At 42.8% G+C, this 72,089-nt stretch overlaps 1 protein-coding gene and 9 long non-coding RNA genes across 10 annotated transcripts in view; all 10 read right to left on the minus strand.

Annotated features, from left to right (window-relative positions):
• Positions 1-6,265: 6,265 nt before the first annotated feature.
• On the minus strand, positions 6,266-7,081 carry LOC118241180. Its single transcript, XR_004775887.1, has 4 exons — positions 6,985-7,081; positions 6,816-6,893; positions 6,564-6,675; positions 6,266-6,437 (listed from the first exon to the last, which is right to left on the minus strand). It is a non-coding gene; the product is annotated as an uncharacterized LOC118241180 (long non-coding RNA).
• A 3,532-nt stretch (positions 7,082-10,613) lies between these two features.
• Positions 10,614-11,429, minus strand: LOC118241179. The gene is made up of 4 exons (XR_004775886.1): positions 11,333-11,429; positions 11,164-11,241; positions 10,912-11,023; positions 10,614-10,785 (listed from the first exon to the last, which is right to left on the minus strand). It is a non-coding gene; the product is annotated as an uncharacterized LOC118241179 (long non-coding RNA).
• A 3,537-nt stretch (positions 11,430-14,966) lies between these two features.
• Positions 14,967-15,770, minus strand: LOC118241181. Its single transcript, XR_004775888.1, has 4 exons — positions 15,674-15,770; positions 15,505-15,582; positions 15,265-15,364; positions 14,967-15,138 (listed from the first exon to the last, which is right to left on the minus strand). It is a non-coding gene; the product is annotated as an uncharacterized LOC118241181 (long non-coding RNA).
• A 3,535-nt stretch (positions 15,771-19,305) lies between these two features.
• On the minus strand, positions 19,306-20,121 carry LOC118241173. Its single transcript, XR_004775881.1, has 4 exons — positions 20,025-20,121; positions 19,856-19,933; positions 19,604-19,715; positions 19,306-19,477 (listed from the first exon to the last, which is right to left on the minus strand). It is a non-coding gene; the product is annotated as an uncharacterized LOC118241173 (long non-coding RNA).
• Positions 20,122-23,656: 3,535 nt separating this feature from the next.
• Positions 23,657-24,472, minus strand: LOC118241174. The gene is made up of 4 exons (XR_004775882.1): positions 24,376-24,472; positions 24,207-24,284; positions 23,955-24,066; positions 23,657-23,828 (listed from the first exon to the last, which is right to left on the minus strand). It is a non-coding gene; the product is annotated as an uncharacterized LOC118241174 (long non-coding RNA).
• A 3,536-nt stretch (positions 24,473-28,008) lies between these two features.
• LOC118241175 lies at positions 28,009-28,824 on the minus strand. The gene is made up of 4 exons (XR_004775883.1): positions 28,728-28,824; positions 28,559-28,636; positions 28,307-28,418; positions 28,009-28,180 (listed from the first exon to the last, which is right to left on the minus strand). It is a non-coding gene; the product is annotated as an uncharacterized LOC118241175 (long non-coding RNA).
• Positions 28,825-32,360: 3,536 nt separating this feature from the next.
• Positions 32,361-33,176, minus strand: LOC118241176. The gene is made up of 4 exons (XR_004775884.1): positions 33,080-33,176; positions 32,911-32,988; positions 32,659-32,770; positions 32,361-32,532 (listed from the first exon to the last, which is right to left on the minus strand). It is a non-coding gene; the product is annotated as an uncharacterized LOC118241176 (long non-coding RNA).
• A 3,537-nt stretch (positions 33,177-36,713) lies between these two features.
• LOC118241178 lies at positions 36,714-37,525 on the minus strand. Its single transcript, XR_004775885.1, has 4 exons — positions 37,433-37,525; positions 37,264-37,341; positions 37,012-37,123; positions 36,714-36,885 (listed from the first exon to the last, which is right to left on the minus strand). It is a non-coding gene; the product is annotated as an uncharacterized LOC118241178 (long non-coding RNA).
• Positions 37,526-44,606: 7,081 nt separating this feature from the next.
• On the minus strand, positions 44,607-45,405 carry LOC113569321. Its single transcript, XR_003409742.2, has 4 exons — positions 45,316-45,405; positions 45,147-45,224; positions 44,905-45,004; positions 44,607-44,778 (listed from the first exon to the last, which is right to left on the minus strand). It is a non-coding gene; the product is annotated as an uncharacterized LOC113569321 (long non-coding RNA).
• A 17,366-nt stretch (positions 45,406-62,771) lies between these two features.
• Positions 62,772-72,089, minus strand: part of cdc42ep1b (CDC42 effector protein (Rho GTPase binding) 1b) — a 10,234-nt gene continuing 916 nt past the window's right edge. Inside the window, exons 2-3 of the mRNA XM_027032311.2 lie at positions 66,600-67,668; positions 62,772-64,230 (exon numbers count right to left, since the gene is read on the minus strand). Of these exons, the coding sequence (XP_026888112.2) occupies positions 63,623-64,230; positions 66,600-67,047 (1,056 nt within the window). The 5' untranslated portion in view covers positions 67,048-67,668 and the 3' untranslated portion in view covers positions 62,772-63,622. The remainder of the gene's footprint in view (positions 64,231-66,599; positions 67,669-72,089) is intronic.

A 72,089-nucleotide genomic window follows, 5' to 3' on the forward strand; every position in this document is an offset into this window, starting at 1 on the left:
ACCGTATTAATAATGCCAATGGTTGAGAAGCAGGCAAAGAGTATGTTATGGTGAATTGAGTAAAATGTGGCACTTAAATCTAGAAGGAGGAAAATACTCAGATCACCAGCATCAGTAGGGTGAAGAAGATCATTGAGAACATGTAAGTGGGCTGTCTCAGTGCTGTGCACAGGATGGAAGTCATACTGGAAAGGTTCAAATAGAGTAAGAGAGCCTGCAGTGGGAGGCTATAACTTTTTCTATTTCCTTGGCGAGAAAGGGGAGATTGAAAATTAGCTGGTAATTATCAAGAAGTGCAGCATTTAGTCCAGGTTTTTTTAAGGATGGGAGTGATAGCTGAGGTTTTGGGACCTGAAGGAACATAACGTGAAGTAAGGGATGCATTAATGAGGTGACAGATTCTTCAGATGATGAGTGGGGGCAGGATCAAGTTGGCACGTAGAGGAACTAGTCTGTGTTATAAGCTCAGAAATTATGGAAGGTTGGGTGAGAGAGAAGGCAGAAAATTGTTCCGCATCAGGAGTGAGAAGGGTGTCCCCATAATTGGATGTTTGAAGAGCAGAGGGAAATTACTGGTTAATTTGGCTTGTTTTTTCTTTAAATAATCTAAGAAAACCTATGCATTGTTCAACAGTACAGCACAGTAGTAGAAGATGGAGGTTGAAGTATCTTATTAATAGTGGAAAAAAGTGTTTTGAGCTAATGTCTGTGAGCATTAATAACAGAAGAAATGAAGTGTGAATGGGCAGTATTTAGAGCTGACCTATAATTAAGCATATTCGCAGAATAGGCTACTTTATGAAGAGTAAGACCAGCTCAAGGTGTCGATCTATGGTTTTTAAGGTATGTAGCTCAGGGGTAAACCATGGGGAGGAATGTCCAGAGAGAACCTCCCTGGACTTGAAAGGTGCTGCCTGTTCAAGTTGATCAGAGATGGAATCATTATATAGGACAGTTTTGAAACAGACAACAGGGGAGAGGACTAGAGATGAGCAGAGAAGGTGAGAGGGTCAACAACTTTAATATTATGAAAAGAGATGAGAGATTTAGTGCATGGCTGAGTGACTGAGATGCTGGAAGTGGCTTCAGTAAGTTTATGATAAGAGATACCAACTAGCAATCCATTAACAGAAATAATATCTAAACCAGAGGAGCAGAATAGATCTAATGTGTGACCATTGGAGTGGGTAGGAAAATCCACATGCTGTGTCAGAGAAGAATAGTGAAGCACAGATAGGAACTCAACTGAAAATGAACAATCAGTGTCCACATGGATAGTAAAGTCCCCTAGCACAACCATCGCTGAACACATAGAACTGGCCAGGTTGAGAAGTTCACTGATTTTTGACAGATAGTCTGATGATGTTTTGAGTGTTCAGTAGACTAACAAAAAAAGTAAGGGTAAAGAGACAGTTAGTTTAAACACCAAATATTAAAATGAGGATACCTCATGAAAGGTACAGACAGAAACATTAAGAGTGTTATTATAGAGAGCAGCTAGACCACGACCTTTGCCTGTTGTTACAAACAGCAGGAAACACACTCAGCCCCGCACTGCCACAGCTACCTCGTCTCACACAGGCCTCTGATCTGGTTCACCTGAATACTCGCACACACCTGATCATTGTTTCCCTCATCACTGCTCCCTTACTTAAGCTCCCCTCCCTCACACTCACATCGCAAGGTATTAACAACCTTATATTGCATGCCAAGTGGTTCAGATACATTTTTGTCTTCCTGGTTTTTGACTCTGCCCTGTGTTATCAACCTTGGACCAACCTGACTGCGAATACCTGCCTGACTCCTCTGATCTGTTTGATTTACTAAATTAAACCTCTTGCGATTGGATCCTCTCCCTTGTGTGTGTGTGCAATCATAACACCTGGGTTCTGGGCTAAGCCACATCATTATGGCCACTGGGTGTTAGATTAAGATGTAAGAAATCCCCAGGTTCCTGCCAAGTCTCAGTAAGAAAAAATTAATCAAATTTGTTTTTAACAATGAGATCATGGCATATGGAAGATTTATCCAGGAGGCAGCAAAAATTGAGCAATGCAAAGTTAAATTTATTTATCCTAGAGTTTTCCCAAGGAGGCTGGGAAGAAGAGTGAGGCAGAGGGTGAAGAACATTAAAGTTACTTCTCTGGGTGCAAGAGGGGGCGGTGGTTCACTTGTGGGGTGTTCAGCCCCTTCTAACCAGTGTCTCCATTGCTCTAGGGCAAGTTTGACTGCGAGAATGGCGGCCCTTGGCTATCACCAGATCAAGTTTAAAAAGATTCTACTGCATCAGTTTTTAATAAATTATATTGAAGTCCTTGTTTTTGGTAGTTGGTGATATTAGGGGTAAGGTTAAATTTGTTCAGCCTCTTCATGAAGTAGATCCTTCACATATTTATTTTGTGTTAGCACCAAGCCAATATCTCCATTTATTCATCCAGCCCAATCACGTCTCTATTCTGTCTTGCACAGATGGAGGATATTTTGCCACCATCAGTAGAGTTCCTTTGATTTATGCATAAAGTCTTGGACATCATCTCACACACTACAATCCAGATCGCTTTCTTTCTCATTCGTGGTCTAGGTAGGTTTTTTTCCTCTGTCGAATGATCGCGTTAATTTGTCTGGGAATGTAGCCCATGGATCATAAAGGTATCCATCCATTCTGTATGAGGGTTTTGGCAGCTGTTGGACGAGGTTGAGAATTAACTTGTAGGTGAAAGTGACTGCAAGAATGCAGGTGGTCCTGGGGAGGCATCAACAGAAGTGCTACTGGTTTCAGGAGCCTAGGCTGCAAATAAAATAAATAATTTTCTGTGTAAGAATACAATGTGAATGCTTTTATATTTTAGCTTTCTCTTGAATGCAGCCTACTATCTCAGCTCCCACGCAGCCAGGACTTTGCAGGCTTGAACTGAAAATCATATGTCGCCAGCCCAAGGGAATGGAAGGTCTCTTCTAGAATATCCTTCATCATCTCTGGAAGGTCAGGCAAGACCTCATTGATTGTGGTGTGTAATCATGTTTGCCCCAAGTCAGTCAGTCATTTCTGGAAGATTGTTTGTTGTAGTACAACTAAAAGGGGGGGAGGGAAACAAAACAAAAAAACCTGCCCTTACATTGATCAAGTCAGTGCATATAAACCACCCCATTTGTTTTGAGAGCTTTCTTACATGGAATGTGTGAATTTTGGCATAGTGTCCACTACAGTGGCCAAGATAATGGGTCCTTTGCCAACACACCAATTCAGTGGAATGACTGTGCCCGTTAACAATGTATGATGGTAACAGAATAAGCTACCAAGTAGTTCATGGTAAGGCATTGCAGCCTTGAACTCTCATTGTGAATACCAGCTCTCCTCTGTGCCAAAAGAAAGCCAAATGTATAACGAATATGCCTACGCTAATCGTGAGGCATCAGGAAAATGCACACAATCTAAACAAGACTATAGTTTAGTAAATGATAAATGCTAAAAATAATAGTTGATTGACCACTTCTGAAACGCACGCTGTAGAAAATAAAAAATGTTGTTTTTACGAAGAAAAAACAAAACACAACCTAGAACCTGTGATTTTTGCTGAGATATTCTGACAATACAGTAACCATGTAAACAACTTTACAGAACAATTTATAAATTGTACAGTTTAAAACTAGTGCAATTGACAAAAAAGTGCATTTGGAACCAATAAATCCAATTGCCTTTTTTATGATAAATTAACATGATCACACTGTTAAGAGAATCATTTCAGTAATATTTCTATGCAGTTGGCATATCAAACAGCATTATTTAATTGTCAAATCCTCATTATATGACTCATTTAACTGTTTTTTGTTTGTTTGTTTGTTTTTTACATAATGTACTGTCACTTGCTTTTATAATGTACTATTCCTCAACACTACAGGCAGACTAGGAGCATCTTAGATGACCGTGGACGCATTCAAAGGGAGTGAGCCAAGTGGAGGAGTGCGTGAGCGAGTTGCGGGCGTATTCCGCCCATGTGAGGAATTTGTGCCAGTCAGTTTGTGAGGTACACTACTGGTGGAGGAACCTTCCGACCTCTTGAGTTACCCAGTCGACTGGGGATGATGACCAGAGGAGAGATTCATAGTTATATTCCTAGTTTACAAAACTGCCTCCTGACTTGATGTAAATTTGGAACCATGATCAGATCTCTTCTGGTAGACCAAATATGCAAAATACATAAGTGAACATGGCTTCTGCGGTTTCCAAGGCCATAGGCAAGTGAGGAAAAGGAATGAGGCGACATGTTAGACAGCTTGTCCACTACCAGCATTATGACCATGTTTCTCTCAGAGGCAGGTAAGTCTGTGATGAAGTCTGTTGCAATGTGGGTCCAGGGGCGATGTGGCGGGGACTGTAGCTTTCCAGCAGGGATAGTGCGATGGGTGCGTGACTGGGCACAGACTACACAAGACATCATGTAAAGCACGCATATCGTGAGGAAGGGAGGGCCACCAAAACTTACGTGGTGCGAGTGATACCCAGATGTCCGTTACATAAGGTCGTATGAGCCCATTCTAGTCATGTTCCTCTGTGGGAAGCTGAAATGTATTGTGTTTCTGGGGGGCATTCCTCTGGGCTAGGGTCATCCTTCAGAGCATTCTCCAGGTCGTCTTGGAAGCGCCAACGTATGGGAGCTAGGAAGCAGCTATTAGGCAGGATGGTCTCTCTCTTGTCATAGATCTGTGACAAGGCATCTACCTTTTGATTCTTGGAACCGGGTCTGTAAGACACAGTGAAGTTAAACCGGGAGACCACCTAGCTTGTCTTGGATTGAGTCATCGAGCTGACCGTAGGTACTCTAGGTTTCGATGGTCTGTGTATACCAAGAAGGGGTGTTCAGCCCCTTCTGACCAGTGTCTCCATTGCTCTAGGGCAAGTTTGACTGCGAGAATGGCGGCCCTTGGCTATCACCAGATCAAGTTTAAAAAGATTCTACTGCATCAGTTTTTAATAAATTATATTGAAGTCCTTGTTTTTGGTAGTTGGTGATATTAGGGGTAAGGTTAAATTTGTTCAGCCTCTTCATGAAGTAGATCCTTCACATATTTATTTTGTGTTAGCACCAAGCTAATATCTCCATTTATTCATCCAGCCCAATCACGTCTCTATTCTGTCTTGCACAGATGGAGATTATTTTGCCACCATCAGTAGAGTTCCTTTGATTTATGCATAAAGTCTTGGACATCATCTCACACACTACAATCCAGATCGCTTTCTTTCTCATTCGTGGTCTAGGTAGGTTTTTTTCCTCTGTCGAATGATCGCATCAATTTGTCTGGGAATGTAGCCCATGGATCATAAAGGTATCCATCCATTCTGTATGAGGGTTTTGGCAGCTGTTGGACGAGGTTGAGAATTAACTTGTAGGTGAAAGTGACTGCAAGAATGCAGGTGGTCCTGGGGAGGCATCAACAGAAGTGCTACTGGTTTCAGGAGCCTAGGCTGCAAATAAAATAAATAATTTTCTGTGTAAGAATACAATGTGAATGCTTTTATATTTTAGCTTTCTCTTGAATGCAGCCTACTATCTCAGCTCCCACACAGCCAGGACTTTGCAGGCTTGAACTGAAAATCATATGTCGCCAGCCCAAGGGAATGGAAGGTCTCTTCTAGAATATCCTTCATCATCTCTGGAAGGTCAGGCAAGACCTCATTGATTGTGGTGTGTAATCATGTTTGCCCCAAGTCAGTCAGTCATTTCTGGAAGATTGTTTGTTGTAGTACAACTAAAAGGGGGGGAGGGAAACAAAACAAAAAAACCTGCCCTTACATTGATCAAGTCAGTGCATATAAACCACCCCATTTGTTTTGAGAGCTTTCTTACATGGAATGTGTGAATTTTGGCATAGTTTCCACTACAGTGGCCAAGATAATGGGTCCTTTGCCAACACACCAATTCAGTGGAATGACTGTGCCCGTTAACAATGTATGATGGTAACAGAATAAGCTACCAAGTAGTTCATGGTAAGGCATTGCAGCCTTGAACTCTCATTGTGAATACCAGCTCTCCTCTGTGCCAAAAGAAAGCCAGCTTTCTGTACTTCCATTCCAAAATACAGACATATTACACATCTCCCCACTCATTCAAGCTGAATTAACAGTAAATTCGCCTGGCTTTTGGTCCATTTAAGTCAAGATTGGCAGGAATGTAGGCTTCATGTAATCAGGAATTTAAATACTGCTTTTAAAAGATCCAGACCACTCCAGGCAAACTTGTCTTTGGGAAAAGAAAGCAAGTTGACCAGTAGTTTGAGAACATTTATTCAGAAACCATTTGCAGGGTAGACTCAATTGCCAGAGCCTGTGACCATGCAGACCCACATGACAATTCAGATGGCATGTACTGGTGGCCTGCTGCAAGTTCACAGCACAGGGCAATAGCTGCAGAGAACGCCATCCCTTAGACTCACACCACCTGAAAGCAGAACATTCCTTGATGAACCATTTCAAATCCTGGAGGATTACACCCACATGAGTGAGTGGTTTGCTACTACACAGGTTCTCCAAAACAGACTGGAGCACTCCAGTGCTTACACTTTACCTTCAAACACCCTTAGTTCCTCCCTTCACCACTACAGAACGTTCAAAAGCTGAACTGCCACCTTCCTCATCCTGGAGCTGTAGTCTGAGCTGGGGCAGGTCACCATGAGCATCTAAACAGACACGACACAGGTAGCTGCAAGATGTAGACATTAACCCTAGCCAAAATAAGTTGCAGATACAACTACAGTGGTCATCCGAGCCCTGGTAGTTAAATCCCAAAAAGACACCGTAATGTCAAGAGCACTCAAACCTTCGTGGTCTCTGATCACTCGTGATAGCAACAAGCCAGTTTCACCTCGCTGCTGTCGCTCTGCTGGAGAACTTAATACTACAACATGAGATGGGTGGTCAAGTTGATTATCAGGAGAAGTCATCCACTGAAACACATAAGAAAAAAGGAAACACCAAAATACACTTACCAAGACTAAGGACAGCAATCAGGAGCACAAACACAGAGACTCTTGATGCATCCATTAGAGCCAAACAAAAGTTTAGAGAGACTGATAATAAGGAAGACTAGCTATTTCCTTGAATCGAACCGGGCTTTAAATAGCTGAACACAATCCGAGACGAGGTGCCCATCTCACCTGGCCTTCATTAACAATAATGTTAATTTAACAATAGTGTTCAGTTATTGTGTGCGCCAAACAGCGAATCTGCTGTTACGAGCTTGTTCGATGTGACGAATTCTAACGGGGGACAATGTGTAGACATAATACCTTTATGAATTGTTCGTCCTCGATTGCTTTCCTTATGTCGTAGTGCTCCTCCCCTCTGGGAAATGAACGCCAGATTGAAGGAGCGATAAAACGCGATGCCTTAGCACACGGTTGTCACTTTGAAATGACCACTTGTTTATGAAGCGAGGCGCTGATGTAACGATTTCATGGCAGTTTTGTTCAACATAGTTGTTTAACATGTGTTATCAGTTAAAGTGTTGCTGAACACTTTACTAACATGCCGTCAGTGAAAAAAAAACGTTGCTTTAAGATAAACGAAGCAACAGTTCAACCGACAATTCAAAACTGCGGCTGCATTAATGTTATTCCTGAGCGCCATAGTAGGGCTGGAATGAGAGCTTTTGTGATTCTAGGCTATGAAACATTTCCCTGTTAAATGAAGATTTTATTTGCGCAATATACAACAATGTATAACGAATATACCTACGCTAATCGTGAGGCATCAGGAAAATGCACACAATCTAAACAAGACTATAGTTTAGTAAATGATAAATGCTAAAAATAATAGTTGATTGACCACTTCTGAAACGCACGCTGTAGAAAATAAAAAATGTTGTTTTTATGAAGAAAAAACAAAACACAACCTAGAACCTGTGATTATTGCTGAGATATTCTGACAATACAGTAACCATGTAAACAACTTTACAGAACAATTTATAAATTGTACAGTTTAAAACTAGTGCAATTGACAAAAAAGTGCATTTGGAACCAATAAATCCAATTGCCTTTTTTATGATAAATTAACATGATCACACTGTTAAGAGAATCATTTCAGTAATATTTCTATGCAGGTAGCATATCAAACAGCATTATTTAATTGTCAAATCCTCATTATATGACTCATTTAACTGTTTTTTTTTGTTTGTTTGTTTTTTACATAATGTACTGTCACTTGCTTTTATAATGTACTATTCCTCAACACTACAGGCAGACTAGGAGCATCTTAGATGACCGTGGACGCATTCAAAGGGAGTGAGCCAAGTGGAGGAGTGCGTGAGCGAGTTGCGGGCGTATTCCGCCCATGTGAGGAATTTGTGCCAGTCAGTTTGTGAGGTACACTACTGGTGGAGGAACCTTCCGACCTCTTGAGTTACCCAGTCGACTGAGGATGGTGACCAGAGGAGAGATTCATAGTTATATTCCTAGTTTACAAAACTGCCTCCAGACTTGATGTAAATTTGGAACCATGATCAGATCTCTTCTGGTAGACCAAATATGCAAAATACATAAGTGAACATGGCTTCTGCGGTTTCCAAGGCCATAGGCAAGTGAGGAAAAGGAATGAGGCGACATGTTAGACAGCTTGTCCACTACCAGCATTATGACCATGTTTCTCTCAGAGGCAGGTAAGTCTGTGATGAAGTCTGTTGCAATGTGGGTCCAGGGGCGATGTGGCGGGGACTGTAGCTTTCCAGCAGGGATAGTGCGATGGGTGCGTGACTGGGCACAGACTACACAAGACATCATGTAAAGCACGCATATCGTGAGGAAGGGAGGGCCACCAAAACTTACGTGGTGCGAGTGATACCCAGATGTCCGTTACATAAGGTCGTATGAGCCCATTCTAGTCATGTTCCTCTGTGGGAAGCTGAAATGTATTGTTTTTCTGGGGGGCATTCCTCTGGGCTAGGGTCATCCTTCAGAGCATTCTCCAGGTCGTCTTGGAAGCGCCAACGTATGGGAGCTAGGAAGCAGCTATTAGGCAGGATGGTCTCTGGATTCGGGTTGGTCTCTCTCTTGTCATAGATCTGTGACAAGGCATCTACCTTTTGATTCTTGGAACCGGGTCTGTAAGACACAGTGAAGTTAAACCGGGAGACCACCTAGCTTGTCTTGGATTGAGTCATCGAGCTGACCGTAGGTACTCTAGGTTTCGATGGTCTGTGTATACCAAGAAGGGGTGTTCAGCCCCTTCTAACCAGTGTCTCCATTGCTCTAGGGCAAGTTTGACTGCGAGAATGGCGGCCCTTGGCTATCACCAGATCAAGTTTAAAAAGATTCTACTGCCTCAGTTTTTAATAAATTATATTGAAGTCCTTGTTTTTGGTAGTTGGTGATATTAGGGGTAAGGTTAAATTTGTTCAGCCTCTTCATGAAGTAGATCCTTCACATATTTATTTTGTGTTAGCACCAAGCCAATATCTCCATTTATTCATCCAGCCCAATCACGTCTCTATTCTGTCTTGCACAGATGGAGGATATTTTGCCACCATCAGTAGAGTTCCTTTGATTTATGCATAAAGTCTTGGACATCATCTCACACACTACAATCCAGATCGCTTTCTTTCTCATTCGTGGTCTAGGTAGGTTTTTTTCCTCTGTCGAATGATTGCGTCAATTTGTCTGGGAATGTAGCCCATGGATCATAAAGGTATCCATCCATTCTGTATGAGGGTTTTGGCAGCTGTTGGACGAGGTTGAGAATTAACTTGTAGGTGAAAGTGACTGCAAGAATGCAGGTGGTCCTGGGGAGGCATCAACAGAAGTGCTACTGGTTTCAGGAGCCTAGGCTGCAAATAAAATAAATAATTTTCTGTGTAAGAATACAATGTGAATGCTTTTATATTTTAGCTTTCTCTTGAATGCAGCCTACTATCTCAGCTCCCACGCAACCAGGACTTTGCAGGCTTGAACTGAAAATCATATGTCGCCAGCCCAAGGGAATGGAAGGTCTCTTCTAGAATATCCTTCATCATCTCTGGAAGGTCAGGCAAGACCTCATTGATTGTGGTGTGTAATCATGTTTGCCCCAAGTCAGTCAGTCATTTCTGGAAGATTGTTTGTTGTAGTACAACTAAAAGGGGGGGGGAAACAAAACAAAAAAACCTGCCCTTACATTGATCAAGTCAGTGCATATAAACCACCCCATTTGTTTTGAGAGCTTTCTTACATGGAATGTGTGAATTTTGGCATAGTTTCCACTACAGTGGCCAAGATAATGGGTCCTTTGCCAACACCAATTCAGTGGAATGACTGTGCCCGTTAACAATGTATGATGGTAACAGAATAAGCTACCAAGTAGTTCATGGTAAGGCATTGCAGCCTTGAACTCTCATTGTGAATACCAGCTCTCCTCTGTGCCAAAAGAAAGCCAGCTTTCTGTACTTCCATTCCAAAATACAGACATATTACACATCCACCCCACTCATTCAAGCTGAATTAACAGTAAATTCACCTGTCTTTTGGTCCATTTAAGTCAAGATTGGCAGGAATGTAGGCTTCATGTAATCAGGAATTTAAATACTGCTTTTAAAAGATCCAGACCACTCCAGGCAAACTTGTCTTTGGGAAAAGAAAGCAAGTTGACCAGTAGTTTGAGAACATTTATTCAGAAACCATTTGCAGGGTAGACTCAATTGCCAGAGCCTGTGACCATGCAGACCCACATGACAATTCAGATGGCATGTACTGGTGGCCTGCTGCAAGTTCACAGCACAGGGCAATAGCTGCAGAGAACGCCATCCCTTAGACTCACACCACCTGAAAGCAGAACATTCCTTGATGAACCATTTCAAATCCTGGAGGATTACACCCACATGAGTGAGTGGTTTGCTACTACACAGGTTCTCCAAAACAGACTGGAGCACTCCAGTGCTTACACTTTACCTTCAAACACCCTTAGTTCCTCCCTTCACCACTACAGAACGTTCAAAAGCTGAATTGCCACCTTCCTCATCCTGGAGCTGTAGTCTGAGCTGGGGCAGGTCACCATGAGCATCTAAACAGACACGACACAGGTAGCTGCAAGATGTAGACATTAACCCTAGCCAAAATAAGTTGCAGATACAACTACAGTGGTCATCCGAGCCCTGGTAGTTAAATCCCAAAAAGACACCGTAATGTCAAGAGCACTCAAACCTTCGTGGTCTCTGATCACTCGTGATAGCAACAAGCCAGTTTCACCTCGCTGCTGTCGCTCTGCTGGAGAACTTAATACTACAACATGAGATGGGTGGTCAAGTTGATTATCAGGAGAAGTCATCCACTGAAACACATAAGAAAAAAGGAAACACCAAAATACACTTACCAAGACTAAGGACAGCAATCAGGAGCACAAACACAGAGACTCTTGATGCATCCATTAGAGCCAAACAAAAGTTTAGAGAGACTGATAATAAGGAAGACTAGCTATTTCCTTGAATCGAACCGGGCTTTAAATAGCTGAACACAATCCGAGACGAGGTGCCCATCTCACCTGGCCTTCATTAACAATAATGTTAATTTAACAATAGTGTTCAGTTATTGTGTGCGCCAAACAGCGAATCTGCTGTTACGAGCTTGTTCGATGTGACGAATTCTAACGGGGGACAATGTGTAGACATAATACCTTTATGAATTGTTCGTCCTCGATTGCTTTCCTTATGTCGTAGTGCTCCTCTCCTCTGGGAAATGAACGCCAGATTGAAGGAGCGATAAAACGCGATGCCTTAGCACACGGTTGTCACTTTGAAATGACCACTTGTTTATGAAGCGAGGCGCTGATGTAACGATTTCATGGCAGTTTTGTTCAACATAGTTGTTTAACATGTGTTATCAGTTAAAGTGTTGCTGAACACTTTACTAACATGCCGTCAGTGAAAAAAAAACGTTGCTTTAAGATAAACGAAGCAACAGTTCAACCGACAATTCAAAACTGCGGCTGCATTAATGTTATTCCTGAGCGCCATAGTAGGGCTGGAATGAGAGCTTTTGTGATTCTAGGCTATGAAACATTTCCCTGTTAAATGAAGATTTTATTTGCGCAATATACAACAATGTATAACGAATATACCTACTGCTAATCGTGAGGCATCAGGAAAATGCACACAATCTAAACAAGACTATAGTTTAGTAAATGATAAATGCTAAAAATAATAGTTGATTGACCACTTCTGAAACGCACGCTGTAGAAAATAAAAAATGTTGTTTTTATGAAGAAAAAACAAAACAAAACCTAGAACCTGTGATTATTGCTGAGATATTCTGACAATACAGTAACCATGTAAACAACTTTACAGAACAATTTATAAATTGTACAGTTTAAAACTAGTGCAATTGACAAAAAAGTGCATTTGGAACCAATAAATCCAATTGCCTTTTTTATGATAAATTAACATGATCACACTGTTAAGAGAATCATTTCAGTAATATTTCTATGCAGGTAGCATATCAAACAGCATTATTTAATTGGCAAATCCTCATTATATGACTCATTTAACTGTTTTTTTTTTGTTTGTTTGTTTTTTACATAATGTACTGTCACTTGCTTTTATAATGTACTATTCCTCAACACTACAGGCAGACTAGGAGCATCTTAGATGACCGTGGACGCATTCAAAGGGAGTGAGCCAAGTGGAGGAGTGCGTGAGCGAGTTGCGGGCGTATTCCGTCCATGTGAGGAATTTGTGCCAGTCAGTTTGTGAGGTACACTACTGGTGGAGGAACCTTCCGACCTCTTGAGTTACCCAGTCGACTGAGGATGGTGACCAGAGGAGAGATTCATAGTTATATTCCTAGTTTACAAAACTGCCTCCAGACTTGATGTAAATTTGGAACCATGATCAGATCTCTTCTGGTAGACCAAATATGCAAAATACATAAGTGAACATGGCTTCTGCGGTTTCCAAGGCCATAGGCAAGTGAGGAAAAGGAATGAGGCGACATGTTAGACAGCTTGTCCACTACCAGCATTATGACCATGTTTCTCTCAGAGGCAGGTAAGTCTGTGATGAAGTCTGTTGCAATGTGGGTCCAGGGGCGATGTGGCGGGGACTGTAGCTTTCCAGCAGGGATAGTGCGATGGGTGCGTGTACTGGGCACAAACTACACAAGACATCATGTAACGCACGCATATCGTGAGGAAGGGAGGGCCACCAAAACGTACGTGGTGCGAGTGATACCCAGATGTCCGTTACATAAGGTCGTATGAGCCCATTCTAGTCATGTTCCTCTGTGGGAAGCTGAAATGTATTGTGTTTCTGGGGGGCATTCCTCTGGGCTAGGGTCATCCTTCAGAGCATTCTCCAGGTCGTCTTGGAAGCGCCAACGTATGGGAGCTAGGAAGCAGCTATTAGGCAGGATGGTCTCTGGATTCGGGTTGGTCTCTCTCTTGTCATAGATCTGTGACAAGGCATCTACCTTTTGATTCTTGGAACCGGGTCTGTAAGACACAGTGAAGTTAAACCGGGAGACCACCTAGCTTGTCTTGGATTGAGTCATCGAGCTGACCGTAGGTACTCTAGGTTTCGATGGTCTGTGTATACCAAGAAGGGGTGTTCAGCCCCTTCTAACCAGTGTCTCCATTGCTCTAGGGCAAGTTTGACTGCGAGAATGGCAGCCCTTGGCTATCACCAGATCAAGTTTAAAAAGATTCTACTGCATCAGTTTTTAATAAATTATATTGAAGTCCTTGTTTTTGGTAGTTGGTGATATTAGGGGTAAGGTTAAATTTGTTCAGCCTCTTCATGAAGTAGATCCTTCACATATTTATTTTGTGTTAGCACCAAGCCAATATCTCCATTTATTCATCCAGCCCAATCACGTCTCTATTCTGTCTTGCACAGATGGAGGATATTTTGCCACCATCAGTAGAGTTCCTTTGATTTATGCATAAAGTCTTGGACATCATCTCACACACTACAATCCAGATCGCTTCCTTTCTCATTCGTGGTCTAGGTAGGTTTTTTTCCTCTGTCGAATGATCGCATCAATTTGTCTGGGAATGTAGCCCATGGATCATAAAGGTATCCATCCATTCTGTATGAGGGTTTTGGCAGCTGTTGGACGAGGTTGAGAATTAACTTGTAGGTGAAAGTGACTGCAAGAATGCAGGTGGTCCTGGGGAGGCATCAACAGAAGTGCTACTGGTTTCAGGAGCCTAGGCTGCAAATAAAATAAATAATTTTCTGTGTAAGAATACAATGTGAATGCTTTTATATTTTAGCTTTCTCTTGAATGCAGCCTACTATCTCAGCTCCCACGCAGCCAGGACTTTGCAGGCTTGAACTGAAAATCATATGTCGCCAGCCCAAGGGAATGGAAGGTCTCTTCTAGAATATCCTTCATCATCTCTGGAAGGTCAGGCAAGACCTCATTGATTGTGGTGTGTAATCATGTTTGCCCCAAGTCAGTCAGTCATTTCTGGAAGATTGTTTGTTGTAGTACAACTAAAAGGGGGGGGGGAAACAAAACAAAAAAACCTGCCCTTACATTGATCAAGTCAGTGCATATAAACCACCCCATTTGTTTTGAGAGCTTTCTTACATGGAATGTGTGAATTTTGGCATAGTTTCCACTACAGTGGCCAAGATAATGGGTCCTTTGCCAACACACCAATTCAGTGGAATGACTGTGCCCGTTAACAATGTATGATGGTAACAGAATAAGCTACCAAGTAGTTCATGGTAAGGCATTGCAGCCTTGAACTCTCATTGTGAATACCAGCTCTCCTCTGTGCCAAAAGAAAGCCAGCTTTCTGTACTTCCATTCCAAAATACAGACATATTACACATCCCCCCACTCATTCAAGCTGAATTAACAGTAAATTCACCTGTCTTTTGGTCCATTTAAGTCAAGATTGGCAGGAATGTAGGCTTCATGTAATCAGGAATTTAAATACTGCTTTTAAAAGATCCAGACCACTCCAGGCAAACTTGTCTTTGGGAAAAGAAAGCAAGTTGACCAGTAGTTTGAGAACATTTATTCAGAAACCATTTGCAGGGTAGACTCAATTGCCAGAGCCTGTGACCATGCAGACCCACATGACAATTCAGATGGCATGTACTGGTGGCCTGCTGCAAGTTCACAGCACAGGGCAATAGCTGCAGAGAACGCCATCCCTTAGACTCACACCACCTGAAAGCAGAACATTCCTTGATGAACCATTTCAAATCCTGGAGGATTACACCCACATGAGTGAGTGGTTTGCTACTACACAGGTTCTCCAAAACAGACTGGAGCACTCCAGTGCTTACACTTTACCTTCAAACACCCTTAGTTCCTCCCTTCACCACTACAGAACGTTCAAAAGCTGAACTGCCACCTTCCTCATCCTGGAGCTGAAGTAGGTCACCATGAGCATCTAAACAGACACGACACAGGTAGCTGTAAGATGTAGACATTAACCCTAGCCAAAATAAGTTGCAGATACAACTACAGTGGTCATCCGAGCCCTGGTAGTTAAATCCCAAAAAGACACCGTAATGTCAAGAGCACTCAAACCTTCGTGGTCTCTGATCACTCGTGATAGCAACAAGCCAGTTTCACCTCGCTGCTGTCGCTCTGCTGGAGAACTTAATACTACAACATGAGATGGGTGGTCAAGTTGATTATCAGGAGAAGTCATCCACTGAAACACATAAGAAAAAAGGAAACACCAAAATACACTTACCAAGACTAAGGACAGCAATCAGGAGCACAAACACAGAGACTCTTGATGCATCCATTAGAGCCAAACAAAAGTTTAGAGAGACTGATAATAAGGAAGACTAGCTATTTCCTTGAATCGAACCGGGCTTTAAATAGCTGAACACAATCCGAGACGAGGTGCCCATCTCACCTGGCCTTCATTAACAATAATGTTAATTTAACAATAGTGTTCAGTTATTGTGTCCGCCAAACAGCGAATCTGCTGTTACGAGCTTGTTCGATGTGACGAATTCTAACGGGGGACAATGTGTAGACATAATACCTTTATGAATTGTTCGTCCTCGATTGCTTTCCTTATGTCGTAGTGCTCCTCCCCTCTGGGAAATGAACGCCAGATTGAAGGAGCGATAAAACGCGATGCCTTAGCACACGGTTGTCACTTTGAAATGACCACTTGTTTATGAAGCGAGGCGCTGATGTAACGATTCCATGGCAGTTTTGTTCAACATAGTTGTTTAACATGTGTTATCAGTTAAAGTGTTGCTGAACACTTTACTAACATGCCGTCAGTGAAAAAAAACCGTTGCTTTAAGATAAACGAAGCAACAGTTCAACCGACAATTCAAAACTGCGGCTGCATTAATGTTATTCCTGAGCGCCATAGTAGGGCTGGAATGAGAGCTTTTGTGATTCTAGGCTATGAAACATTTCCCTGTTAAATGAAGATTTTATTTGCGCAATATACAACAATGTATAACGAATATGCCTATGCTAACCGTGAGGCATCAGGAAAATGCACACAATCTAAACAAGACTATAGTTTAGTAAATGATAAATGCTAAAAATAATAGTTGATTGACCACTTCTGAAACGCACGCTGTAGAAAATAAAAAATGTTGTTTTTACGAAGAAAAAACAAAACACAACCTAGAACCTGTGATTTTTGCTGAGATATTCTGACAATACAGTAACCATGTAAACAACTTTACAGAACAATTTATAAATTGTACAGTTTAAAACTAGTGCAATTGACAAAAAAGTGCATTTGGAACCAATAAATCCAATTGCCTTTTTTATGATAAATTAACATGATCACACTGTTAAGAGAATCATTTCAGTAATATTTCTATGCAGGTGGCATATCAAACAGCATTATTTAATTGTCAAATCCTCATTATATGACTCATTTAACTGTTTTTTTTTGTTTGTTTGTTTTTTAAATAATGTACTGTCACTTGCTTTTATAATGTACTATTCCTCAACACTACAGGCAGACTAGGAGCATCTTAGATGACCGTGGACGCATTCAAAGGGAGTGAGCCAAGTGGAGGAGTGCGTGAGCGAGTTGCGGGCGTATTCCGCCCATGTGAGGAATTTGTGCCAGTCAGTTTGTGAGGTACACTACTGGTGGAGGAACCTTCCGACCTCTTGAGTTACCCAGTCGACTGGGGATGATGACCAGAGGAGAGATTCATAGTTATATTCCTAGTTTACAAAACTGCCTCCAGACTTGATGTAAATTTGGAACCATGATCAGATCTCTTCTGGTAGACCAAATATGCAAAATACTTAAGTGAACATGGCTTCTGCGGTTTCCAAGGCCATAGGCAAGTGAGGAAAAGGAATGAGGCGACATGTTAGACAGCTTGTCCACTACCAGCATTATGACCATGTTTCTCTCAGAGGCAGGTAAGTCTGTGATGAAGTCTGTTGCAATGTGAGTCCAGGGGCGATGTGGCGGGGACTGTAGCTTTCCAGCAGGGATAGTGCGATGGGTGCGTGACTGGGCACAGACTACACAAGACATCATGTAAAGCACGCATATCGTGAGGAAGGGATGGCCACCAAAAGTTACGTGGTGCGAGTGATACCCAGATGTCCGTTACATAAGGTCGTATGAGCCCATTCTAGTCATGTTCCTCTGTGGGAAGCTGAAATGTATTGTGTTTCTGGGGGGCATTCCTCTGGGCTAGGGTCATCCTTCAGAGCATTCTCCAGGTCATCTTGGAAGCGTCAACGTATGGGAGCTAGGAAGCAGCTATTAGGCAGGATGGTCTCTGGATTCGGGTTGGTCTCTCTCTTGTCATAGATCTGTGACAAGGCATCTACCTTTTGATTCTTGGAACCGGGTCTGTAAGACACAGTGAAGTTAAACCGGGAGACCACCTAGCTTGTCTTGGATTGAGTCATCGAGCTGACCGTAGGTACTCTAGGTTTCGATGGTCTGTGTATACCAAGAAGGGGTGTTCAGCCCCTTCTGACCAGTGTCTCCATTGCTCTAGGGCAAGTTTGACTGCGAGAATGGCAGCCCTTGGCTATCACCAGATCAAGTTTAAAAAGATTCTACTGCCTCAGTTTTTAATAAATTATATTGAAGTCCTTGTTTTTGGTAGTTGGTGATATTAGGGGTAAGGTTAAATTTGTTCAGCCTCTTCATGAAGTAGATCCTTCACATATTTATTTTGTGTTAGCACCAAGCCAATATCTCCATTTATTCATCCAGCCCAATCATGTCTCTATTCTGTCTTGCACAGATGGAGATTATTTTGCCACCATCAGTAGAGTTCCTTTGATTTATGCATAAAGTCTTGGACATCATCTCACACACTACAATCCAGATCGCTTTCTTTCTCATTCGTGGTCTAGGTAGGTTTTTTTCCTCTGTCGAATGATCGCGTCAATTTGTCTGGGAATGTAGCCCATGGATCATAAAGGTATCCATCCATTCTGTATGAGGGTTTTGGCAGCTGTTGGACGAGGTTGAGAATTAACTTGTAGGTGAAAGTGACTGCAAGAATGCAGGTGGTCCTGGGGAGGCATCAACAGAAGTGCTACTGGTTTCAGGAGCCTAGGCTGCAAATAAAATAAATAATTTTCTGTGTAAGAATACAATGTGAATGCTTTTATATTTTAGCTTTCTCTTGAATGCAGCCTACTATCTCAGCTCCCACGCAGCCAGGACTTTGCAGGCTTGAACTGAAAATCATATGTCACCAGCCCAAGGGAATGGAAGGTCTCTTCTAGAATATCCTTCATCATCTCTGGAAGGTCAGGCAAGACCTCATTGATTGTGGTGTGTAATCATGTTTGCCCCAAGTCAGTCAGTCATTTCTGGAAGATTGTTTGTTGTAGTACAACTAAAAGGGGGGGGGTGAAACAAAACAAAAAAACCTGCCCTTACATTGATCAAGTCAGTGCATATAAACCACCCCATTTGTTTTGAGAGCTTTCTTACATGGAATGTGTGAATTTTGGCATAGTTTCCACTACAGTGGCCAAGAGAATGGGTCCTTTGCCAACACACCAATTCAGTGGAATGACTGTGCCCGTTAACAATGTATGATGGTAACAGAATAAGCTACCAAGTAGTTCATGGTAAGGCATTGCAGCCTTGAACTCTCATTGTGAATACCAGCTCTCCTCTGTGCCAAAAGAAAGCCAGCTTTCTGTACTTCCATTCCAAAATACAGACATATTACACATCCCCCCACTCATTCAAGCTGAATTAACAGTAAATTCACCTGGCTTTTGGTCCATTTAAGTCAAGATTGGCAGGAATGTAGGCTTCATGTAATCAGGAATTTAAATACTGCTTTTAAAAGATCCAGACCACTCCAGGCAAACTTGTCTTTGGGAAAAGAAAGCAAGTTGACCAGTAGTTTGAGAACATTTATTCAGAAACCATTTGCAGGGTAGACTCAATTGCCAGAGCCTGTGACCATGCAGACCCACATGACAATTCAGATGGCATGTACTGGTGGCCTGCAGCAAGTTCACAGCACAGGGCAATAGCTGCAGAGAACGCCATCCCTTAGACTCACACCACCTGAAAGCAGAACATTCCTTGATGAACCATTTCAAATCCTGGAGGATTACATCCACATGAGTGAGTGGTTTGCTACTACACAGGTTCTCCAAAACAGACTGGAGCACTCCAGTGCTTACACTTTACCTTCAAACACCCTTAGTTCCTCCCTTCACCACTACAGAACGTTCAAAAGCTGAATTGCCACCTTCCTCATCCTGGAGCTGTAGTCTGAGCTGGGGCAGGTCACCATGAGCATCTAAACAGACACGACACAGGTAGCTGTAAGATGTAGACATTAACCCTAGCCAAAATAAGTTGCAGATACAACTACAGTGGTCATCCGAGCCCTGGTAATTAAATCCCAAAAAGACACCGTAATGTCAAGAGCACTCAAACCTTCGTGGTCTCTGATCACTCGTGATAGCAACAAGCCAGTTTCACCTCGCTGCTGTCGCTCTGCTGGAGAACTTAATACTACAACATGAGATGGGTGGTCAAGTTGATTATCAGGAGAAGTCATCCACTGAAACACATAAGAAAAAAGGAAACACCAAAATACACTTACCAAGACTAAGGACAGCAATCAGGAGCACAAACACAGAGACTCTTGATGCATCCATTAGAGCCAAACAAAAGTTTAGAGAGACTGATAATAAGGAAGACTAGCTATTTCCTTGAATCGAACCGGGCTTTAAATAGCTGAACACAATCCGAGACGAGGTGCCCATCTCACCTGGCCTTCATTAACAATAATGTTAATTTAACAATAGTGTTCAGTTATTGTGTCCGCCAAACAGCGAATCTGCTGTTACGAGCTTGTTCGATGTGACGAATTCTAACGGGGGACAATGTGTAGACATAATACCTTTATGAATTGTTCGTCCTCGATTGCTTTCCTTATGTCGTAGTGCTCCTCCCCTCTGGGAAATGAACGCCAGATTGAAGGAGCGATAAAACGCGATGCCTTAGCACACGGTTGTCACTTTGAAATGACCACTTGTTTATGAAGCGAGGCGCTGATGTAACGATTCCATGGCAGTTTTGTTCAACATAGTTGTTTAACATGTGTTATCAGTTAAAGTGTTGCTGAACACTTTACTAACATGCCGTCAGTGAAAAAAAAACGTTGCTTTAAGATAAACGAAGCAACAGTTCAACCGACAATTCAAAACTGCGGCTGCATTAATGTTATTCCTGAGCGCCATAGTAGGGCTGGAATGAGAGCTTTTGTGATTCTAGGCTATGAAACATTTCCCTGTTAAATGAAGATTTTATTTGCGCAATATACAACAATGTATAACGAATATGCCTATGCTAACCGTGAGGCATCAGGAAAATGCACACAATCTAAACAAGACTATAGTTTAGTAAATGATAAATGCTAAAAATAATAGTTGATTGACCACTTCTGAAACGCACGCTGTAGAAAATAAAAAATGTTGTTTTTACGAAGAAAAAACAAAACACAACCTAGAACCTTTGATTTTTGCTGAGATATTCTGACAATACAGTAACCATGTAAACAACTTTACAGAACAATTTATAAATTGTACAGTTTAAAACTAGTGCAATTGACAAAAAAGTGCATTTGGAACCAATAAATCCAATTGCCTTTTTTATGATAAATTAACATGATCACACTGTTAAGAGAATCATTTCAGTAATATTTCTATGCAGGTAGCATATCAAACAGCATTATTTAATTGTCAAATCCTCATTATATGACTCATTTAACTGTTTTTTTTTGTTTGTTTGTTTTTTACATAATGTACTGTCACTTGCTTTTATAATGTACTATTCCTCAACACTACAGGCAGACTAGGAGCATCTTAGATGACCGTGGACGCATTCAAAGGGAGTGAGCCAAGTGGAGGAGTGCGTGAGCGAGTTGCGGGTGTATTCCGCCCATGTGAGGAATTTGTGCCAGTCAGTTTGTGAGGTACACTACTGGTGGAGGAACCTTCCGAGCTCTTGAGTTACCCAGTCGACTGAGGATGGTGACCAGAGGAGAGATTCATAGTTATATTCCTAGTTTACAAAACTGCCTCCAGACTTGATGTAAATTTGGAACCATGATCAGATCTCTTCTGGTAGACCAAATATGCAAAATACTTAAGTGAACATGGCTTCTGCGGTTTCCAAGGCCATAGGCAAGTGAGGAAAAGGAATGAGGCGACATGTTAGACAGCTTGTCCACTACCAGCATTATGACCATGTTTCTCTCAGAGGCAGGTAAGTCTGTGATGAAGTCTGTTGCAATGTGAGTCCAGGGGCGATGTGGCGGGGACTGTAGCTTTCCAGCAGGGAAAGTGCGATGGGTGCGTGACTGGGCACAGACTACACAAGACATCATGTAAAGCACGCATATCGTGAGGAAGGGAGGGCCACCAAAAGTTACGTGGTGCGAGTGATACCCAGATGTCCGTTACATAAGGTCGTATGAGCCCATTCTAGTCATGTTCCTCTGTGGGAAGCTGAAATGTATTGTGTTTCTGGGGGGCATTCCTCTGGGCTAGGGTCATCCTTCAGAGCATTCTCCAGGTCGTCTTGGAAGCGTCAACGTATGGGAGCAAGGAAGCAGCTATTAGGCAGGATGGTCTCTGGATTCGGGTTGGTCTCTCTCTTGTCATAGATCTGTGACAAGGCATCTACCTTTTGATTCTTGGAACCGGGTCTGTAAGACACAGTGAAGTTAAACCGGGAGACCACCTAGCTTGACTTGGATTGAGTCATCGAGCTGACCGTAGGTACTCTAGGTTTCGATGGTCTGTGTATACCAAGAAGGGGTGTTCAGCCCCTTCTGACCAGTGTCTCCATTGCTCTAGGGCAAGTTTGACTGCGAGAATGGCAGCCCTTGGCTATCACCAGATCAAGTTTAAAAAGATTCTACTGCCTCAGTTTTTAATAAATTATATTGAAGTCCTTGTTTTTGGTATTTGGTGATATTAGGGGTAAGGTTAAATTTGTTCAGCCTCTTCATGAAGTAGATCCTTCACATATTTATTTTGTGTTAGCACCAAGCTAATATCTCCATTTATTCATCCAGCCCAATCACGTCTCTATTCTGTCTTGCACAGATGGAGATTATTTTGCCACCATCAGTAGAGTTCCTTTGATTTATGCATAAAGTCTTGGACATCATCTCACAAACTACAATCCAGATCGCTTTCTTTCTCATTCGTGGTCTAGGTAGGTTTTTTTCCTCTGTCAAATGATCGCGTCAATTTGTCTGGGAATGTAGCCCATGGATCATAAAGGTATCCATCCATTCTGTATGAGGGTTTTGGCAGCTGTTGGACGAGGTTGAGAATTAACTTGTAGGTGAAAGTGACTGCAAGAATGCAGGTGGTCCTGGGGAGGCATCAACAGAAGTGCTACTGGTTTCAGGAGCCTAGGCTGCAAATAAAATAAATAATTTTCTGTGTAAGAATACAATGTGAATGCTTTTATATTTTAGCTTTCTCTTGAATGCAGCCTACTATCTCAGCTCCCACACAGCCAGGACTTTGCAGGCTTGAACTGAAAATCATATGTCGCCAGCCCAAGGGAATGGAAGGTCTCTTCTAGAATATCCTTCATCATCTCTGGAAGGTCAGGCAAGACCTCATTGATTGTGGTGTGTAATCATGTTTGCCCCAAGTCAGTCAGTCATTTCTGGAAGATTGTTTGTTGTAGTACAACTAAAAGGGGGGGAGGGAAACAAAACAAAAAAACCTGCCCTTACATTGATCAAGTCAGTGCATATAAACCACCCCATTTGTTTTGAGAGCTTTCTTACATGGAATGTGTGAATTTTGGCATAGTTTCCACTACAGTGGCCAAGATAATGGGTCCTTTGCCAACACACCAATTCAGTGGAATGACTGTGCCCGTTAACAATGTATGATGGTAACCGAATAAGCTACCAAGTAGTTCATGGTATGGCATTGCAGCCTTGAACTCTCATTGTGAATACCAGCTCTGCTCTGTGCCAAAAGAAAGCCAGCTTTCTGTACTTCCATTCCAAAATACAGACATATTACACATCCCCCCACTCATTCAAGCTGAATTAACAGTAAATTCACCTGTCTTTTGGTCCATTTAAGTCAAGATTGGCAGGAATGTAGGCTTCATGTAATCAGGAATTTAAATACTGCTTTTAAAAGATCCAGACCACTCCAGGCAAACTTGTCTTTGGGAAAAGAAAGCAAGTTGACCAGTAGTTTGAGAACATTTATTCAGAAACCATTTGCAGGGTAGACTCAATTGCCAGAGCCTGTGACCATGCAGACCCACATGACAATTCAGATGGCATGTACTGGTGGCCTGCAGCAAGTTCACAGCACAGGGCAATAGCTGCAGAGAACGCCATCCCTTAGACTCACACCACCTGAAAGCAGAACATTCCTTGATGAACCATTTCAAATCCTGGAGGATTACATCCACATGAGTGAGTGGTTTGCTACTACACAGGTTCTCCAAAACAGACTGGAGCACTCCAGTGCTTACACTTTACCTTCAAACACCCTTAGTTCCTCCCTTCACCACTACAGAACGTTCAAAAGCTGAATTGCCACCTTCCTCATCCTGGAGCTGTAGTCTGAGCTGGGGCAGGTCACCATGAGCATCTAAACAGACACGACACAGGTAGCTGTAAGATGTAGACATTAACCCTAGCCAAAATAAGTTGCAGATACAACTACAGTGGTCATCCGAGCCCTGGTAATTAAATCCCAAAAAGACACCGTAATGTCAAGAGCACTCAAACCTTCGTGGTCTCTGATCACTCGTGATAGCAACAAGCCAGTTTCACCTCGCTGCTGTCGCTCTGCTGGAGAACTTAATACTACAACATGAGATGGGTGGTCAAGTTGATTATCAGGAGAAGTCATCCACTGAAACACATAAGAAAAAAGGAAACACCAAAATACACTTACCAAGACTAAGGACAGCAATCAGGAGCACAAACACAGAGACTCTTGATGCATCCATTAGAGCCAAACAAAAGTTTAGAGAGACTGATAATAAGGAAGACTAGCTATTTCCTTGAATCGAACCGGGCTTTAAATAGCTGAACACAATCCGAGACGAGGTGCCCATCTCACCTGGCCTTCATTAACAATAATGTTAATTTAACAATAGTGTTCAGTTATTGTGTCCGCCAAACAGCGAATCTGCTGTTACGAGCTTGTTCGATGTGACGAATTCTAACGGGGGACAATGTGTAGACATAATACCTTTATGAATTGTTCGTCCTCGATTGCTTTCCTTATGTCGTAGTGCTCCTCCCCTCTGGGAAATGAACGCCAGATTGAAGGAGCGATAAAACGCGATGCCTTAGCACACGGTTGTCACTTTGAAATGACCACTTGTTTATGAAGCGAGGCGCTGATGTAACGATTCCATGGCAGTTTTGTTCAACATAGTTGTTTAACATGTGTTATCAGTTAAAGTGTTGCTGAACACTTTACTAACATGCCGTCAGTGAAAAAAAAACGTTGCTTTAAGATAAACGAAGCAACAGTTCAACCGACAATTCAAAACTGCGGCTGCATTAATGTTATTCCTGAGCGCCATAGTAGGGCTGGAATGAGAGCTTTTGTGATTCTAGGCTATGAAACATTTCCCTGTTAAATGAAGATTTTATTTGCGCAATATACAACAATGTATAACGAATATGCCTATGCTAACCGTGAGGCATCAGGAAAATGCACACAATCTAAACAAGACTATAGTTTAGTAAATGATAAATGCTAAAAATAATAGTTGATTGACCACTTCTGAAACGCACGCTGTAGAAAATAAAAAATGTTGTTTTTACGAAGAAAAAACAAAACACAACCTAGAACCTTTGATTTTTGCTGAGATATTCTGACAATACAGTAACCATGTAAACAACTTTACAGAACAATTTATAAATTGTACAGTTTAAAACTAGTGCAATTGACAAAAAAGTGCATTTGGAACCAATAAATCCAATTGCCTTTTTTATGATAAATTAACATGATCACACTGTTAAGAGAATCATTTCAGTAATATTTCTATGCAGGTAGCATATCAAACAGCATTATTTAATTGTCAAATCCTCATTATATGACTCATTTAACTGGTTTTTTTTGTTTGTTTGTTTTTTACATAATGTACTGTCACTTGCTTTTATAATGTACTATTCCTCAACACTACAGGCAGACTAGGAGCATCTTAGATGACCGTGGACGCATTCAAAGGGAGTGAGCCAAGTGGAGGAGTGCGTGAGCGAGTTGCGGGTGTATTCCGCCCATGTGAGGAATTTGTGCCAGTCAGTTTGTGAGGTACACTACTGGTGGAGGAACCTTCCGAGCTCTTGAGTTACCCAGTCGACTGAGGATGGTGACCAGAGGAGAGATTCATAGTTATATTCCTAGTTTACAAAACTGCCTCCAGACTTGATGTAAATTTGGAACCATGATCAGATCTCTTCTGGTAGACCAAATATGCAAAATACATTGAGTGAACATGGCTTCTGCGGTTTCCAAGGCCATAGGCAAGTGAGGAAAAGGAATGAGGCGACATGTTAGACAGCTTGTCCACTACCAGCATTATGACCATGTTTCTCTCAGAGGCAGGTAAGTCTGTGATGAAGTCTGTTGCAATGTGAGTCCAGGGGCGATGTGGCGGGGACTGTAGCTTTCCAGCAGGGATAGTGCGATGGGTGCGTGACTGGGCACAGACTACACAAGACATCATGTAAAGCACGCATATCGTGAGGAAGGGAGGGCCACCAAAAGTTACGTGGTGCGATTGATACCCAGATGTCCGTTACATAAGGTCGTATGAGCCCATTCTAGTCATGTTCCTCTGTGGGAAGCTGAAATGTATTGTGTTTCTGGGGGGCATTCCTCTGGGCTAGGGTCATCCTTCAGAGCATTCTCCAGGTCGTCTTGGAAGCGTCAACGTATGGGAGCAAGGAAGCAGCTATTAGGCAGGATGGTCTCTGGATTCGGGTTGGTCTCTCTCTTGTCATAGATCTGTGACAAGGCATCTACCTTTTGATTCTTGGAACCGGGTCTGTAAGACACAGTGAAGTTAAACCGGGAGACCACCTAGCTTGACTTGGATTGAGTCATCGAGCTGACCGTAGGTACTCTAGGTTTCGATGGTCTGTGTATACCAAGAAGGGGTGTTCAGCCCCTTCTGACCAGTGTCTCCATTGCTCTAGGGCAAGTTTGACTGCGAGAATGGCGGCCCTTGGCTATCACCACATCAAGTTTAAAAAGATTCTACTGCCTCAGTTTTTAATAAATTATATTGAAGTCCTTGTTTTTGGTAGTTGGTGATATTAGGGGTAAGGTTAAATTTGTTCAGCCTCTTCATGAAGTAGATCCTTCACATATTTATTTTGTGTTAGCACCAAGCCAATATCTCCATTTATTCATCCAGCCCAATCACGTCTCTATTCTGTCTTGCACAGATGGAGATTATTTTGCCACCATCAGTAGAGTTCCTTTGATTTATGCATAAAGTCTTGGACATCATCTCACACACTACAATCCAGATCGCTTTCCTTCTCATTCGTGGTCTAGGTAGGTTTTTTTCCTCTGTCAAATGATCGCGTCAATTTGTCTGGGAATGTAGCCCATGGATCATAAAGGTATCCATCCATTCTGTATGAGGGTTTTGGCAGCTGTTGGACGAGGTTGAGAATTAACTTGTAGGTGAAAGTGACTGCAAGAATGCAGGTGGTCCTGGGGAGGCATCAACAGAAGTGCTACTGGTTTCAGGAGCCTAGGCTGCAAATAAAATAAATAATTTTCTGTGTAAGAATACAATGTGAATGCTTTTATATTTTAGCTTTCTCTTGAATGCAGCCTACTATCTCAGCTCCCACACAGCCAGGACTTTGCAGGCTTGAACTGAAAATCATATGTCGCCAGCCCAAGGGAATGGAAGGTCTCTTCTAGAATATCCTTCATCATCTCTGGAAGGTCAGGCAAGACCTCATTGATTGTGGTGTGTAATCATGTTTGCCCCAAGTCAGTCAGTCATTTCTGGAAGATTGTTTGTTGTAGTACAACTAAAAGGGGGGGAGGGAAACAAAACAAAAAAACCTGCCCTTACATTGATCAAGTCAGTGCATATAAACCACCCCATTTGTTTTGAGAGCTTTCTTACATGGAATGTGTGAATTTTGGCATAGTTTCCACTACAGTGGCCAAGAGAATGGGTCCTTTGCCAACACACCAATTCAGTGGAATGACTGTGCCCGTTAACAATGTATGATGGTAACAGAATAAGCTACCAAGTAGTTCATGGTAAGGCATTGCAGCCTTGAACTCTCATTGTGAATACCAGCTCTCCTCTGTGCCAAAAGAAAGCCAGCTTTCTGTACTTCCATTCCAAAATACAGACATATTACACATCCCCCCACTCATTCAAGCTGAATTAACAGTAAATTCACCTGGCTTTTGGTCCATTTAAGTCAAGATTGGCAGGAATGTAGGCTTCATGTAATCAGGAATTTAAATACTGCTTTTAAAAGATCCAGACCACTCCAGGCAAACTTGTCTTTGGGAAAAGAAAGCAAGTTGACCAGTAGTTTGAGAACATTTATTCAGAAACCATTTGCAGGGTAGACTCAATTGCCAGAGCCTGTGACCATGCAGACCCACATGACAATTCAGATGGCATGTACTGGTGGCCTGCAGCAAGTTCACAGCACAGGGCAATAGCTGCAGAGAACGCCATCCCTTAGACTCACACCACCTGAAAGCAGAACATTCCTTGATGAACCATTTCAAATCCTGGAGGATTACATCCACATGAGTGAGTGGTTTGCTACTACACAGGTTCTCCAAAACAGACTGGAGCACTCCAGTGCTTACACTTTACCTTCAAACACCCTTAGTTCCTCCCTTCACCACTACAGAACGTTCAAAAGCTGAATTGCCACCTTCCTCATCCTGGAGCTGTAGTCTGAGCTGGGGCAGGTCACCATGAGCATCTAAACAGACACGACACAGGTAGCTGTAAGATGTAGACATTAACCCTAGCCAAAATAAGTTGCAGATACAACTACAGTGGTCATCCGAGCCCTGGTAATTAAATCCCAAAAAGACACCGTAATGTCAAGAGCACTCAAACCTTCGTGGTCTCTGATCACTCGTGATAGCAACAAGCCAGTTTCACCTCGCTGCTGTCGCTCTGCTGGAGAACTTAATACTACAACATGAGATGGGTGGTCAAGTTGATTATCAGGAGAAGTCATCCACTGAAACACATAAGAAAAAAGGAAACACCAAAATACACTTACCAAGACTAAGGACAGCAATCAGGAGCACAAACACAGAGACTCTTGATGCATCCATTAGAGCCAAACAAAAGTTTAGAGAGACTGATAATAAGGAAGACTAGCTATTTCCTTGAATCGAACCGGGCTTTAAATAGCTGAACACAATCCGAGACGAGGTGCCCATCTCACCTGGCCTTCATTAACAATAATGTTAATTTAACAATAGTGTTCAGTTATTGTGTCCGCCAAACAGCGAATCTGCTGTTACGAGCTTGTTCGATGTGACGAATTCTAACGGGGGACAATGTGTAGACATAATACCTTTATGAATTGTTCGTCCTCGATTGCTTTCCTTATGTCGTAGTGCTCCTCCCCTCTGGGAAATGAACGCCAGATTGAAGGAGCGATAAAACGCGATGCCTTAGCACACGGTTGTCACTTTGAAATGACCACTTGTTTATGAAGCGAGGCGCTGATGTAACGATTCCATGGCAGTTTTGTTCAACATAGTTGTTTAACATGTGTTATCAGTTAAAGTGTTGCTGAACACTTTACTAACATGCCGTCAGTGAAAAAAAAACGTTGCTTTAAGATAAACGAAGCAACAGTTCAACCGACAATTCAAAACTGCGGCTGCATTAATGTTATTCCTGAGCGCCATAGTAGGGCTGGAATGAGAGCTTTTGTGATTCTAGGCTATGAAACATTTCCCTGTTAAATGAAGATTTTATTTGCGCAATATACAACAATGTATAACGAATATGCCTATGCTAACCGTGAGGCATCAGGAAAATGCACACAATCTAAACAAGACTATAGTTTAGTAAATGATAAATGCTAAAAATAATAGTTGATTGACCACTTCTGAAACGCACGCTGTAGAAAATAAAAAATGTTGTTTTTACGAAGAAAAAACAAAACACAACCTAGAACCTGTGATTTTTGCTGAGATATTCTGACAATACAGTAACCATGTAAACAACTTTACAGAACAATTTATAAATTGTACAGTTTAAAACTAGTGCAATTGACAAAAAAGTGCATTTGGAACCAATAAATCCAATTGCCTTTTTTATGATAAATTAACATGATCACACTGTTAAGAGAATCATTTCAGTAATATTTCTATGCAGGTAGCATATCAAACAGCATTATTTAATTGTCAAATCCTCATTATATGACTCATTTAACTGTTTTTTTTTTGTTTGTTTGTTTTTTACATAATGTACTGTCACTTGCTTTTATAATGTACTATTCCTCAACACTACAGGCAGACTAGGAGCATCTTAGATGACCGTGGACGCATTCAAAGGGAGTGAGCCAAGTGGAGGAGTGCGTGAGCGAGTTGCGGGTGTATTCCGCCCATGTGAGGAATTTGTGCCAGTCAGTTTGTGAGGTACACTACTGGTGGAGGAACCTTCCGAGCTCTTGAGTTACCCAGTCGACTGAGGATGGTGACCAGAGGAGAGATTCATAGTTATATTCCTAGTTTACAAAACTGCCTCCAGACTTGATGTAAATTTGGAACCATGATCAGATCTCTTCTGGTAGACCAAATATGCAAAATACTTAAGTGAACATGGCTTCTGCGGTTTCCAAGGCCATAGGCAAGTGAGGAAAAGGAATGAGGCGACATGTTAGACAGCTTGTCCACTACCAGCATTATGACCATGTTTCTCTCAGAGGCAGGTAAGTCTGTGATGAAGTCTGTTGCAATGTGAGTCCAGGGGCGATGTGGCGGGGACTGTAGCTTTCCAGCAGGGATAGTGCGATGGGTGCGTGACTGGGCACAGACTACACAAGACATCATGTAAAGCACGCATATCGTGAGGAAGGGAGGGCCACCAAAAGTTACGTGGTGCGATTGATACCCAGATGTCCGTTACATAAGGTCGTATGAGCCCATTCTAGTCATGTTCCTCTGTGGGAAGCTGAAATGTATTGTGTTTCTGGGGGGCATTCCTCTGGGCTAGGGTCATCCTTCAGAGCATTCTCCAGGTCATCTTGGAAGCGTCAACGTATGGGAGCTAGGAAGCAGCTATTAGGCAGGATGGTCTCTGGATTCGGGTTGGTCTCTCTCTTGTCATAGATCTGTGACAAGGCATCTACCTTTTGATTCTTGGAACCGGGTCTGTAAGACACAGTGAAGTTAAACCGGGAGACCACCTAGCTTGACTTGGATTGAGTCATCGAGCTGACCGTAGGTACTCTAGGTTTCGATGGTCTGTGTATACCAAGAAGGGGTGTTCAGCCCCTTCTGACCAGTGTCTCCATTGCTCTAGGGCAAGTTTGACTGCGAGAATGGCGGCCCTTGGCTATCACCAGATCAAGTTTAAAAAGATTCTACTGCATCAGTTTTTAATAAATTATATTGAAGTCCTTGTTTTTGGTATTTGGTGATATTAGGGGTAAGGTTAAATTTGTTCAGCCTCTTCATGAAGTAGATCCTTCACATATTTATTTTGTGTTAGCACCAAGCTAATATCTCCATTTATTCATCCAGCCCAATCACGTCTCTATTCTGTCTTGCACAGATGGAGATTATTTTGCCACCATCAGTAGAGTTCCTTTGATTTATGCATAAAGTCTTGGACATCATCTCACACACTACAATCCAGATCGCTTTCTTTCTCATTCGTGGTCTAGGTAGGTTTTTTTCCTCTGTCAAATGATCGCGTCAATTTGTCTGGGAATGTAGCCCATGGATCATAAAGGTATCCATCCATTCTGTATGAGGGTTTTGGCAGCTGTTGGACGAGGTTGAGAATTAACTTGTAGGTGAAAGTGACTGCAAGAATGCAGGTGGTCCTGGGGAGGCATCAACAGAAGTGCTACTGGTTTCAGGAGCCTAGGCTGCAAATAAAATAAATAATTTTCTGTGTAAGAATACAATGTGAATGCTTTTATATTTTAGCTTTCTCTTGAATGCAGCCTACTATCTCAGCTCCCACGCAGCCAGGACTTTGCAGGCTTGAACTGAAAATCATATGTCGCCAGCCCAAGGGAATGGAAGGTCTCTTCTAGAATATCCTTCATCATCTCTGGAAGGTCAGGCAAGACCTCATTGATTGTGGTGTGTAATCATGTTTGCCCCAAGTCAGTCAGTCATTTCTGGAAGATTGTTTGTTGTAGTACAACTAAAAGGGGGGGAGGGAAACAAAACAAAAAAACCTGCCCTTACATTGATCAAGTCAGTGCATATAAACCACCCCATTTGTTTTGAGAGCTTTCTTACATGGAATGTGTGAATTTTGGCATAGTTTCCACTACAGTGGCCAAGAGAATGGGTCCTTTGCCAACACACCAATTCAGTGGAATGACTGTGCCCGTTAACAATGTATGATGGTAACAGAATAAGCTACCAAGTAGTTCATGGTAAGGCATTGCAGCCTTGAACTCTCATTGTGAATACCAGCTCTCCTCTGTGCCAAAAGAAAGCCAGCTTTCTGTACTTCCATTCCAAAATACAGACATATTACACATCCCCCCACTCATTCAAGCTGAATTAACAGTAAATTCACCTGTCTTTTGGTCCATTTAAGTCAAGATTGGCAGGAATGTAGGCTTCATGTAATCAGGAATTTAAATACTGCTTTTAAAAGATCCAGACCACTCCAGGCAAACTTGTCTTTGGGAAAAGAAAGCAAGTTGACCAGTAGTTTGAGAACATTTATTCAGAAACCATTTGCAGGGTAGACTCAATTGCCAGAGCCTGTGACCATGCAGACCCACATGACAATTCAGATGGCATGTACTGGTGGCCTGCAGCAAGTTCACAGCACAGGGCAATAGCTGCAGAGAACGCCATCCCTTAGACTCACACCACCTGAAAGCAGAACATTCCTTGATGAACCATTTCAAATCCTGGAGGATTACATCCACATGAGTGAGTGGTTTGCTACTACACAGGTTCTCCAAAACAGACTGGAGCACTCCAGTGCTTACACTTTACCTTCAAACACCCTTAGTTCCTCCCTTCACCACTACAGAACGTTCAAAAGCTGAATTGCCACCTTCCTCATCCTGGAGCTGTAGTCTGAGCTGGGGCAGGTCACCATGAGCATCTAAACAGACACGACACAGGTAGCTGTAAGATGTAGACATTAACCCTAGCCAAAATAAGTTGCAGATACAACTACAGTGGTCATCCGAGCCCTGGTAATTAAATCCCAAAAAGACACCGTAATGTCAAGAGCACTCAAACCTTCGTGGTCTCTGATCACTCGTGATAGCAACAAGCCAGTTTCACCTCGCTGCTGTCGCTCTGCTGGAGAACTTAATACTACAACATGAGATGGGTGGTCAAGTTGATTATCAGGAGAAGTCATCCACTGAAACACATAAGAAAAAAGGAAACACCAAAATACACTTACCAAGACTAAGGACAGCAATCAGGAGCACAAACACAGAGACTCTTGATGCATCCATTAGAGCCAAACAAAAGTTTAGAGAGACTGATAATAAGGAAGACTAGCTATTTCCTTGAATCGAACCGGGCTTTAAATAGCTGAACACAATCCGAGACGAGGTGCCCATCTCACCTGGCCTTCATTAACAATAATGTTAATTTAACAATAGTGTTCAGTTATTGTGTCCGCCAAACAGCGAATCTGCTGTTACGAGCTTGTTCGATGTGACGAATTCTAACGGGGGACAATGTGTAGACATAATACCTTTATGAATTGTTCGTCCTCGATTGCTTTCCTTATGTCGTAGTGCTCCTCCCCTCTGGGAAATGAACGCCAGATTGAAGGAGCGATAAAACGCGATGCCTTAGCACACGGTTGTCACTTTGAAATGACCACTTGTTTATGAAGCGAGGCGCTGATGTAACGATTCCATGGCAGTTTTGTTCAACATAGTTGTTTAACATGTGTTATCAGTTAAAGTGTTGCTGAACACTTTACTAACATGCCGTCAGTGAAAAAAAAACGTTGCTTTAAGATAAACGAAGCAACAGTTCAACCGACAATTCAAAACTGCGGCTGCATTAATGTTATTCCTGAGCGCCATAGTAGGGCTGGAATGAGAGCTTTTGTGATTCTAGGCTATGAAACATTTCCCTGTTAAATGAAGATTTTATTTGCGCAATATACAACAATGTATAACGAATATGCCTATGCTAACCGTGAGGCATCAGGAAAATGCACACAATCTAAACAAGACTATAGTTTAGTAAATGATAAATGCTAAAAATAATAGTTGATTGACCACTTCTGAAACGCACGCTGTAGAAAATAAAAAATGTTGTTTTTACGAAGAAAAAACAAAACACAACCTAGAACCTTTGATTTTTGCTGAGATATTCTGACAATACAGTAACCATGTAAACAACTTTACAGAACAATTTATAAATTGTACAGTTTAAAACTAGTGCAATTGACAAAAAAGTGCATTTGGAACCAATAAATCCAATTGCCTTTTTTATGATAAATTAACATGATCACACTGTTAAGAGAATCATTTCAGTAATATTTCTATGCAGGTAGCATATCAAACAGCATTATTTAATTGTCAAATCCTCATTATATGACTCATTTAACTGTTTTTTTTTGTTTGTTTGTTTTTTACATAATGTACTGTCACTTGCTTTTATAATGTACTATTCCTCAACACTACAGGCAGACTAGGAGCATCTTAGATGACCGTGGACGCATTCAAAGGGAGTGAGCCAAGTGGAGGAGTGCGTGAGCGAGTTGCGGGTGTATTCCGCCCATGTGAGGAATTTGTGCCAGTCAGTTTGTGAGGTACACTACTGGTGGAGGAACCTTCCGAGCTCTTGAGTTACCCAGTCGACTGAGGATGGTGACCAGAGGAGAGATTCATAGTTATATTCCTAGTTTACAAAACTGCCTCCAGACTTGATGTAAATTTGGAACCATGATCAGATCTCTTCTGGTAGACCAAATATGCAAAATACTTAAGTGAACATGGCTTCTGCGGTTTCCAAGGCCATAGGCAAGTGAGGAAAAGGAATGAGGCGACATGTTAGACAGCTTGTCCACTACCAGCATTATGACCATGTTTCTCTCAGAGGCAGGTAAGTCTGTGATGAAGTCTGTTGCAATGTGAGTCCAGGGGCGATGTGGCGGGGACTGTAGCTTTCCAGCAGGGAAAGTGCGATGGGTGCGTGACTGGGCACAGACTACACAAGACATCATGTAAAGCACGCATATCGTGAGGAAGGGAGGGCCACCAAAAGTTACGTGGTGCGAGTGATACCCAGATGTCCGTTACATAAGGTCGTATGAGCCCATTCTAGTCATGTTCCTCTGTGGGAAGCTGAAATGTATTGTGTTTCTGGGGGGCATTCCTCTGGGCTAGGGTCATCCTTCAGAGCATTCTCCAGGTCGTCTTGGAAGCGTCAACGTATGGGAGCAAGGAAGCAGCTATTAGGCAGGATGGTCTCTGGATTCGGGTTGGTCTCTCTCTTGTCATAGATCTGTGACAAGGCATCTACCTTTTGATTCTTGGAACCGGGTCTGTAAGACACAGTGAAGTTAAACCGGGAGACCACCTAGCTTGACTTGGATTGAGTCATCGAGCTGACCGTAGGTACTCTAGGTTTCGATGGTCTGTGTATACCAAGAAGGGGTGTTCAGCCCCTTCTGACCAGTGTCTCCATTGCTCTAGGGCAAGTTTGACTGCGAGAATGGCAGCCCTTGGCTATCACCAGATCAAGTTTAAAAAGATTCTACTGCCTCAGTTTTTAATAAATTATATTGAAGTCCTTGTTTTTGGTATTTGGTGATATTAGGGGTAAGGTTAAATTTGTTCAGCCTCTTCATGAAGTAGATCCTTCACATATTTATTTTGTGTTAGCACCAAGCTAATATCTCCATTTATTCATCCAGCCCAATCACGTCTCTATTCTGTCTTGCACAGATGGAGATTATTTTGCCACCATCAGTAGAGTTCCTTTGATTTATGCATAAAGTCTTGGACATCATCTCACAAACTACAATCCAGATCGCTTTCCTTTCTCATTCGTGGTCTAGGTAGGTTTTTTTCCTCTGTCAAATGATCGCAGTCAATTTGTCTGGGAATGTAGCCCATGGATCATAAAGGTATCCATCCATTCTGTATGAGGGTTTTGGCAGCTGTTGGACGAGGTTGAGAATTAACTTGTAGGTGAAAGTGACTGCAAGAATGCAGGTGGTCCTGGGGAGGCATCAACAGAAGTGCTACTGGTTTCAGGAGCCTAGGCTGCAAATAAAATAAATAATTTTCTGTGTAAGAATACAATGTGAATGCTTTTATATTTTAGCTTTCTCTTGAATGCAGCCTACTATCTCAGCTCCCACACAGCCAGGACTTTGCAGGCTTGAACTGAAAATCATATGTCGCCAGCCCAAGGGAATGGAAGGTCTCTTCTAGAATATCCTTCATCATCTCTGGAAGGTCAGGCAAGACCTCATTGATTGTGGTGTGTAATCATGTTTGCCCCAAGTCAGTCAGTCATTTCTGGAAGATTGTTTGTTGTAGTACAACTAAAAGGGGGGGAGGGAAACAAAACAAAAAAACCTGCCCTTACATTGATCAAGTCAGTGCATATAAACCACCCCATTTGTTTTGAGAGCTTTCTTACATGGAATGTGTGAATTTTGGCATAGTTTCCACTACAGTGGCCAAGAGAATGGGTCCTTTGCCAACACACCAATTCAGTGGAATGACTGTGCCCGTTAACAATGTATGATGGTAACAGAATAAGCTACCAAGTAGTTCATGGTAAGGCATTGCAGCCTTGAACTCTCATTGTGAATACCAGCTCTCCTCTGTGCCAAAAGAAAGCCAGCTTTCTGTACTTCCATTCCAAAATACAGACATATTACACATCCCCCCACTCATTCAAGCTGAATTAACAGTAAATTCACCTGGCTTTTGGTCCATTTAAGTCAAGATTGGCAGGAATGTAGGCTTCATGTAATCAGGAATTTAAATACTGCTTTTAAAAGATCCAGACCACTCCAGGCAAACTTGTCTTTGGGAAAAGAAAGCAAGTTGACCAGTAGTTTGAGAACATTTATTCAGAAACCATTTGCAGGGTAGACTCAATTGCCAGAGCCTGTGACCATGCAGACCCACATGACAATTCAGATGGCATGTACTGGTGGCCTGCAGCAAGTTCACAGCACAGGGCAATAGCTGCAGAGAACGCCATCCCTTAGACTCACACCACCTGAAAGCAGAACATTCCTTGATGAACCATTTCAAATCCTGGAGGATTACATCCACATGAGTGAGTGGTTTGCTACTACACAGGTTCTCCAAAACAGACTGGAGCACTCCAGTGCTTACACTTTACCTTCAAACACCCTTAGTTCCTCCCTTCACCACTACAGAACGTTCAAAAGCTGAATTGCCACCTTCCTCATCCTGGAGCTGTAGTCTGAGCTGGGGCAGGTCACCATGAGCATCTAAACAGACACGACACAGGTAGCTGTAAGATGTAGACATTAACCCTAGCCAAAATAAGTTGCAGATACAACTACAGTGGTCATCCGAGCCCTGGTAATTAAATCCCAAAAAGACACCGTAATGTCAAGAGCACTCAAACCTTCGTGGTCTCTGATCACTCGTGATAGCAACAAGCCAGTTTCACCTCGCTGCTGTCGCTCTGCTGGAGAACTTAATACTACAACATGAGATGGGTGGTCAAGTTGATTATCAGGAGAAGTCATCCACTGAAACACATAAGAAAAAAGGAAACACCAAAATACACTTACCAAGACTAAGGACAGCAATCAGGAGCACAAACACAGAGACTCTTGATGCATCCATTAGAGCCAAACAAAAGTTTAGAGAGACTGATAATAAGGAAGACTAGCTATTTCCTTGAATCGAACCGGGCTTTAAATAGCTGAACACAATCCGAGACGAGGTGCCCATCTCACCTGGCCTTCATTAACAATAATGTTAATTTAACAATAGTGTTCAGTTATTGTGTCCGCCAAACAGCGAATCTGCTGTTACGAGCTTGTTCGATGTGACGAATTCTAACGGGGGACAATGTGTAGACATAATACCTTTATGAATTGTTCGTCCTCGATTGCTTTCCTTATGTCGTAGTGCTCCTCCCCTCTGGGAAATGAACGCCAGATTGAAGGAGCGATAAAACGCGATGCCTTAGCACACGGTTGTCACTTTGAAATGACCACTTGTTTATGAAGCGAGGCGCTGATGTAACGATTCCATGGCAGTTTTGTTCAACATAGTTGTTTAACATGTGTTATCAGTTAAAGTGTTGCTGAACACTTTACTAACATGCCGTCAGTGAAAAAAAAACGTTGCTTTAAGATAAACGAAGCAACAGTTCAACCGACAATTCAAAACTGCGGCTGCATTAATGTTATTCCTGAGCGCCATAGTAGGGCTGGAATGAGAGCTTTTGTGATTCTAGGCTATGAAACATTTCCCTGTTAAATGAAGATTTTATTTGCGCAATATACAACAATGTATAACGAATATGCCTATGCTAACCGTGAGGCATCAGGAAAATGCACACAATCTAAACAAGACTATAGTTTAGTAAATGATAAATGCTAAAAATAATAGTTGATTGACCACTTCTGAAACGCACGCTGTAGAAAATAAAAAATGTTGTTTTTACGAAGAAAAAACAAAACACAACCTAGAACCTTTGATTTTTGCTGAGATATTCTGACAATACAGTAACCATGTAAACAACTTTACAGAACAATTTATAAATTGTACAGTTTAAAACTAGTGCAATTGACAAAAAAGTGCATTTGGAACCAATAAATCCAATTGCCTTTTTTATGATAAATTAACATGATCACACTGTTAAGAGAATCATTTCAGTAATATTTCTATGCAGGTAGCATATCAAACAGCATTATTTAATTGTCAAATCCTCATTATATGACTCATTTAACTGTTTTTTTTTGTTTGTTTGTTTTTTACATAATGTACTGTCACTTGCTTTTATAATGTACTATTCCTCAACACTACAGGCAGACTAGGAGCATCTTAGATGACCGTGGACGCATTCAAAGGGAGTGAGCCAAGTGGAGGAGTGCGTGAGCGAGTTGCGGGTGTATTCCGCCCATGTGAGGAATTTGTGCCAGTCAGTTTGTGAGGTACACTACTGGTGGAGGAACCTTCCGAGCCTCTTGAGTTACCCAGTCGACTGAGGATGGTGACCAGAGGAGAGATTCATAGTTATATTCCTAGTTTACAAAACTGCCTCCAGACTTGATGTAAATTTGGAACCATGATCAGATCTCTTCTGGTAGACCAAATATGCAAAATACTTAAGTGAACATGGCTTCTGCGGTTTCCAAGGCCATAGGCAAGTGAGGAAAAGGAATGAGGCGACATGTTAGACAGCTTGTCCACTACCAGCATTATGACCATGTTTCTCTCAGAGGCAGGTAAGTCTGTGATGAAGTCTGTTGCAATGTGGGTCCAGGGGCGATGTGGCGGGGACTGTAGCTTTCCAGCAGGGATAGTGCGATGGGTGCGTGACTGGGCACAGACTACACAAGACATCATGTAAAGCACGCATATCGTGAGGAAGGGAGGGCCACCAAAACTTACGTGGTGCGAGTGATACCCAGATGTCCGTTACATAAGGTCGTATGAGCCCATTCTAGTCATGTTCCTCTGTGGGAAGCTGAAATGTATTGTGTTTCTGGGGTGCATTCCTCTGGGCTAGGGTCATCCTTCAGAGCATTCTCCAGGTCGTCTTGGAAGCGCCAACGTATGGGAGCTAGGAAGCAGCTATTAGGCTAAGATGGCGCCGGTGAGGTCGGCTGCCGTCACGACTGCTCCGTCCACACCTGGCACTTTTTTCGCTCTTTTCGCTATCTTTTTCGTTCTTTTCGCTCTTCCCGCTACCCCTGACTTCTCCGCAGCCCTTCTCTACACACCACGGCACGTATCTCGTACAGCAGAGATGCCCTTATTTCTCTTAATCTACATAGCACTCACCTCAAGCCGTCTGTAACCCCGGACCCAAGATGGCCGACGGAGATCCTGAGGGAAAACAGAAGACGCGGCGCGAGGAAAAGGCCGCGAGGGAAGCGAGCCGGCGTCAGGAACAGGCTGAGGGCTCGGGCACACCGAGCTCCCTTACCCAGCATCCTGCTAGCCAACGTTCAGTCTCTGGATAACAAGCTCGACGACCTCCGGGCCAGGATAAAGTTCCAGAGGGACATTCGGGACTGCAATCTCCTCTGCTTCACCGAGTCGTGGCTGAACCCAGCGGTACCAAACCACGCTATACAGCCGGCCGAGTTCTTCTCGGTTCACCGCATGGACAGGACGGCAGATTCGGGGAAGTCGAGAGGCGGCGGAGTGTGTGTGATGGTAAACAACAGCTGGTGCAACAATGCCAATGTTGTTACTCTCGCCTGCTCCTGCTCACCCAACCTGGAGCTGCTCGCCCTCAAACTTCGTCCTTTCTACCTTCCTCGGGAGTTCACTTCGGTCATCATCAACACCGTGTACATCCCACCTCAGGCTAACATGGACACTGCACTGTGGGAACTTCATGAGGCTCTCACACAGTTTCAGGCACAGCACCGGGACGCTGCACTTATTGTGGTTGGGGATTTCAACAGCGCTAACCTCAAGCATGCGGTGCCCAACCTTTACCAGCACGTAACCTTCCCCACCAGGGGAAATAGGACACTAGATCACTGCTACACCCCATACAAGGACAGCTACAAGGCACAAGCTCATCCACCGTTTCGTAAGTCGGACCACGCCGCCATCTTCCTCCTACCAAAATATAAACAACGGCTGAAACGGGAAGCTCCGGTTCAGAGGGAGGTCGCGCGCTGGACAGACCAATCGGTGGCCGCTCTGCAGGACGCTCTGGATGACGCGAACTGGGACATGTTCCGGCGCAGCACTGATGATGTCAGCGAGTTTACGGAGGCAGTAGTAGGATTTATTGGGAAACTGGTGGACGACACGATCCCAAGAATCACCATCAAGAAGTTTTCCAACCAGAAACCCTGGGTGGACAGAACCATCCGCGAGGCTCTGAACTCTCGAACTGCTGCCTACAATGCGGGGATCATCAGCGGGAACATGGACGAGTACAAGTCTGCAGCATACGGAGTGCGCAGGGCGGTGAGGGAGGCGAAGCGGCGCTACGGGAAGAAACTAGAGACACAGTTCCAGCAGAGTGGCTCTAGATCCCTGTGGCAGGGACTACGGATGATCACGGACTACAGGAGCCCACCCTCTGGGCTGATGAGTGCGGATGAGTCTCTGGCGAACGAGCTGAATACATTCTTTGCTCGCTTCGAGGCTACATCTAGCAGCGCTAATGCTAGCAGCACAAATGCTAACGGCGCTAGTGCTAACAGCGCCAATGCTAACGGTGCTGGTGCAAGTGGCACTATCGGCGCAGCCGGTGGCACATGCGCGGGGCCCACCATAGAGCAGCGCCCTCTCATCATCACGGAGAGTGACGTGAGGAGAGTGTTTAAAAGGGTGAATACCAGGAAGGCGATGGGACCAGACGGTATCTGCGGGAGGGTCCTCAAAGCCTGCGCAGATCAGCTAGCCCCGGTATTCACTGACATCTTCAATCTCTCCCTGACGCTCGGTATTGTCCCGTCCAGCTTCAAGCGGTCCACCATCGTCCCCGTCCCGAAGAAACCTCGACCCTCCGACCTCAATGACTACCGCCCTGTCGCCCTCACATCAGTCGTGATGAAGTGCTTTGAAAAGCTAGTTAGAGACTTCATCACATCTTCACTGCCAGCCTCCACGGACCCACTGCAGTTTGCATACCGCCACAACCGCTCCACTGCCGATGCGATTGCACATCTGCTCCACACTACACTGACTCACCTGGACGAAGGGAGGGGAAATTATGTTAAAATGCTATTTGTCGACTACAGTTCAGCATTTAACACTATCATTCCCTCCCTACTCACTACTAAGTTGGGAGATCTAGGACTGCATACATCCCTGTGCGACTGGATCTCCAACTTCCTAACAGACAGACCACAATCAGTACGGGTGGGCAACTGCGCCTCATCCACCCTCACCCTCAGCACTGGAGCTCCTCAGGGTTGTGTCCTAAGCCCCCTGCTCTACTCACTGTACACCTACGACTGCACAGCCACTTCCAGCTCTAACACCATTGTCAAGTTTGCTGATGACACCGTTGTCGTGGGTCTGATCTCGGACAACGACGAGAGGGCCTACCTGGAGGAGATTAAACACCTGGAAAACTGGTGCCAGGAAAATAATCTCCTCCTAAACGTCAGTAAGACAAAGGAGCTGATCGTGGATTGCAGCAAGAAGCAGGAGCGGCACTACCAACCTGTGAGGATCAGTGGAACCACGGTGGAGAGAGTAGATAGTTTCAGGTACCTTGGAGTTCACATCTCGCAGGACCTGTCCTCGTCCCGCCATACCAGCTCCCTGGCAAAGAAGGCTCGTCAGCGTCTTTACCACCTCAGATGCCTAAGGGACTTCAGACTGCCCTCCAAGGTACTGCAGAACTTCTACACCTGCACTATCGAGAGCATCCTCACGGGGAACATCACAGTCTGGTTTGGAAATAGCACCAAGCAGGACAGACAAGCACTCCAAAGGGTAGTGCGTTCAGCAGAGCGCATCACTCACTCGGAACTTCCTGACCTGCAGACCACCTACTACAAGCGGTGCCAAACCAAGGCCAGGAAAATTGTGAAGGACCCCACCCATCCCAACAATAGACTGTTCTCTCTGTTGAGGTCAGGGAGGCGCTTCCGCTCCCTGAAGGCCAAGACAGAGAGGCTGAAGAGGAGCTTCTTCCCACAGGCCATTCGGGCCCTGAATCAGGGAAACTGATAAACTGTGGGGACCACCACCACCACCACGTAACATGACTGTTACGTAACATGACTGTATATCTGTATATCTGTATATCTGTACCACCACGTAACATGACTGTATATCTGTACATCTGTATATATAGATTTAGATTTATACTCAATTAACCTGTTACAACAACTGTAGATATGGTACTATACAATGGATCTGTACATTCTGTAGGTTGTGTAGATAAATACTCAACCATATACATTGTACATTGTGTATATAATCATAATATACATATATTGTACATACATTGTTAATATATTTTTGTACATACATAGAATATATATTTATCTGTATATATATTTTTTTTTCTCTATGCACCCCTGGTTCTCTTCCTCAGTTTGGACAAAGCACTCTCCACCATTTCACTGCGTGTTGTACTGTGTATGACTATGTATGTGACAAATAAACCAAACTTGAAACTTGAAACTTGAAACTAGGCAGGATGGTCTCTGGATTCGGGTTGGTCTCTCTCTTGTCATAGATCTGTGACAAGGCATCTACCTTTTGATTCTTGGAACCGGGTCTGTAAGACACAGTGAAGTTAAACCGGGAGACCACCTAGCTTGTCTTGGATTGAGTCATCGAGCTGACCGTAGGTACTCTAGGTTTCGATGGTCTGTGTATACCAAGAAGGGCTGTTCAGCGCCTTCTAACCAGTGTCTCCATTGCTCTAGGGCAAGTTTGACTGCGAGAATGGCGGCCCTTGGCTATCACCAGATCAAGTTTAAAAAGATTCTACTGCATCAGTTTTTAATAAATTATATTGAAGTCCTTGTTTTTGGTAGTTGGTGATATTAGGGGTAAGGTTAAATTTGTTCAGCCTCTTCATGAAGTAGATCCTTCACATATTTATTTTGTGTTAGCACCAAGCTAATATCTCCATTTATTCATCCAGCCCAATCACGTCTCTATTCTGTCTTGCACAGATGGAGGATATTTTGCCACCATCAGTAGAGTTCCTTTGATTTATGCATAAAGTCTTGGACATCATCTCACACACTACAATCCAGATCGCTTCCTTTCTCATTCGTGGTCTAGGTAGGTTTTTTTCCTCTGTCGAATGATCGCATCAATTTGTCTGGGAATGTAGCCCATGGATCATAAGGGTATCCATCCATTCTGTATGAGGGTTTTGGCAGCTGTTGGACGAGGTTGAGAATTAACTTGTAGGTGAAAGTGACTGCAAGAATGCAGGTGGTCCTGGGGAGGCATCAACAGAAGTGCTACTGGTTTCAGGAGCCTAGGCTGCAAATAAAATAAATAATTTTCTGTGTAAGAATACAATGTGAATGCTTTTATATTTTAGCTTTCTCTTGAATGCAGCCTACTATCTCAGCTCCCACGCAGCCAGGACTTTGCAGGCTTGAACTGAAAATCATATGTCGCCAGCCCAAGGGAATGGAAGGTCTCTTCTAGAATATCCTTCATCATCTCTGGAAGGTCAGGCAAGACCTCATTGATTGTGGTGTGTAATCATGTTTGCCCCAAGTCAGTCAGTCATTTCTGGAAGATTGTTTGTTGTAGTACAACTAAAAGGGGGGGAGGGAAACAAAACAAAAAAACCTGCCCTTACATTGATCAAGTCAGTGCATATAAACCACCCCATTTGTTTTGAGAGCTTTCTTACATGGAATGTGTGAATTTTGGCATAGTTTCCACTACAGTGGCCAAGATAATGGGTCCTTTGCCAACACACCAATTCAGTGGAATGACTGTGCCCGTTAACAATGTATGATGGTAACAGAATAAGCTACCAAGTAGTTCATGGTAAGGCATTGCAGCCTTGAACTCTCATTGTGAATACCAGCTCTCCTCTGTGCCAAAAGAAAGCCAGCTTTCTGTACTTCCATTCCAAAATACAGACATATTACACATCCCCCCACTCATTCAAGCTGAATTAACAGTAAATTCACCTGGCTTTTGGTCCATTTAAGTCAAGATTGGCAGGAATGTAGGCTTCATGTAATCAGGAATTTAAATACTGCTTTTAAAAGATCCAGACCACTCCAGGCAAACTTGTCTTTGGGAAAAGAAAGCAAGTTGACCAGTAGTTTGAGAACATTTATTCAGAAACCATTTGCAGGGTAGACTCAATTGCCAGAGCCTGTGACCATGCAGACCCACATGACAATTCAGATGGCATGTACTGGTGGCCTGCAGCAAGTTCACAGCACAGGGCAATAGCTGCAGAGAACGCCATCCCTTAGACTCACACCACCTGAAAGCAGAACATTCCTTGATGAACCATTTCAAATCCTGGAGGATTACACCCACATGAGTGAGTGGTTTGCTACTACACAGGTTCTCCAAAACAGACTGGAGCACTCCAGTGCTTACACTTTACCTTCAAACACCCTTAGTTCCTCCCTTCACCACTACAGAACGTTCAAAAGCTGAACTGCCACCTTCCTCATCTTGGAGCTGAAGTAGGTCACCATGAGCATCTAAACAGACACGACACAGGTAGCTGTAAGATGTAGACATTAACCCTAGCCAAAATAAGTTGCAGATACAACTACAGTGGTCATCCGAGCCCTGATTTTTGGGAATCCTAAACTGACACCATAATGTCAAGAGCACTCAAACCTTCGTGGTCTCTGATCACTCGTGATGGCAACAAGCCAGTTTCACCTCGCTGCTGTCGCTCTGCTGGAGAACTTAATACTACAACATGAGATGGGTGGTCAAGTTGATTATCAGGAGAAGTCATCCACTGAAACACATAAGAAAAAAGGAAACACCAAAATACACTTACCAAGACTAAGGACAGCAATCAGGAGCACAAACACAGAGACTCTTGATGCATCCCTTAGAACCAAACAAAAGTTTAGAGAGACTGATAATAAGGAAGACTAGCTATTTCCTTGAATCGAACCGGGCTTTAAATAGCTGAACACAATCCGAGACGAGGTGCCCATCTCACCTGGCCTTCATTAACAATAATGTTAATTTAACAATAGTGTTCAGTTATTGTGTGCGCCAAACAGCCAATCTGCTGTTACGAGCTTGTTCGATGTGACGAATTCTAACGGGGGACAATGTGTAGACATAATACCTTTATGAATTGTTCGTCCTCGATTGCTTTCCTTATGTCGTAGTGCTCCTCCCGTCTGGGAAATGAACGCCAGATTGAAGGAGCGATAAAACGCGATGCCTTAGCACACGGTTGTCACTTTGAAATGACCACTTGTTTATGAAGCGAGGCGCTGATGTAACGATTTCATGGCAGTTTTGTTCAACATAGTTGTTTAACATGTGTTATCAGTTAAAGTGTTGCTGAACACTTTACTAACATGCCGTCAGTGAAAAAAAACGTTGCTTTAAGATAAACGAAGCAACAGTTCAACCGACAATTCAAAACTGCGGCTGCATTAATGTTATTCCTGAGCGCCATAGTAGGGCTGGAATGAGAGCTTTTGTGATTCTAGGCTATGAAACATTTCCCTGTTAAATGAAGATTTTATTTGCACAATATACAACAATGTATAACGAATATGCCTACGCTAATCGTGAGGCATCAGGAAAATGCACACAATCTAAACAAGACTATAGTTTAGTAAATGATAAATGCTAAAAATAATAGTTGATTGACCACTTCTGAAACGCACGCTGTAGAAAATAAAAAATGTTGTTTTTACGAAGAAAAAACAAAACAAAACCTAGAACCTGTGATTTTTGCTGAGATATTCTGACAATACAGTAACCATGTAAACAACTTTACAGAACAATTTGTAAATTGTACAGTTTAAAACTAGTGCAATTGACAAAAAAGTGCATTTGGAACCAATAAATCCAATTGCCTTTTTTTTGATAAATTAACATGATCACACTGTTAAGAGAATCATTTCAGTAATATTTCTATGCAGTTGGCATATCAAACAGCATTATTTAATTGTCAAATCCTCATTATATGACTCATTTAACTGTTTTTTTGTTTGTTTGTTTGTTTTTTAAATAATGTACTGTCACTTGCTTTTATAATTTACTATTCCTCAACACTACATGCAGACTAGGAGCATCTTAGATGACCGTGGACGTTACAACACAACTACAGCCTCTGTTCCTGTTATCGTCTGGAATGTTCTACCTACATGCTATGCCAGTCACTTGGCATTGCACACTGCCCCCGATATATTCATTGATCCTACAGAATTCAGTTCTCTATGCACGTTGTCGCTGGCCCGATTGCGGATGGGCGTGGAGCAGGACACACAGACTCCCTCGATCATGTGAAACATTTATTAACATAAAACATGAAGAACGGTGGCACTCACACACAACATTAACGACAGACATGACTTATACATTTAACTAAACAAAGGCTACATACACATTTACGTACATCAGCAAACAAACAATGACCAACGGTGAGGCACACACTGACGGGGTTTTAAATAGACAGACACACATTAACACCTAACCCCGTACAGGTGCGTGCCTTCACGGGGGTGTGGCTACAAACATGGGTGAACCCCCCGGCACGCGGCAGGCCGTACCACATGACTTGTGGAGGGGGAGCGTCCCCTTACATGTGATGGCGTGAACCAGAACAACATAGGCCAGTAGTGGCAAGCAGGTAGACCAACCACAAACACTTCAAAGCAAAAAAGATGCTACATACAACCAGAAAAGATCCTGGCAGATCTTTTTTGTCAGAGAACCAGCCCACATCAGTAGAAAATAGCTCTGGCTGGTGCAACTCTGACCTACTTACCATGCTACCTTAGCCATCCTGCTATACCTAACAACAACCAGCCTAAGAACAGTAAGGATGCACATATCAAACAAATGTATCTAAGTGCTGGCAGCCAACAACTTTAAAGAACTTTAAAGTAGCAGCCAAAGTGTAGGTTAGTGGGGCGAGAGCTTGTAGTGGGAAGTACACGATCTGGCAAGAAGCGGCAGCAACAAGTGCACCAAGTGTACTCTCACACGGAAGTGACATTATCTATATTATAGCTGTCTATAACCTGCTGTGTTATATATATATTACAGTAGCACTGTCTATAACCTGCTGTATTATATATATTATAGCTGTCTATAATCTACTGTATTATATATATTATAGCTCTCTATAACCTTCTGTTTGTAAGAAAACTCTACACCTGCATTCTTCTTTCAACAATGTTGTATTATCATACAACAGTCAGCAGTGATGATTCTGCCAAGTTCCTGTCATGGAGAGTCAGACTAGACAATGTAAGAAAGCCCAAATAGAAGCCTGCAGGAGAACAGAACCATGAAACCACAGCAGAACCATGATGCTGTGGCATAGCTATGACATCACAGTAGAGTTATGACATTACAGCAGAGTCATTGTGGTGGAGGCCACACATCAGATTCTACTTAGAGCTAAACTCTTGGGTCAGCCCTGTCATAGAGTAAACATTTTGATTTAGGATCTGATTATAAAATTTAATTCACTGACATACAAAATCCAATATGTCATTTCAACAATGTTGTATTATCATGATATATATTTCTTTAAGTGCATCTCAATGTGAAGTTTATTTACATGAATGGTACTTATACCACAAGTTATAAGAATATAACTAAGAATATTTAAATATTATATGACATTGTAATGAATGTTATAGATGCCAGTGAAAACATTTTTCTTGGATTGTAGTTAACAGGATAAATTAGGAACAGTGATAGTGAGACATCCATACTGACTGTAAACTGACTATAGACTGTAGAGAAAAGACAGAAATAAGACAAAAGTTCAATAGAGCCAAAGGAGTTCACTCCTTCCTCCAGGTGTGATGTATTGTACATAAGACTGTGTTTTTGAATATTGTTCCTCCATATTTACACTTTGATTTCCTCCTCTTTCTCTGGGAGGGTGGATGGTCACTTCCGTCGCCCCTTTAAGATGCCCCCTCCTCTGTAATGACAAGCCAGTACATCAGGTTGCTTGCTGGAACCTCTCAGCCTCTATAATGCGCTCCACTCTCACTGGGGACCACAGAGAAGTATCTGGCGTTGCCCTTTTCAGAGCAGCCCTGTTCTCATCCCTCTCTGTGTGCTGCTGGACCCGGTCTGGGCTGCAAGAGCACCCTCTGCTGTTCACACTATCTGATGCATATTTTTCTGATGCATATGTGCTTTGAACTTTATTGCTAGTCTTTCAACTTTGGATTGTCTTTTGTTTACCTTTGCCTGTGTATATACTTTGTATTCTTCTGTGTTTGGTCTTCTCTGTCTATTTTGTCACACCAGGGCTGGCTGCTGTTTGTGTATAGTTTTGTTTGGTGATGTTTTTGTGGCTAAATAGGAAGGCTTAGGAAAGCATCTGTCTTTTGTTTCACCCCTTTTTTTGTTTTATGTACAGTTAATGTGGGTTTTCGTTTTGTTTTCTGTCAGGTTAGTGAGAGTCAATTCAGTTTTCTCTCTATCACTTTATCTGGGCCAAAGTAGACTGGATGTAATTTACTCTGATATTCCTAGATCCTGAGTGTTGTGAGTCATCAGAGTTTTCTTAGTTCCAATTTTTGCTATGTATCAACCCTCTATTGCGATGGAGCTTTACCTAGATTTCGGAAGAGTCCTAATAAAGCAACACATTCATGACTTGCTTCCTCTTGCTCATTGTTACATAACCTCTAACCAAAAAATCTAGGACACAGCAAGGAGGAGTGGTCAGCCCGTGGATGAGTCATTTGGGTGTGATCATGTTCGCTTTCCTGTAGCAGGACAGATAGTCAACCCCAACGATACTGTTATGACTGACATGCTTAATGTGAAGCCCCCATCCATTTCCACTTTCTTCTGTTCAGCAAAGCTTTGGAGGTCTATTGCATCTGACTAAAACAAAAATGTATTATTCTGGTGCATCTGTTGAGCAAGTAAGACCTTTTTACTGTTGTGTAGTGAAGTATACTTACAGCAGTGCCACAACACAAAGCTCTGGTCTGCACAAGGCCATGTGGAGGCCCTTTTAAAATTTGTATTATTTTATTTAATTTATAATCCCCGCTGGGTAGCCCCATCTAGTTGAGGCTCCTTCAAAAGCTGAACCAAAGCAACACAAGTCAATAACAAGGTAATAATAAAACAAAATTTAATCATATCCTTGTTTATCTTAACAAGGTAACAATAAAAACTGTTCTACCATTATAAATAAATATTTCTGCATAGTTATAGTGCTACTGACCATATTCTGTATCATGTAGCATCTCTACTGGGAGTAGAGTTTAGACTTCAGTTTTAAGCAAAGTGTAGTATAATTTATGATTACTATTGCACTTTGTCCTCCCTGACATCCGAAGTTGCTGCATGGTTGATGGCATCACTACTACCTCTGACTGTCATGTTGAAGGATTGGGATGCCTTGACAAGTTCCCTTAAGCAAACCAGACTTTATTAATATGACAGAGACAAACTAAATACAACAACACGACAAACAGAGTAAGACTCACAAAATAGTAACATTACAACGTCCATCAACATTAAACAACACTTGTTAGTTTACGAGATGTGAAAAACACTGGGTACGATATGTAAAAAACACCAACACCAGACAGCAGAACAATAGGGATTCAAATACATGTGTTAACAAGGAACATAACAACAAACAGGTGTAACATGGACAATTACCACAGCAGGGGCATGATGATGGACAGACACACACACGGGGAGGAGTCTAGGAGAGTGGGCCATGCCATGACACTGCCCACTGACATATCTCCTTGGTATTGTCAGCACATGACACCTTATGCTGGAATATTAGTCTGATAGTTGTCATTTACACATGACACCTTATACTGGAATCTAAGCCTGTTCACTGTCATTCAGTACTGCATGATTTAGTACTGCACCATTCATCAGTGTATGCAAAGTTCCCCCTCTCAAAGCCTTTTACTGGTTCATCTTACACACACACACACACACACACACACACACACACACACACACACACACACACACACACACTCTCTCTCCCAGTTTGGGGGTCACATTACCACAGGTACCACAGTTGCCTTTACCCTCCACATCTCTTCCAGCTCTTCTTTCAGCCCTTGCTATTTCTTGAGTTTTTTGTATTTCTTGTTCCTGATGTGGCTATCACTCGGCATTGCCACATCTATCACTACGGTCCTCTTCTGCTGTTTATCCAGCATTATGTCTTCGATTACCATCTTATCTGTCTGTCTCATTACCATCTTCTTTTTGAACTTCCAGTAGGCATGGACAATGTCATGGCATGGAGTTGTCCAGTCATACTTGATACTTCAAACTTCAGATCCATTCTTGGATATCTGCTAGCGTGATGGAGACTTGTTGCTGTGGTATGCACACAGATTCTCTAATGCTATGTGATGCTTCCTTTTCCCTTATGCCTCTTCAGTCTGGCACCTTTGCTCAGCAGTCTGTGAGGCCTCAAGTATGGACAGGTACTTGGCTAACTTCCCTCCATGTTTATCTTATCTCAAGATCCAACTTCCATGCGTGTTTTGTATTTGTTCCAGTAGAAGCAAAAAAACAAACATAAGCCAAGGCTGTTCATTTTAGCTCGTATCTGAGTATGCTTAAACAAAAAAGACCATGGTTGCATAACATCTTCTTTTCTGTCTCCTACCTCCCAGGCTCTAAGAACAGGAAGGCAGATACACATATCGCCTACATGAAAAGGAGGAAAGACCTGAGAGTATTGAGAGCATCCGCCTGGAACACAGTTTCCTGGCTCTGATTCAATGGGCTTTTCCACAGGAGTTAGAAGAGGCCGTAAGCAAGGATCCAGCCCGAGCTGAATGCCCTCCAGGGAGACAGTATGTACCCATGAGTCTACAAGGTAACCTTGTGAGATGGGCACATATGTCTCTGTGTACAGGGCACCCAGGGATCCCTCATTGACGATGTATGGGATTATGTCAAGTCGTGTCCGACATGTGCTTAGTCTCGCACTCCGCGAGCTCTCCCTACAGGGGAACTGCATCTCTTGCCAATACCCAAGCGCCCATGGTGTCATCTCTCCATGGAGTTTGTCACAGACCTACTGGTCTCAGAAGGAAATTTCATGATTATGGTAGTAGTGGATAGGATTTCGAAGATGTGCCGATCATTCCCCTCTCTGCCCACAGCGAAGGATACTGCAGACATTATATATACTATTGTATTCCGAATTTTCAGGCTGCTGGAGGAAGTAGTATCCAACCGAGGTTCTCAATTCACATCTCATTATTGTAGACGGTTCTGTGAGAAGCTCAGTATCATTGCAACCTCTCCTCAAGCCATCACCAGCAGTCCAACGGTGAGGTGGAGAGGATGAATCAGGAGTTGGGAAGATTCCTCTGACAGTACTGCACCACACATTCTGCCTGGTCTCAATACTTACTGTGGGCAGAGTATGCATGCAATTCCCTTAAACATTCATCTACACAACTGACTCCTTTTCAGTGTGACTTAGGTTTACAACCAGCCTTCTGCCCCTGGGACGAGGCCCCCAGAGATCTTCCTGCACTGGACCACTGGTTGAAGAACAGTGCCAAGACCTGGGAGGAGGCACACATTCAGTTACACTGCGCTATGCAATCTCAACAAAGGTTTGCTAACCGCCACTGTCAACTTGCACCAATGTTCCATCCCATCCCGGTGTGGGTATCCACTCAGAACATGAGAATGGGGTCCTCTTGCTGGAAACTGAGTCCATGCTACATCTGTCATTTCAAGGTGCTCAGGAGAGTCAACCTGGTCTCCTATAGAGTACAGCTCCCTTCTAACAACTGCATTAACCCTACGTTCCATGTCTCGATAGTCAAGTCAGTACACTATAGGCCCTTCTCGGTAGGCTCTGCCCCTGTTGCCCCTCCGGCTTCTCTGGATGTAGAGGGTCAGCCTGCCTATTTGGTACATGAGATCCTGGATACCCGCAGACGTCAGGGTCAGCCTCTGGGAGGGGTTTGGGCCTCATCAACTGGGAGGGGTATGGGCTGGAGGAAGAACTAGTGAGTGAGTTCTGTGCTATTTCTGCCCAAGGTAGGAATTTGGACCAGTCCGATGGATGCAAAAGCATCATAGGAATTTGTTTCTCTGTGTCCCTAAAAAAAATATTACTGGGAATCAATGATGGTCTGATCTCCAAAAAGCAGAGGTTCACTTGCTGCCTGAATCACTTCTTCATAGTTATAGCCATACCAGTCCTATCTATGTAAGGGTTGGTGCAAGGTCGAGGTCCCCTCCGGCCACCAGAAGGAGGCCTTGGGTCAGGCACATCACTAATCTAATCAGGCTTAACACCCAACAGCTGGGCTAGACCTTATATAAACCCAGTGACCCAGTCATTCAGTGCTGGATCTTTGCCAATGTTATGAGTCAAGCTCTTAGCTGGTAACTTCAGGTATTGAGGTCGGTGAGCCCTTGTGCTACACCTCGCTTCTTGTCTGCAAGGGTGTTTGTGATTTTACACATTCCCTCCTCTCCAGTTTTCTCCCCTTGTGCTACACCTTGCTTCTGTGCTGCATGGGTGTCTGTGTTTTATACATCCCCTCCCCTCTGCAGTTTTCCCTATTGAGTCTGTCTCTCTCCCGAGACTTGCCTTAGCCATTCAAATTCCTCCCTGTTTTCTGGTTTTGTTTGGGAAGTTTTAGTTTGGTTTTCCCCAGTGCATCGGGGTTGCCATTTCTTGCCATTTCTTCTTGGCGTCCATTGTTCTCCCTTTTTCCACGCTCGGTGTGGTGTTTAGTTTTTTCCTTTTGCTTTACCTGATCCAAGATTTAACTGTTCTGCACATGGGCTCACCATTGTTAGAGCATGGTTACTTACCCAATAGGTTGTTGGTGTCATCACCTAGCTGACCTGGGTTCGAGCCTACCTTACAATCTAATGGGAAGACAGGGAGGAGAATATGAAGAAACTTAACCGTGATCAGAAACTAGTAGTGGTCATATATTTTTTTTAAAAAGCAAAAACACAATTTAGTATGAAAACAGCCTGCTCATAGTGGAGTGTGTTATTACAGTTTTCTGCAGTTGCGAAGACATAAAAAGTGGTACTTGTTACATGACTATTGAAACCACTAACTTATGAAGCGTACCTGGTACATGGTTACTGATCTGGTACAGTAACCATATGCACATTCTCTGCTTTACAGTCATTTTGCAATTCTAAACCACTTTTTTTTGCAAAATATTAAACATAGTCCTCAATAGTAGACACAATTCACAACTGAAAATGCTGTGTTTCTTTTGGAAAATACTGCTAAGCAAAGGCAACAGCCATTTATCAATTACCCAAACCTAGTCCTCAATGGTGAAAACTGTTGTGGCTAATTTGTACACTTATAAATCAGAGCCTGAGAACTATGAAAAGGCATCACTTTAGATATGTTGGTTTGGATAACAATGAAGACCAATATTAGAGAAAGGAAGAGCAACTGTTATGAATGAGATCAGGGCCAGTTTGGTTAACCATTTGCTTGACAATGGCAGGGCATTGAGTCTGTAAGGAAAAATTCCCTATTTTCCTTAATCTGTCCCTCTGGTCCCACCATCAGATCTCACCTGTGTTTTGTTCCTCCTCAGGGCCCTGGGGCACGTTTCTAAGAATTAATGACACTGAGTCAGAGATGCTGAGAAGCATGCACACTTTATTCAGAGATCCATCAGAAAAAATAGAGAGCAAAATCGTTGAGTAAGTAGAAATATGTAAACGATATAGCAAGTGCAACATCTTCAGACATGATATGCAGATTGAAAATGAGACATTAATCTATCACCAACTCCAGAACGTATTTGACATGGCTTATCAACTATCTAAAAATAAACAAGACAGGAAAAGAAAAAAATGTAGCAGTACTGATATAGTATAGTTATTATAAAAGGGGAGCCACATTGTAGGGAACTCTAACATAGTCTAATCTGAGCTGCTATGCTATAGGAAGTGTCATAAAGTACTATTTTCACTGTCCCTGGGCATCGTGGAAGTGACATCACATTGTGTGCAGCCATTAGTAAGAATTGTGTCATTCTTCATTATGCTACTCTCGGTCCCTACAACATTGCCCACATCACCACCGTTCTAGACACACTGCACAACATATTCGTTCCCCATCACCAGGGGGGTGGACCAGAGCAGTCCAAGGTTGTTTCTAACAGGTTGATCTAGTATACACCTGGTTCATTGACCAATCGTGATTTTTGGCACGTCACCTGACCCACTAAGGTTACCCCTTCTCCAGGCAATGAAGGAGGCATTTTGGCATTGGTGGGGATATGTAACTCCAGGCAATACTTCTCCCTCTGTCTGGCCAGAGAGAACATCACCTGTGGTGTTTGAGTTACTGGAGCCAGACCGAAATAGGGGACAGGATGCACTCTAATTGTTCATTTAGTTCACAGTAACAAGCCTATTTTTGTTATATTACAGTATATACAGCATGTTACTGTGCCCACAAAAATTAAAAATCATGACACTTGTAATTGTGCATTACTTTATAATATATCCATACTAAATATGCATACATAGCTTGTAAATGTACTAAATTACGTGTACATTTTTTTACGAAATCTTGTTCCTAAACAAGCCACGTTTAGGGAGCCCATCTCTAATCTTTTTTTTTTTTTTTTTTATGTTGAAAACTGTTTTACCATTGTATCCACTCCTATATAGCTTACAGAGTGAATCTGAGTGGGTAGGTTAGGAAGTAACGATTCAGCTTCTACTAGCTTTCCCCTGAAGGAAACCTCAGGTTTACGTTAAGTACTTATATGATTCTTTTGAATGTTTTTGTGGGTTTTCTGTGCCTCTGAAATTAGCACCAAGGTCATGGTATGTGGAGTCAAACTTGTTTATGGGATATTCTAGGCAGTAAGGGCAGCTGTACTCAGGGGTTTAAAATGTTAAGCTAAAAAAATTGTGCCCTGTGCATCTTCCAGTGTTTGCTGGTACTGTAGTACAGGAGTGCTGAGCCAAAGGCAGGTTTAAGTTGGATCTTTTGTGACAGTTTAGCAGTGGAAATTGAATCGGCTGCTCCTCTCATACATTCATCTTCTGCAGATAGCCTCTGAGGCCTCATCCACCCTGTCCCCATCTTGGTGTCTAGTGAGGTCCATATATCAAATAAACTGTAGTAGTGGTCTGAACGAGCTGATTCTTTAGCAATGGTTGAAATGCTGATACCATTTGAGGTAACCAGTTTCAGGGTATGATCCTGAGACTGTCACGCCGGTAGACCTGAGCATTCTCCGTTTCCCGAGCAACCTAGTCACTTCTGGGTTTTCATCAGTTTCCATGGTTCCGTGCCTCCTCCCCTTTGTCTCCAGTTGTTCCGAGTTTGTCCCTAATTGTAGTTCTAGTTAAACTTTGTTTCTGTGTCTCTTGTTTGTCCTTCATTGTGTTTAGGTATTTCCTGCTTGAGCTCGTTTCTAGCTCTTCATTTCTTGTTCTGATGTACTTTCTCCCCGCGCTCCCTGTTTAGTTACCCTCATTGTTGACGCTGCTTTCCCCATATTAATATTTGCTTGTTTGCTCTTTTTTCCCAGTCGATGTTCTCTCGTCTCTTAGCTTTGTTTAGGTTTCTCTTTCCCTGTTCATGTATGCAAGTGTTGTCTGGCTTTCCTTTTTAGTTCCACTTACCTGTGTTTATGTTGGTCAGTCATAAGTAACCCAGTTCTGTGTATTCCCCTTTAGTTCTAGTTATATTTATCATTGTTATGATGGTCTTCCCTAAGTGTTTACACCCCTTTTACCCAGTTCTCGCACTCACCTTGTTAGCCTGTTGTTCTGTCTGTCCTTTGTTCTGCTCTTGTTTGTATGTTTGTTATTAAATCTCTTATTAATTATATTCTATTAGTCACATTCTTTATGGCATCCCTAGTGAGTTCCGCTCCACATAACATCCAACGTTACGAGTCTAATGTTTTAACAGAATAGTTTTAATGTTTTAATGAAAGGTTGTGACTGGCTGTAGTGGGATGTTGGAAAGGCATAAGCTATTTTTTTTTAACCTTTTCAACATACTCAGTTATTCAAACCATAGTATTTAAACTTCCATATACATAGATTATTGTTGCTAGTAGTAGTAGTAGTAGTAGTAGTAGTAGTAGTAGTAAAATGACAGTAGGATAAACCTTATTTCAGCTTAAACATCCTGAGAGTCACATAAATAAAGCACAATCTATAAAGTGACTTGTGTTCTATAATATTGTGAAAGAAGCACTTACAGGCTACCGAATTAAAAAAACTTAAACTGTGTTGGAGGTAAAGGTAAACCATATTATTACATTATGACCCTTGAAGTTGAGCTTGGTCTCTGACAGGACTGCCTAGTTTCACTGTAAACCCAGACTATCTGAAAATCTTGAGTAACAGAGCAGAAGTTGCATGTGAAATGTTAAAGGTTCTGGTGAGAATTTCAGAGGCTACAATGCAAAAATTAAAACTGTGCACGCTTGATTGGTGCTGGACAATGAAGCTAAAATATAGTCATTAACCAGAAGCCTGCCACAGTATTATTATAAAAACAAAACTATCAACCATAACATATTCACAAGTAAACATACAGGCCAACCAATGGAGTGAAACCATCTCTGTTCCTTCAATTCACACTGAAATCCCTTTAGAATGCCATATGAATCTGTATTGTGTTTGTTCATGCAGCATATTATGCAGTATATCTGTTCAGAAAAAATGATTTCTAATGTCCATGTCTTTAGCTGTAAGCTTGCCCACACAATCAGCATGTTTTTCTCTGTTCGTGCACAATTAATTGGTTCTGCCTATCGACAGAAAGGCCAAATCTACTATAGAAGCGAGAGACCATTTGACCAAAATGAACAAAAATGACTACTGATTAACATTTAAATAAACCATGTAATGGTGTAAAACAAAAAGAAAAAAAAGAAAGTTTTTAAAAAATATTCTAGGTACAAATATTCTAAGTATTCTAGGTATCGTCTAGATAATGATGTAAACACATGCTGAACTTCACAAATCTCCATTGTAGGCAATACGTGCTTGGTTTACCCAAGTAAGAGAATAATAAGAGAATGTTTGCCATTTCAGTTACATAACATTGTGGGTTATATAAAACATATCTGTGCAAAACCTCTTTTCTTTTGGCTCTTTTCTCCTTTATCTTCTTTTGAGCTGGTATTGAGACCCACGGCTGTAGTGTCATCAACAAACTAGTGATGTGATATCTATGATGTTTGGTGATGCAGTCACAGGTGTGCAGGGTGTACAGCAGAGGGCTCAGAATCACTTTATTCTGCCAAATATGTGCATACACATACAAGGAATTTGTCTTGGTGAGTGCCCACATGTAAGATATACCTACTAAAACAACTGACAGCACATATACTGCAACAGTATTTGTACACAGATGCAATTCATGCACATATTTTGTACAGACAGTGCATGACCATTAACATAAGCAGAAGAAAATGTATTCTGGAGCTGGGAAAGGAGTGGTGTGCGCATCAGAAAATGACAAAAGTAGCAGGGATAGTTGCATATAAACCACTTTGAACAGAAACACCTTAACTGCCTGCGAAAAGGAAATAACATCAAGTTGGCAGATGTTCAGGAAACAAAACTTTTGACATCTACTCTGCCCAGCTGTGTGGGTTTGGTGGGTGGAGCTCTCCCTAAATGTGTGGGTTTGGTGGGTGGAGCTCTGCCTAGCTGTGTGTTTGGTGGGTGGAGTTCTCCCCAAATGTGTTGGTTTGGTGGGTGGAGTTATGCCTAGCTGTGTGGGTTTGGTGGGTGGACTTGTTTTATAAAAATGGGTTGGTCTGGAGAACAGCAGAGGGGTGACTTTGATGTTCCAGAAATGATCCTTTTTAAATTCTCCTTTTTAAGATTCATAACAGTTGAGTCCACTATGAATACCTTGTTTCAACACTCATTGATAGACACCATCTTTGAAACTGGAGGAACTGAAAAGATTTTAAATCAATCTCAGTTCTGTCATGAGCTCTAAATTGTAAACATGAACCATTAAGTGTACTCATGAAACAATTAAAGGAATCTTAATTGACCACACACACACACACACACACACACACACGAGGGAGGGAGGGAGGGAGGGAGGGAGGGAGCACCAGTTCCTGACTGGAAGACTGGGCCTCAGCATGATGTTGCCAGGAGAGCGCATCCGTCATCGCATTTTTCTTTCCTGGCAACATCATGCTGAGGCACAGCCTACCCGTCAGGAACCAATGCTCCCTACCTCATGTGAACCCCCAATGTCCACCCAACCGGCTGTATCTCCCACTTAGACATCATGGGGACCTCATCACCTGGGCACACTCATCTGTGGGGACAGGACTTCCGGGATGGACGCACACCACGCATCTGTTGAGTGCAAGATACTGGTGGCCTGCCATGCACAGGGACATCATCAGGTATGTGTCCTCGTGCACCGACTGCACCCGCAGCAACTTGTGCACTCCTCCTGCTGGTAAGCTACTCCCCCACTCCTCAGTGGGGGAGTTGGTCCCCATCTCGATAGATTTTGTCATGGACCTGCCTGCCTCTGAGGGGAACACAACCATTTTGGTGATTGTGGCTCACTTCTTCAAAATGGTTAGGATCATCCCGCTAAAAGGCCTATCCATAGCCTTGGAGACAGTGGACTTGCTCTTCTGCCATGTCTTCAGACAGTTTAGGTTGTCCAAGGACATTGTCTCAGACAGGGGTGCTCAGTTCACCTCAAGACTGTGGAAGGAACTGCTTGGGAAACTGAATATTACCATGAATCTGATGTCAGGTTACCATCCCCAGTCCAATGGCCAAGTGGAAAGGGTAAACCAAGAAAGACCCTTCATATGTTCTCCCAATGACATCCAGACACCTAGAGTGTATACCTAGTGTGGGCCGAATACGCACAAAACTGTGTCATGTTGGAAAAAGGCCAACACCAGTTGAATGTGTTTTAGGGTACCAGCCCCCCCTTTATACCTGGAACCCAATGGCGTCAGTCCAGCCGTCTGTTGAGCAGTGGTGCAGACACAGCAAGCAGGTTTGAGACCCACAGAAGACTGCGCTTCGCCATCGCAGCCTTCAAAAGAAAGGTGGACCAAAAGCGGGGAGTGACTCTGCAATTCGAGCCAGGACAGAGAGTGTGGGCCACCACCAAGGATGGCCAGGCGGGTCCTTCAGGCAAACTGTGGGCCAAATTTGAGGGTCCGTATATCATAAGTTTGGTGAATGAGGTGACCTACAGGTTGGGTCTGCCAAGAGATAGCTGGGCCTCCAGGGTCTTCCATGTGTCTGCCCTGAAGCCCATGGTGGAGGGTCCCCTCTTGGAGCAGGGGAGCCCATCAGGAGCTTCACCCCCGCTGCTGGAGATTGGTGGTAAGCTAGCTTGCAAGGTGAGGGCCTTGCTAGACTCTCGGAGGAGGACCTTGGACTTGCAGTACCTGGTGGACTGGGAGGGGTACGGGCTGGGTGCCGGCCCCCAAGGTGTTGGACCCTGACTTCATCACCTCCTTCCACTGGGAACACCCACAGAAACCTGCTCCCCACAGGCCGGCCGTGCTCCAGAAGCTTGGCGGGGAGGAACACGCCCACTCGCTGGGAGGATCACAGTAAACACCTACCCCACTCCCAATCACCAGCCTACTAACGATGTGCACCTGTCCCTTGTTTCTCCCTTCCACTATTTCAACCCGCAGGTCAGCAGGGACTGTGCTGCGCATTAGCGAATTACCTGTTGGGGAACCAACATAAAAAACCACGACAAGCACTTACCTTTTGTTTCATTTTTGTGGCTATACGCTAGTGCCTTTAGTTATGGAAAATAAAGAGCACCTTCTAGCAACCACATCTCTTGCTCCCTCTGTGCTGCCAGCATCACATGGGGTTGCAAAGAAGTGCTCTTTATTATCCATTGGAGAATAACTATAGAAAGCACTGACAAAACAAAAGACAAAATAATCTCTCCAAGAAGATTGCACAACAACGCATCAAGACTCAGGTCTGTAGTCCACTAATGTGCAGTGCTGTCTTCTGGGACGTGTGGGTTTAAATAGGTGCAGATGAACATAGGGAACAGGTGAAGATAATTAATAACAGGTGATTGAGAGCGGTGCAGGTAAGTGGTGTGATCTCAAGCAGGCGTGGGTGTCTCCCTCCTGCTGGATGGTCAGCCAACCATGACACTAACCTAGGGAATGCATTGAGGCGCATTCCCTAACCTAATTCTATGGGGAAAATTATTATTATTATTATTATTATTATTATTACAAGTTGTAAACTGGCCTCAAACTAAGATAGGAAGTAGTGGATATCAATTTGCATACATTGAATGATGTTTGGTTTGGAGAACAATAGTGGAACCTGGACAAGCTTTTATGAAAAAATTAAAATAGTGATGAAGAAAATGTATAAAGCCCACCTGAGACTGTTAGACATTCTCCAGACAAGGCCTCATTTGTAACATTGAGCTCAGAATAAAGACGGGACCAGCTCTTCTCTTCCATTAATTCCAGAGTCTGCATCTTTATTTCTATTTAGTGTGTGCTGAATAAACAGCCTTGAATTTCTGAAGATCTAGGAAGGACAATGTAACGGTGAGCGGTAAGGAGGCGGACGCATGTGTGGAGAAGAGCGAGATTTATTATGGGCAAATCCAAAATCAGAGTCGTTGTAGCATCCAGGGTCATAGAGCCAATACGGAGATTACAGGGATACATGATCAAACAAACAAAACACACAAAGGCAAAGGGGAATTGGGCTATAACAAAGACTAGGGAAAACTCGGGGCTAAGAAACATGAAGGCTAGGATACACGGAGTACAAACTTACAGGTATACAGAGACAGGCTTTCAGAAACTAAACACATAAACACATAGATTCAAATAAACATGCAATGAACAGCAAATACAGGGCTCAAGACAGGGTTTAAATATATGAACGATATGAGGGACAGGTGTGGAAAAGCAAACGAGGGGCGGAGAAAACGAAACTATGGCATGGAACTAAAAAACACAAGCCAGGGAAATCATGGAACACAGATGGAAGATGGAAGGGACTAATCGTGACACATGAAGTATCTCTACTGCACACCCTCTAATCCCTCATCACAACAGTTGCTATTGTTGATGTATCCATATTGGCTCTGCTTACAAAGCATCGGTATTGTCACTATTGCACTTTGTCCATCTGAAGTTGCTGCATATGTGATGGCATCACTCCAACCACTGATATATCGCCTTGGTATTGCCCGCATATGATGCCTTATACTGGATTCTTAGACTGTCATTCACACGACACCTTATTTCATTGTACTTGAATCTTATTCTACTCCCTGTCATTCACACGACACCTCATACTGGAATCTTAGCCTGGTCAATGTCATTCAGTACGGCATCATTCAGACACATGTATGCATATCACATATTTCATGTATGCCTATATGCCAAAAGCCCTCTGCGGCTACTCGGTCTACTGCAGACTACACATCCCATAAACCTCCTGTATGGTCCCAGTCACCTGTTATAAACTCACCTGTGTCTTGTTCTTCTCAATATGTTCACCCAATATATATCCTATTGTCTCTATCTGTCATTGCAAAGTCTCGATTGCTAGCCTTGCATTTCTGTGTTGTAGTTTATTGTCTTGTTTCTATTTTGGATTATTGGATTATCTGCCTGTTTAGGATATTCTCTTGCCAATTCCCTTTGGACCTGTTTGCTCTGTGCCGCTAATTGTATTGACCCTTGTTTTTGAATTGCCCCTAATTAAACTGTAATTTTATACTGAATTTGTCTCTGTCTATTAAAAAAACTGACAATATGCACATATAGGCATATGCATATGAATGGCATCTGGGTTAGCATGTAGTGAGTGTGTGTGGATATTCGGTAGGTAGTGTTCTGAGTTAGTGTGTAGTGAGTGTGTGGATATTCGGTAGGTAGTGTTCTCGGTTAGTGTGTAGTGAGTGTGTGGATATTAGGGAGGTAGTGTTCTGGGTTAGTGTGTAGTGAGTGTGTGGATATTAGGGAGGTAGTGTTCTGGGTTAGTGTGTAGTGAGTGTGTGTGGATATTAGGGTGTTTGTGTGTGTTTGTGTGTGTGTGTGTGTGTGTGTGTGTGTGTGTGTGTGTGTGTGTGTGTGTGTGTGTGTGTATGGTGCCTTTGCTCTTAAACTGTACTTTCCCCACTTAATAAAGGTGGTGGCAGAATTACACTACCTAATTAAGTTCTAGCTTTATTACAGATTATGTCTTATACACACTCAGAGAGGAAATGCACTTGTAAACACATGCTTTTATATAATTTATATAAAACTCCTTTATATAATTCATTTATAAAGATCAACCCTCTCTCCCCCACTATATAACTTGTAATTGTGTAGTAGAGCTGTCTATAACCTGTTATATTATATATTATAGTAGAGCTCTCTATTACCTGCTGTATTATATACATTACATACATTATAGCTGTCTATAACTTGCTCACTGTAAGAAAACTGTACACCTGCACTTTCCAAAATGTTGTATTATCATAATATATATTTCTTTAAGTGCATCACAAATGTGTGGTTTATTTACATGGATGGTACTTATGCCACAAGTTATAAGAACATAATTAAGAATATTAAATACTATATGACATTGTAGTGAATGTTACAAAAGCCAGTGAAAACATTTTTGCGGGACTGCAGGTAACATAATACATTAGGGACAGTGATAGTGTGAGTTAAATACAGACAGTAGTGAACAGAATACATTAGGAACAGTGATAGTGAGAGTTCCATACTCAACACTGAACAGCTGCTGGGGGGTAGTCTTTACACAGAAACCATCTGAGATATCATAATGCTTCCCTGTTGAAGACTTGGAAAAACACAAAATAAAAAAAAAATGTAAGTGATGGTAAATGTTTTCATTCATTTCCTTATTTCCACTCTCTTCAGTGTGTTTGCAGAGGGTTGCATATCACGGTTAACTACTGTGCTTCTTAAAATCATCTTGTGGTGACATCAAACAAGTGTTTAGTTTTATCTAAGAAAAGACAGAAATAAGTTCAATAGAACCAGTGGACTTCTTTTCACCCTTTCCTCCAGGTTTAATGTATTGTACAGAAGGCTGTGTTTTTTAATACTTTTCCTCCATATTCAGACTTTGATTTCCTCCTCTTCTTCAGGGAAGGTGAATGGTGACCTCTGTCGCCCCTTTAAGATGCTACCTCCTCCATAATGACGTGCCAGTAAATCGGTTGCCTGCTGGAACCTCTCAGCTTCCATAATGGGCTCCACTCTCACTGGGGACCACAGAGAAGCATCTGGCATTGCCCTTTTAAGAGCAGCCCCATTCTCATCCCTCTCTGTGCGCTGCTGGACCCGGTCTGGGCTGCAAGAGCGCCCTCTGCTGTTAACACTGTCCATCTGCGGGCTAGAAGTTATAGAAGCAGCATGCAAGCACACATGCGAGCTCCCCTCCAGCATATCAAACAATGAGTTTGGCTCCTCCTCTTTCTCCTCCTCCTTCAGGTCCTGGTTGGTCCTGGTGAAGCTACATGAGCTGTCAATCAAACTCAGGAGCTCAGTCATGAGGGAAGGGCCAAGGTCGACGGTGAAGGAGGTGAGGGAATCGGAGCGTGCGAGGGGAAGATTGATGCCGTCTGGCAGAGAACCATGGTAATATTCAGTTAGTGGTGGTGATTCTGCCAAGTTCCTGTCATGGCGAGTCAGACGAGGCAACGTAACAAAGCCCGACTGGAGGCCTGGAGGAGAACAGAACCATTAAATCACAACAGAACCATGATGTTGTGGCATAGCCACTACATTACAGCAGAGTCATGAAATCACAGAATAGCTGTGATGTCACAGCAGAGCCATGATATCACAGCAGTTTCATGTCATTACAGCAAACACAGTAGCTCAAACATAGTAGTTCAAGCACAGCAGTTCAAACACAGTATCTCAAGCACAATAGTTCAAAATAGCTCAGGGAAAATTTAAGTTTCTTAACCAAAAGTGCCTCCAAATCATTAAAAAGTACATGGTGGAGTATGTAAAAAATACAGAATTCATCTGATGTCTTTTGAACATGTTTTTATCAGCATTAGTCACACAAGCAAATTAAGACATCATAGAGAAAAGCAAAGTTCTAAACCAAATTAAACCAAAGTTCTAATTATTATAATGATGTAATTATATTATAATGATGTAGTAATGTAATTATCATTTCCTTTGTACTACAACTGTGTAATCTTTGAATAACCCAATAAAATGTCCTCTTTGCTGGGCCACTGTCTGCACTGTGCCATGGTGTCCACAAGGTGGCAGTGGCAAACAGCTTTAGAAGTGCTGGGTGTCTTATGACATGGTCATTCCACTCATTCATTCAGATACATACACACACATTATGTATGAGCTCACTTTGGGAGCTACTGGGGACAATTTATGTGGCCCAGTGAGCACCTCGGGGCTAGGAAAGAGACAGTGAGAGACAAAGAGAGAAAGAGGGAGGGAGACAGAGAGAGATAGAGTGAGCCCGAGAGTGGCAGAGAGATGGAGTGAGACAGAGTGAGAGAGAAAAGAAGATGCGTTCACTGTATGACAGGTGAAACAGAGATACACTTCCTTCTTTACTGTAACAAATGTAAAAACATACATGACAATTTCACATTAAAAATAAAAAAAAACATAATCCATTTTAGTAATATGACCCAACATGAAAAATGACAAATCTTTCTTGGAGCAGGTCACACATCAAAGCTTGCTGCAAAATATGTCGCAACATGTCATCACCTAGTGATGTAGCTACAGATTAGCTGAGACAAGCTCTCCTCTCAACATTACTCCCCCAACACACACACACACAAAACACACCCCGACCCCTCCACACAGTCCTCTTTGCTAAACATTTACATAGTTTAATAGTTTACAATGTTTAAATAGTTACAATACCTTGCTAATGTCTTATTGACTTGTTAAAGTTACTATAAAACTGTTATCTGTTTTTTTTAATTTTTTTTTTATTACTATTATTGGTGATGGTGGTAGCGCTTTTATTATTATTATTATTATTAGTATTATTATTATTATTATTTAAAACAAATACACTGGACACACTGTAGGGGCAAAGATCATTAATAACCATTTAGGATCTGTGTTTGTAGCTCAGTGTTGTGCAAACCTACACAAACAATGCCAGTATGTGCTGTGTCACACACACTCACAACCACACACACACACACACTGCCAGTATTTGTTGTGCTATCTCACACACACACACACACACACACACTTAAACTGCCAGTATTTGTTGTGCTATCTTACACACACACACACACACACTTAAACTGCCAGTATTTGTTGTGCTATCTTACACACACAGACACACACACACACTTAAACTGCCAGTATTTGTTGTGCTATCTCACACACACACACACTCAAACTGTGCTTACACACTCTAAGCGCTTTCTTTTGGGGGGCTGAATTCTTTCAGCATTGGGTAAGTACTCTCAGGACAAGGGGGGAATTCCAGCCATTCTGAAATGAAAACTGAACACAAACACATTCAAGCTCATGTACAGAAACACCTGGTCAAATGCAAATCTTCACATCCTTATTATCGTAGCACCTTTCTCATACTCAAGGACATTTTACAGTGTCCTTGAGTATGAGATGAGACATATATATATATATATATATATATATATATATATATATATATATATATATATATATATATATATATAACCTGCACAGACACAAGGACAACATAGAAACGCCACCCAGATAGGGACACAAACCCAAGGCCCTGGTGCTGAGAGGCAACGTGTTAACCTCCGAGCCTCCATGCTGCCCATGCTCATTCAGTTATTCAGACAGAGGGGAGGAATGCCATGGCTGTCTGAGCCTCAGGCATTTGTGAGTCTATGTATGTGTGTTTGTGGCTATAATCGCACTCTGGTGTTGTCATAGTGATTAAAGATAACTCAGTAACAGGCAAAGTGTTCATTGCTTATCTGGAGACACAGTCAGAGGAGGTCCCCATCAGAGAGACCTAACCACAGATAACCACACAAACATGTGTGATATTTGGGTTTCCTGTCAGCTGACTTTTCTCTGTGTGCCTTACCGTAAGAGTAGAGTGGCTGTTCCGGAGAGCTGCTGGAGGTGGGGAACAGCGCCCCCTGTGTGTGGCCGTTGGGTGTGGTTAGGGACAGCTGTGGTAAGGAGATGGCATTCTTTATGATGGGTGATACGGGCGGAGGCGATGGGGACAGGTCATCTGACTCTCCTGTCAACCTGGCCTGGGGGTTCCTCCTAATATGCCGTAGTGTGCGTGAGAAAAAACCTGTCGCCTTGCAGCCGGAGCCCTCACCCTCAGCCCCTCCACCACCTCCATGGTTACTAAGAAACGAGGTGTCACCGAAGATATCGCCACCGTGCCCCACATGCATGGTGTGACGGAAGTCCCCGAGGGGCGGGCTGATCATGTCTGCTGAGAGCTCGCGCTTATAGTGCCGCTTGCCCTGAGTCGCCGGCACCAGGCCCTTAAAGTCTGCAAGCTTGCCCAGATTCATGGAGACAGAAAATAAGATCCCTTTCAGGCACGGATCCACAGGAGGTGGTCACAATCCCTTTAACTCCAAGAAAGAATTTGCAACGGAGGGTTAGAGTTTCCTGATATGAAAATATTCATAAAGTAAATGACCATAATATATCCTGAGGTCTGAGGTCTGACTTATATTAGCAGTAAAAATGTGCTGAAATGTGCTCATGCAGATGATAAAGAATCTCTCTGTGCTGTCTTTAATGTGCCTCAGACTGTGTAGCACAGTGTCTCGCCACACTGTCTTTAAGGTGCCTCATACTGTTTAGCACAGTGTCACTTCATGCTGTCTCCTCAGACCACTCTAACATTGTGAGTGTGTCTGACTGACCTAACACGTTCCTCTGGTGCCTGAAAAATTTAGTCCACAGTGGGTGAGGATCAGTCTGGTCTGTGTAGTCCACAGTGGGTGAGGATCAGTCTGTTCTGTGCTGCGAAGTGAAAACTCACTGCAGGAGTGTGTTTGGGGGTACGCAGTGATAGAGTGGATAGTCTTCTCTCTCTCAGATTTACCATCTGGCCGTCTGAAGATTCTCTGAGCAGTTTCTGCCGTGGTGCTGCTCGTGGGGGCCTGGCAGTGTTAGCAGGAAGTCTTGTAAGATGTGAGCAAAAAGAATACACAAAAGAATACATGTTATTTATTAGAACAGGCCAGTCACAGAGTTTGTTGGGCTGCACTAAACGTCATGACCCTCATTTCACCTCCACACTCCCCTGGACGTTTATGAACAACTCATTGAGGTTAATAGGCTGTTTGAAACAGCTCTTGACAGGCTGCACCCTAACCAATGCTACCACTCTCTCTTTCTGTGTCTCTCTCTGTCTCTCTCTCCATTTCTCTCTCTCTCTCTCTGTCCCTCTCTCCATCTCTCTCTCTCTCTGTCTCTCTCTCTGTCTCTCTTTCTATCTTTCTCTGTCTCACTCTCCCTGTGTGTGTGTGTCTCTCTCTCTCTCTCTCTCTCTCTCTCTCTCTCTCTCTCTCCACCAGTGTGTTTTTACCTATTCAGCACGCTGGTGGCATGATCAAACCTGCTGATACACTCTACCCTTGTTAACACACAAACACAAGTACACACATGTTTGTCTGCATTATTATTAGTGTAATAACTTGACCAACCTCCTTTGGTCTTCTCAGATATGATGCCTAGATGTGATGTTTCTGCAGATGTTATGCAACAAATCCCTTGTAGTGATTCCCAGCACAACTTTAACAGTGGTGATACTGTGTGTAAGTGCAGTGTATAAGTGCATTGTGTAAAGGCTGTGTGTAAGTACTGTGTTTAGGTGCAGTGTGTAAGTGCAGTTTGTAAGGGCTGTGTGTAAGTATTGTGTTTAGGTGCTGTGTGTAAGGGCTGTGTGTAAGTGTAGTGTATAAGTGCAGTATGTAAGGGCTGTGTGTAAGTACTGTTTGTAACTGCAGTGTGTAAGGGCTGTGTGTAAGTACTGTGTATAACTGCAGTGTGTAAGGGCTGTGTGTAAGTACTGTGTGTAACTGCAGTGTATAAGTGCAGTGTGTAAGTGCAGTGTGTAAGGGCTGTGTGTAAGTACTGTTTGTAACTGCAGTGTGTAAGGGCTGTGTGTAAGTACTGTGTATAACTGCAGTGTGTAAGGGCTGTGTGTAAGTACTGTGTGTAACTGCAGTGTATAAGTGCAGTGTGTAAGTGCAGTGTGTAAGGGCTGTGTGTAAGTACTGTTTGTAACTGCAGTGTATAAGTGCATTGTATAAAGGTTGTGTGTAAGGGCTGTGTGTAAGTACTGTGTTTAGGTGCAGTGTGTAAGGGCTGTGTGTAAGTGTAGTGTATAAGTGCAGTGTGTAAGGGCTGTGTGCATGTACTGTGTGTAACTGCAGTGTATAACTGCAGTGTGTAAGGGCTGTGTGTAAGTACTGTGTGTAACTGCAATGTTTAACTGCAGTGTGTAAGGGCTGTGTGTTTCATTTCCTCCAACACTATTCACCTCTTGCTTCTTTTATAGCAGGATGGACTCTCTCACAGTTTCTGATACAGTGTCTCTGTGCCTTGATTCCTGAGGATTTATTCTCTATCAGTCTATCAGCTCTGCCTTTCTCTGTCTCTCTCTGTTTTCTTCTTTCTCTGTCTCTCTCAACCCATCTCTCTCTCTCTCCCTCTGCAACAGTGGTGTGTGTTTCTCTCGACCAGGATGGAACTGTGGTGGGTTTTTCTCTCAGGGAATGTGAGGACGGACTGTAATCTCTGTCTATCTGCTGTCACCGTCTCACAGGGCTTCATAACAGAGGGTTCTGCTGAGATTGGCCTGACTGACCTGGATTAGCCAGATTATTGCTCCCTCTCTTGTTCTGTCTGTCACTTTACTTTAATCCATTTATGCCTTCAATCCACTACTCTCCTTCAGTACCCTACCATCTAGCTGGCCTCTTGCGGGGGAGTTAGAGTAGACTAGTCATATCCAGCTCCAACATCAGTCAGCATTCTGACCTAAACTAAACCCATTGATTACTTCATAATAAATATGATGTTCCAAATCTACAATCACATGACTTTTAAATGAGTGAATACACACACACACATAAGCCTGAACGCACACATTCTCACTCTCCTGCCAAGGCAGTGATCTCACTAATCTAATATGGTGGAGGACAGAAGAATAGGAAGATTAGTATCACTGAGAGGCAGTGTGATAGAGAAATAGAGGGATGCACTGGTGGAGTATTGGTGTGATGGAAGGATGGATGGATGAAGGGATGAAGTGGTTTGTTGCAGAGATGGAGGGACAGAGAGATGGTGATGTTGGTGTGATGAAGAGATGGATGTGGAGTGATCAACAGGTCTGGAGAATTCCAGAACATTTAGCATTTTTAGGAAGGCCCAGTGAACACACAGACATTTTAGGAAGAGATGATGAATGATTCTGTCCTCTGTTTCAACTGCCTGTCTGTAAACAGCTTCAGTGGGGTAAAGTCCTTTGTACTCTGCTCACAACCCCCAGTAAAGCCTGACCAGCAATAAAGCAAACTAATAATAATATCTCTCATATCCTACACACATGCATAGATATGACCATGCAAAGCTGCTTTGCATGAATGGCTTCAAGCAGGGTGTCAATACCACACACACACACACACACACAAACACACACATAAACTTGTATAAACAAATGCATGCAGCCCAGGTATGTGGAGCTGTGTCACACATCATGAGTTTAACAGTACCACCAGTCTATAGACCCACCCACAAACAATTTGATTTCCTTTCCAGCATGGAAGGAACAAGAGTAATGAGAACAATGTTTGAGACAGAGAGAGAGAAAGAAAGAGAGAGAGAGAAAAGGATGCTATTGGACCACCTGTACAACCACCTCCATAAAGGGAGTGCTGTGTCTGATTACAAACAAACTCTGCTCAGTCAAGCCTGTTTTTCCCTTTGCTCTTGTATCTGTTCCATGTTTGCCAGTGTGTTGTGTATCTGTTCCATGTTTGCCAGTGTGCTGTGTATCTGTTCCATGCTTGGCTGTTCCAGCAGGCTGGTGTATTTGGGTTGGAGTTGCTCTCTGTCAAAAATACACCAAAATCATGCAACGTGGCACCACCCAGCATAGTTGTGTGTGTGTGTGTGTGTGTGTGTGTGTGTGTGTGTGTGTGTGTGTGTGTGTGTGTTATGCATTTAAATCTCTCAATATAGAACACCCATTTGGAGATCTCTCTGTGACAAATCTTTTAAAGATTTTTTTCTGTTATTTTTCTTTAAAAAGTCCCACAACAAACTAAGAGTTCCCCTAAGAGTTCAATACTACTGTGGTTCAATGACCACAGTGACACAGTAATCTCTCTCTCTCTCTCTCTCTCTCTCTCTCTCTCTCTCTCTCTCTCTCTCTCTCTCTCTCTGTCTCTCTCTCTCTCTCTCTCTGTGTCAAGGAAGTTTTTCTAAATGTCAAAAGCCCATTAATTATTATACAGTGTTTTTAATTATTTTAGTGTTTTCTGCTAAAATTACAGTGAACGGTACTAAAGTCAGTTAACCATACATGTAGAAGTTCAAGCACTGTGTGTATGCATGGGGGGGGGGGGGGGGGGGGGGGGGGAATGCAGAGAGTGAAGAGAGAGTGAATAATGTGGGTTGAGCCCTTCTCTGTGTGAGGATAGACAGCTGGAGAATTGGGGAAACGCAGAAACACACGCACATGCACACCCACATACAAACACACACACACATACACACACACACACACACAAAGCCATGGCAGCACAAACCACAGGGTAGACTAGGTTTTCGGTTCCCATCACCTCTAAAATCAGAGTCACATCAGTTACTCTGGACTGGTTACACCACTGACTCCACACCAGTTGTTCTGGACCATCAACATCAATGATATTCTGACAGAATTAGGTTTCTAGTGGGGTGTTTCTCAGTGACATCAGAGACATGCCTCTTACAGAGAGAATCAATCACAAACAGATACGTGGCTCTCATAGACAGAATCAGTCAACATCAGATACATGCCCTCTGTGAATTATTACCCAGAAGGTCAAGGTTTGATCCAGCAGGTCATATGTGTCGCTGATTATTACTGGATCATACAGGCACAGAAAGAAAGCTTTTTAAAAAAAAAGTTGGTTTTTTTTCCATTATTCAAAATATTTTTTACATATAGTAAATTTTTAGTCATAAGAAATAAACAAAACAATGTAAATACAGAAAGAAATTATGATTAGGCTAATTGTCTTATGCTGGTTCAGAGCTTGTCTTTCTTTTTGCACATGCTGACAAACCCCATGGCTGAAAAGATATTTCTAGCAATTTCTGCTCATGAGCAGATGCCACTGGAATAAATCACAGTTGTCACTGTATACTTGGGTCTAGCATGTGGCAAATATATGACTGAAGGAGGCAGGTGATGAGCACATCAAACTTGCTGAAGGTCTCTGCACAGGCGGAGGGATAGACATGAGCATAGGTACAGATACAGGCAGAGGGACAGTAAGAGGTAGAGGAACAAAGCACAATCACAGGGCTGCTCAGAACTGCTGGAGGCATG

The sequence above is a fragment of the Electrophorus electricus genome, chromosome 4 (genome assembly GCF_013358815.1).
Source record: "Electrophorus electricus isolate fEleEle1 chromosome 4, fEleEle1.pri, whole genome shotgun sequence".
Classification (NCBI taxonomy): Eukaryota; Metazoa; Chordata; class Actinopteri; order Gymnotiformes; family Gymnotidae; genus Electrophorus; species Electrophorus electricus.